General features: G+C 37.3%; 4 protein-coding genes across 4 annotated transcripts; all 4 read left to right on the top strand.

Moving 5' to 3' along the window:
- The first annotated feature begins 26,252 nt into the window (after positions 1–26,252).
- Positions 26,253–27,047, top strand: LOC139868744 (uncharacterized). The gene has a single exon (XM_071857083.1). The coding sequence runs from the start codon at positions 26,253–26,255 to the stop codon at positions 27,045–27,047; it is 795 nt and encodes a 264-aa protein (XP_071713184.1).
- A 16,412-nt stretch (positions 27,048–43,459) lies between these two features.
- LOC139866166 (BTB/POZ domain-containing protein At5g66560-like) lies at positions 43,460–46,497 on the top strand. The gene is made up of 4 exons (XM_071854312.1): positions 43,460–43,639; positions 43,708–43,777; positions 43,882–45,087; positions 45,725–46,497. Exons 1-4 carry the CDS (start codon positions 43,608–43,610, stop codon positions 46,277–46,279), a joined length of 1,863 nt encoding a protein of 620 aa, XP_071710413.1. The 5' UTR covers positions 43,460–43,607; the 3' UTR covers positions 46,280–46,497.
- A 432-nt stretch (positions 46,498–46,929) lies between these two features.
- On the top strand, positions 46,930–48,315 carry LOC139867439 (cold-regulated 413 plasma membrane protein 2-like). The gene is made up of 4 exons (XM_071855803.1): positions 46,930–47,105; positions 47,179–47,286; positions 47,401–47,471; positions 48,062–48,315. Exons 1-4 carry the CDS (start codon positions 46,930–46,932, stop codon positions 48,313–48,315), a joined length of 609 nt encoding a protein of 202 aa, XP_071711904.1.
- A 6,532-nt stretch (positions 48,316–54,847) lies between these two features.
- LOC139869439 (uncharacterized) lies at positions 54,848–55,454 on the top strand. Its single transcript, XM_071857754.1, has one exon. The coding sequence runs from the start codon at positions 54,873–54,875 to the stop codon at positions 55,335–55,337; it is 465 nt and encodes a 154-aa protein (XP_071713855.1). The 5' UTR covers positions 54,848–54,872; the 3' UTR covers positions 55,338–55,454.
- Positions 55,455–72,089: the final 16,635 nt, after the last annotated feature.

Here is a 72,089-nt window from a genome sequence, read left to right as displayed (position 1 = left end):
ACAAATGCCTTTTCCAAGCCTTTCCGAAATCAATGACACATGCACGCAACATGTCCTCTAAAGTCTGATTCGTGCGTTCGCTTTGTCCGTCGATCTGTGGATGATACGCGGTACTCATGTCGAGACGAGTCCCCAAGGCTTCTTGCAAAGAACGCCAAAATCTGGAAGAAAAACGGGGATCGCAATCTGAGATGATCGATAAAGGTACACCATGATGAGATACAACCTCTTTTATGTATAGTTGAGCTAGTATTTCCATCGTATCCGTTTCCTTCATGGCTAAGAAGTGTGCAAATTTAGTAAGATGGTCAACAATAACCTAGATGGTATCGTATCCGCCCACCGTCTTTGGTAACTTCGTAATGAAATCCATTGTTATCCTTTCCCACTTCCATTGCGGGATTTTTGGTTGTTGAAGTAACCCAGAAGGCTTCTGATGTTCGGCCTTAACTTTCAAGCAAGTTAAACACTTCCCAACATAAGTTGCAATGTCCTTCTTAAGATTAGGCCACCAATACTATTCCTTAAGATCGTGGTACATTTTACCCGCTCCGGGATGAATCGAATATCTCGACTTGTGGGCTTCATCTAGTATAAGGTTCCGTAGATCTCCATAACGAGGTACCCAAATCCTTCCGGCATAGCATCGGAGTCTAGTCTCCTTAACTTCAAATCGAGAAACGAGAATGTTCAAGTATTCATGAGATATATTCTCCTCCTTGAGAGCCTCATCTTGGGCTGCTCGAATCTGGCCATTGAGATTCGAATGAATGGTGATGTTCAGGGCTCAGACACGAAGAGGTGACATCCTCTCCTTTCGGCTCAAAGCGTCAGCTACAACATTGGCCTTGCCAGGGTGATAACGAAGTTCACAATCACAGTCGTTCAGCGTCTCGATCCATCGATGCTGTCTCATATTCAGTTGATTCTGATCGAAGATGTGTTGGAGACTTTTATGATCGGTGAAAATAGTGCTCTTAGTTCCATAAAGATAGTGTCTCCACAGCTTTAATGCAAAGACAACAGCTCCAAGCTCGAGATCGTGCGTAGTGTAGTTTTGCTCGTGAATCTTCAGTTGTCGGGAGGCGTAAGCGATAATCTTTATGCGTTGCATCAGTACACAACCAAAACTACTCTTCGAAGCATCGCAATAAATGACAAAATCGTCACTGCCTTCAGGAAGTGATAAGATAGGTGCGTGGTTAACTTCTTTTTCAAGGTCTGAAATGCTGATTCCTGTTCGGGTTCCCAAATGAACGTCTTCCCTTTTTGAGTCAGCGCGGTCAAAGGACGCACAATCAGAGAGAAACCTTCAATAAATCTTCGGTAGTAACCGGCGAGGCCTAAAAATTGACGGATATGAGTCAGAGTAGTGGGGGTATCCCACTTGCTGATAGCTTCGATCTTTGCGGGATCAACTTTGATACCCTGATCACTCACAACGTGACCCAGAAATTGGACTTCCTTCAACCAAAATTCACACTTGGAGAATTTGGCATAAAGTTGCTCTTATCTCAAGAGTTCGAGCACTAGACGAAGATTTTGTTCATGTTCTTCTTCGCTTTTGGAGTAGATGAGAATATCATCTATGAAGACGATAACGAACTTATCCAGGTATGGCTTGCAGACACGATTCATGAGATCCATAAACACGGCAGGTGCGTTGGTTAAACCGAATGGCATTACGAGAAACTCATAATGACCATAACGAGTTCTGAATGCAGTCTTCATCACATCGGGAAATCCAGACGATTCCTCTGGAAAGACATCGGGAAATTCGTTCACAATTCGTTCGTCATCCACGCTCTTCACCTCAGTTTCTAACGTTTTTACATGTGCTAGAACAGCAAGACGTCCTTTCTTCATGATCTTTTGCACTTTCATGCAACTAATGAGATTCAGTTTCGAGCTACATCTCTCTCCGTAAATAATCAGTGGCTCACCATACCCGTGTGGTATACGAAGAGCTTTATCTCCACAGATAATGTCAACCCTTATCTTGGCCAACCAGTCCATACCGACAATAACATCAAAGCTTCCCAACTTAATGGGTATCAAGTCAATCTCGAAATCCACACCAGCTATGTTGATAATAGCTCCTCGGCTAATTTGGTCAACTTTCTTAAGTTTTCCATTGGCTACCTCTACAAGCATACTCTCCTTTAAAGGAACTAACGACCAATTTATCTTAGAGCAAAAGTGTCTACATACATAACTTCTATCGGCACCAGTATCAAATAGAACAGAAGCTAATAGATTGTTGATAGTGAATATACCTGTGACCAAGTCGAGGTTCTCACGGGCATCCCTTGCGTTTACATTGAATGCACTTCCACGCAGTGGTCCGCCGTCCTTTCGCTTATTGGGACACTCATTTCTGAAGTGGCCCGTCTGTCCGAATTTATAACACTTTCTCGATCCATTGGGGTTTGGCTTCCCAGTCATGGTGTTGATCTTGCAGTCTCTGCCAATATGCCCAGTCCTTTTGCATTTATCACAAACAACGTTACAGTACCCGGTATGGTACTTGTAGCACCTCTTGCACTGTGGCAGACTGCCCTTGTAGTTGGGGTTCGAGTTGGTGTTCGGATTGGGGTTCCTCCCATCCTTGTGCCTCTTTGCGGGGGTTTGATCATAGGCTCTCCCTTGTTGTTGTCCCACTTACGCTTCTCACTGCTAGTCCCCGATTCGGATTTTGCCTTTTCCTGTTCATCGCTGATAATTTGGTTCATTAAGGTGTGCGCCATGCGCATTGCTTCCGGGACATTAGGTGGCTTAGACGAGGTGACATTTCCCTTAATAGACTTAGAAAGTCCCCACAAGTACCTTTCCATCCGCTTAAACTCCGGGGTAACCATCGTTGGACACATTAGAGCTAATTCCAGATACCTACGGTTGTAACCATCAAGATCGTTTCCAACAACCTTCAACTGCCAAAACTCGGCCTCCATTTTCTGGATCTCTGTTAGGGGACAGTACTCTTCAATCATGGCCCCCTTGAATTCTTCCCACGGCGTAGCATACGCCTCGTCAATGAAATGTCCCGTTCATATTGATTATAAACGTTCCATATTAATTGATTTCGTCGCGAGGTTTTGACCTCTATATGAGACGTTTTTCAAAGACTGCATTCATTTTTAAAACAACCATAACCTTTATTTTATCTATAAAGGTTTAAAAAGCATTACGTAGATTATCAAATAATGATAATCTAAAATATACCGTTTACACACGACCATTACATAATGGTTTACAATAAGAATATATTACATCAAAAAAAAGTTTCTTGAATGCAGTTTTTACATAATATCATACAAGCATGGACTCCAAATCTTGTCCTTATTTTAGTATGCAACAGCGGAAGCTCTTAATAATCACCTGAGAATAAACATGCTTAAAACGTCAACAAAAATGTTGGTGAGTTATAGGTTTAACCTATATATTATCAAATCATAATAATAGACCACAAGATTTCATATTTCAATATACATCCCATACATAGAGATAAAAATCATTCATATGGTGAACACCTGGTAACCGACATTAACAATATGCATATAAGAATATCCCCTATCATTCCGGGAAATCCTTCGAACATGATAAAACAACATCGAAGTACTAAAGCATCCGGTACTTTGGATGGGGGTCGTTAGGCCCAATAGATCTATCTTTAGGATTCGCGTCAATTAGTAGATCGGTTTACTAATTCTTAGGCTACCAAGAAAAAGGGGCATATTTGGCTTCGATAATTCACCCATATAATGTAGTTTCATTTACTTGTGTCTATTTCGTAAAACATTTATAAAACTACATGTATTCTCATCCCAAAATATTAGATTTTAAAAGTGGGACTATAACTCACTTTCATAGATTTTTACTTCATCGGGAAGTAAGACTTGGCCACTGGTCGATTCATGAACCTATAACAAATATGTACATATATATCAAAGTATCTTCAAAATATATTTACAACATTTTTAATACGTTTTACTGTTTTAAGTTTATTAAGTCAGCTGTCCTTGTTAGTAACCTACAACTAGTTGTCCATAATTAGATGTACAGAAATAAATCGATATATATTATCTTGAATCAATCCACGACCCAGTGTATACACGTCTTAGGCTAGATCACAACTCAAACTATATATATTTTTGGAATCAACCTCAACCCTGTATAGCTAACTCTAACATTACTGCATATAGAGTGTCTATGGTTGTTCCAAATAATATATATAGATGGGTCGATATGATATGTCAAAACATTTGCATACGTGTCTATGGTATCCCAAGATTACATAATATATTAGAATACATGTATAATACAATATAAGTTAGCTAGGATATGATTAATATAGATTTGTTACCAATTTTCACGTAGCTACAACAAGCAAAAAAATAACCAATCTTGTTTTACCCATAATTTCTTCGTTTTAAATCCATTTTGAGTGAATCCAATTGCTATGGTTTAATATTGAACTTAAGTTTATAATTCTATACAGAAAAAATATAAGTTTATAGTCAGAATTACAGGTTACAAGTCGTTTTTTGTAAAGGTAGTCATTTCAGTCGAAAGAACGACGTCTAGATGACCATTTTGGAAAACATACTTCCACTTTGAGTTTAACCATGATTTTTGGATATAGTTTCATGTTCATAAGAAAAATCATTTTCCCAGAAGAACAACTTTTAAATCAAAGTTTATCATAGTTTTTAATTAACTAACCCAAAACAGCCCGCGGTGTTACTACAACGGCGTATATCCGGTTTTACGGTGTTTTTCGTGTTTTCCGGTTTTAAATCATTAAGTTAGCATATCATATAGATATAGAACATGTGTTTAGTTGATTTTAAAAGTCAAGTTAGAAGGATTAACTTTTGTTTGCGAACAAGTTTAGAATTAACTAAACTATGTTCTAGTGATTTCAAGTTTAAACCTTCGAATAAGGTAGTTTTAGATATATGAATCGAATGATGTTATGAACATCATTACTACCTCAGATTTTGTGGATGAACCTACTAGAAATGAGAAAAATAGATTTAGCTTCAAAGGATCCTTGGATGGCTTGAAAGTTCTTGAAGCAGAATCTTGACACGAAAACAAGTTCAAGTAAGATTTCCACTCAAAATAAGATTGTTATAGTTATAAAAATTGAATCAAAGTTTGAATATGAGTATTACCTTGTATTAGAAAGATATATTACTGTAAATAAGAAAGATTTCTTGAAGTTGGATGATCACTTTACAAGATTGGAAGTAAGCTAGCAAACTTGGAAGTATTCTTGATTTTTTGAAACTAGAACTTATAGAATTTATGAAGAACACTTAGAACTTGAAGATAGAACTTGAGAGAGATCACTTAGATGAAGAATGAAAGTGTTTGTAGGTTTTTTTGGTCGTTGGTATATGGATTAGATATAAAGGATGTGTAATTTTATTTTCATGTAAATAAGTCATGAATGATTACTCATATTTTTGTAATTTTATGAGATATTTCATGCTAGTTGCCAAATGATGATTCCCACATGTGTTAGGTGACTCACATGGGCTTCTAAGAGCTGATCATTGGAGTGCATATACCAATAGTACATACATCTAAAAGTTGTGTATTGTACGAGTACGAATACAGTAGAATTGTTGATGAAACTGAAAGAGGATGTAATTGTAAGCATTTTTGTTAAGTAGAAGTATTTTGATAAGTTTCTTGAAGTCTTTAAAAAGTGTATGAATACATATTAAAGCACTACATGTATATACATTTTAACTGAGTCGTTAAGTCATCGTTAGTCGTTACATGTAAATGTTGATTTGAAACCTTTAAGTTAACGATCTTGTTAAATGTTGTTAACCCAATGTTTATTATATCTAATGAGATGTTAAATTATTATATTATCATGATATTATGATATATTACTATATCTTAATATGATATATATACATTTAAATGTCATTATAACGATAATCGTTACATATATGTCTCGTTTCGAAATCCTTAAGTTAGTAGTCTTGTTTTTACATATGTAGTTCATTGTTAATATACATAATAACATGTTTACTTATCATTTATCATGATTAAACATAGTGTATCAATATCTTAATATGATTCATATGTATTTAGTAAGACGTTGTTATAACGATAATCGTTATATATATCGTTTCGAGTTTCTTAAATCAATAGACTCAATTTTATGTATATAACTCATTATTAAAATACCTAATGAGATACTTACTTATCATAATATCATGTTAACTATATATATAATCATATATATGTCATCATATAGTTTTTACAAGTTTTAACATTCGTGAATCACCGGTCAACTTGGGTGGTCAATTGTCTATATGAAACCTATTTCAATTAATCAAGTCTTAACAAGTTTGATTGCTTAACATGTTGGAAACTCTTAATCATGTAAATATCAATTTCATTTAATATATATAAACATGGAAAAGTTCGGGTCACTACAGTCAATACCCTTGGCTTGAGCCAGTGTGTTCCACCAAGTTAGTGCGCCGTCCGACAGCGTACATGAGGCATACTTTATTTTGTTCGTCTCTGAGCAGTTGCTTACACGGAACACAAATTCTAATTTCTCAAACCACCTAGTGAGACCAACTGGCCCCTCAGTGCCACTAAAGTTGTGGGGCTTGCAGCTTTGGAATTCCTTATAAGTACACCCATTACGAATGGGTTGGTTAACTGGTGGGGCTTGGGGGTTCATTTCCGCTAAAGCTGCGACTACTCGTTCAGTGATCATTTCTTCGATCTGGGCTACTGTGGGTGTTGATCTTCCGTTGGCCATTGATGTTCTAAACAAAAATTTTGACTCAAGTCAAAATCCAGTATTCAAATAAATAATAATACGGTATATGGCAACCAACATGAAATCAACACAACACATGCTAGTTAAGTAACCCAAATAGATTCAGATATCACAAAATCATCATACAGTAACGTAAATGGAACATCGTACAAGAATTAAACAACACAAAGTTCCATTCATTAATAATAAGTTGCATACATCTGCATAGGTTCATACAATACATAAGTAATACATAAAACTACAAACGGGATTACATATAAAAATTTAATACAAAAGCCCTATGGTGACGGTGGGTAAAGGAAGTCCATCATGTGGGACACCTGGTCCTCGAGTTCAGTTACCCGAGCACGGAGGATATCCACCTCCCTCATCAGTTCCTCGACAGAGGGAGAGGCTGATGGAGCAGGCGGTGCTGATGGTGCAGGTGGTGCTGGAGGTGCGGGTGGTGCAGACGGTCCGGCACCAGAAGTAGATGCTGCGTATCGGGGAGCCTTACGTATGAATGGATCAGCAGGATACGGCACAAGCCACTTATGGGCGGTAACTCTAGTCCTCAGTCCATGTGCGTTAACGGACGATCTCCCTCTGTTAACCCCAGGAATAACAGTACTGTCGAAACGATACCGCTTCTTCGGCGGGGTAGAGGGTGGCTGCACGGGTGCTTCCTCGGGATCCTCGTCGGAATCCTCGTCACTGGAGTCATCAGAGGATGAGTCATCGGAATCATCTGGGGGTGGCTGCACGGGTGGCTCTGCTCGGCCGGCTATCATCAGTCGGTATCTGAAAGGCGTGATCGGCACGAGATGTCCATCAGGAACGCGTCAGCACCAATGGTTATGCTCATTACGGAACGGACCTTCTCCAAGTTTCGCGGGAATCACAGCACCACCGGAATGGTGCTGTGGCTCCGAGGGTCCTGGGGCAAGTGGAGATGGAATCTCCTGTAGGTCCTCGGCTCCGTCAGAGGTGACCACTGGGTCGGGTGCATGGCTACTGGCTCCAGAGGATGAAGTGCCAGAGTCACTGGAAGGTGTCGATGACGGGATCTGAGAATCGGCAACAATGGCAGGCGAGGTGGCGGATGAGTTCGAGTCGCTCTCCAAAATGATAACAGGTGGAATATCCCACATCTGAACAAAGAAAAATAACTTTTTCCATGTCAGTAAGTCATATAGCAAGCACGTATTAGGCAAGGTAACTATGACAGTCTAGATCATCTATAGCAGTAAGTAGCATGGCAATAACGACAAGTATCATGCAATCAGAAGCAGATAATAGCATGCAGTAGTGAAATCATGTAGTAGCATACGTCATATAGCAGTAAAAGTAAGCAGCAGCAAGCAGTAAGTTCCGCAGAAACAAGTAAACTAGCAAGTTATAGATTAGTCCTATTAGTGAATCCTACTCGGGTCGGTCCAGACTCACTAATGCAACCTAATTTCCTACGACTAATGCTCTGATACCAAATGTGATGCCCCATACAAAACCTTCGTGTACGAATCATCAACAACAAGATCATTACAAGGTCAAATACTATATGCTGTTTCAAAAAGAGTTTGCATTCATGATAAAAGGTGACGTTTTAACCAACGTCAAATGTTTAACATCCGAAAGTATGCTTCTACGAATAGCAAGCAAGAATAATAGTACGTGACCCATAGGTTGTTACAAATACATTGTTTCAAAAATAACATTGTTTGAATGCAAATTAGACGTTTCATGCGGTGACATCTCTAATAAGCGCAGCGGGTGTCTACAAAGCATGACTAGTACAGCGGAAGCAAGCAAACCTTAAGCACCCGAGAAAAACATGCTTAAAAACGTCAACACAAAGGTTAGTGAGCTATAGTTTAAGTATAACAGTAATGTAAGGTAGACCACGAGATTTCAGTGCTTCAAACAGCGTTTCAAAATAGTATGAAAAGTATATGTTTAACCGTGGGCACTTGGTAACTAACTTAACGTAAATAACACCCCCTAAGAGTACACTTGGCGAGTGCGTAAGTTTATGAAGTATTAAACACCCATTAAATGCTAGCGCTACTAGCCCGAGTGGGGATGTCAAACCCTATGGATCCATATCTAAGATTCGCGTTCACCGGTTCAAAGACCAATGACTAAACGTTACCGAGCTAAGGGAAAAGTTTATGCCGTTGTATAACCCACACATATATAAAGTTTAAGTACTCGTGCCTAGTATGTAAAACCTAAAATGCGCATGTATTCTCAGTTCCCAAAAATAGTTAAAGTAAAAAGGGATGCTATAACTCACAGTGGAAAGTAGTAAAAGTCGATACGCGGGAATAGTAAGCAAGTGGTTGGTCCGAAAGGTCCTCAACCTAAGTCAAAAGTTATTAAGTCAGTAAATCATTCCCAAAGGTTTAAAAGTATGTAAATTAGGTCTTATGTATCATCATCATTCATCATCAAATGAAAAGTGTAAAGTAAGTTTTATTCAAGAATAGAGTTTGAAATAAAGTCTGACTTCGTTCAGTCACCATGAAATTTATACAAATTGAAATGAGGTGAGACCAGTGGCCATGGCTCCGTATATGAGTCCCCTAGAGGCTGACCAATTTACAGAACCAAAATCGTCTTCGTTTGACCCTGGTGACGGTTTAAGTGCGAGTAGGTCAGAAATTTTCAGCAAAACGTTAAAAGGGTGTATTGACTTTCGAATGGCCATAAATCCTAAACCGTAACTTGGACTAAGATGAGGTCTAAACGGAAAATCATCTACTCGAACCGAAATAGCTGGAAATCAACTTTTCCAATAGCTCAGGTTACTGATCAGTTCCAGAAACAGTAAGAAATGTGTTCCGGTGGGTTCTTGGTGCTTGATGCTCATCACGGTTCTCATCCTTGATGCGTATAGCTTCAAGTGTACAACTCGTGGATGTGTTTGCATCATTTTGACCAAGTTTTGACCATCATAACACTAGTGTAAGTCTAAGATATGTAGCACAACTCACTTAAGAGTTGTAAGTTGTTTGATGAACCAAAGTTACATCAAGATCTTAGATCCGACACATACATGAGTTCTAATAGTAATATTAAGCTACAAACTTGAAAGTAAACTAAATAAACAAGATCTTAAGTTGTAGAACTTAGATCTTAGCTAGATCTTAAAGATCCTAGACTAGAAAGTCTAGATCTAGTGTTCTTAAGTTAGATCCTAAGTTATAAGACTTGGATCTTTACTTTAATGAAACCATAAGTTATGAAACTTAGATTTTCATCTTGTAAAATGTATGTAAGCTTATAAGCTCTTATGTACAACAAAGTTAGAAGACCATAAGCTATATAAACTTAGATCCAACATAAATGTTTGAAGTTATAACTAGAAAGTTATACTTCCATGTTCTTGAACTTACAAAGTTAACTTTAGTTCAAGAAAAATGAGGTCAAGATTAACTAGTAATACTTGACCAATTTAACAACATCACAACTTTAAAGTACATAAAATGAAGAAATAAATTAAATCTACAAGTAATAAGTTCATGGTTTTTTATACTTAGAAGGATTCAAGCCAAGGCTTTGATCTATAAGAAAGTAAACCTTAAGTTTACAAACATGAACACAAGTATGATTTTAAAACTCATGAACTTTCTTTTTAACAAGTGTTATGGAGGAATCAAACTATAAACTTGATCCTCATTTGGTTCTTGTTTGTTCTTGAAATAACAAGATAATATGAAGAATAAAACTAGAAAGTTTGATTCTTAACAACAACAAACAACTACAAGTAATTAAATAACAAACAAAGACAAGTAAATGATGATTGATGGTGGCGGTTTTTGGACAAGAAAAAGAAAGAAAACCAAGCTTTGTTACTTACAAGTTTGAGAGAAAATGAGAGAGAAATGAAAGTGTGAAATGAAGTGTGTGTGAGAAATGAAGAATACTAGTAAATAAGTATACAAAAAAATTTAAAAATGAACTCCCTCACCCCTAGTGTTGGCCGACGATTTAGAGGGAAAAAGGGGAAGGGTCAAATGCTTGCTTTCATGTATGGGGAGAAGGTGAAGCTCAAAATGGTATAAAAGTTAAATGGTATGGGAATGAGGTGTAAGTGTGCATGTAACTAGATTCCCATTCACTAATTAATCTAAGTTTCATCTTAATGTAATACTAGCATAAAACATGGGCTTACAAGTCCATTAAGAGAGTAGGGTGGGCTTCCAAGTCCATTTCCAATAATAAAAGCCCAAGTCCAAGTGTCACGACCCTACTTTTTCCGTTATCTTTTCCGTTAATTATTTAACGACCGTTAACTGTTATTTGTGTTACGTCATTTTTATGGCCTATATTATTATATTAATAATAATATATTAATTATTGTATGTTATGTGAATATATGTATTCATATTTTAAATCGTACGTTTATACGAATCGCGAATTTCTGTCCGGCGAATCTTTTCGGTTTTTAAACCAACGGACGCGTTTTTGGGATATTTAAATCCTAATTATTTTAAATATGATATTTTAAGATCATATTATTATATAGTGTATTTATATTTATTTTTCGTCGCGCGTTTGTTATCTTTCCGAATTTTTAATAGCGTAAGTGCGTTTTCGCGTTTCGGGTTTCGTTCGGGCATTCGGGCCACAAGGTTTCTTCAATTTATCAACTTGGCCCACCATGGGGCCAACCCCATCCCAATTTCAGCCGAAACCAAGGGGGGGAGGGAGAATACTCCTCATATTTCTTTTTTTTTGGCAATTTATTTTATCACTTCCTCATTTATCTAAACCTAAATTCTATTTTGCTCTCTCCTGCTCTTCCCTTGTCCCATAACTATCACCTACCACCACCATAACATCTTCATCTTCATCAATTTTCATAGCTTGGATCAAGGATTGTTATACATCAACGCGTTCCTCGTTCCGTTCTCTACGCGATTATACTAATTGATTCTTGATTAGGGTATAAACCCTAACCCTAGAACTTTTAATTTTTCCTTACTTTTCTGTATTTTGATGATCTATTAATAGTATGATGATTATTAGTTGTTGTAATGTTGATTGTATGCGTAGAATTGCTCGTTTACATATGTTTTCGGTTTGATATAATTTGGACAGCAGCTTTTTCGTGTTTTTCTGACTTTGTAACTGATATAAAAGTTAAAATAAAGTATATAAATGAGTTCCTCTCATTGAGACATTAATTTTAGACACCGGATTCATGTCGTTTCGATTCCCGGAACCCTAGTTATGATCAAAGTGGTATTTTGTTAAGATTGAATGTGATTTTGGTATGAACCAGGTTTGGTCCGACTTTGTGACCATATTTGGTGACTTTAGGGTGTGTTAGTGTGTTAGGACTGATGGTGGGACGAACTTTCATGTTCGGGTCATCTCAATCCGAGCCACGAATCACCCGTTACGTCCAAAACACGTTTTTGATTGAATTGAAGTTGCAAGTAGTGTGTTGGCTGTATAACACGACTTGTGGACTATTCTTGGGGTGTTCTTGAGTGTACCAAAGTGTCGGGTGATTTACTTAGGTGGAGATATATGTAAGGCTCGCCGAAAACCGACACCCGGGGCTCAGGATACGACCTGATGAACTTCTGATTTAAAACTTTTGACTAATTATTAAACTTATGATATAAATAATGGATTTCATTATAATTTAATTACTTATGATAAAAAGTAATTATTATTATTTACAACTTATGATATATATATTTATTATATTATTTAATTAATACTTATGATTTAAGTAACATTTTAATTAAACATATGATTAATAATACTTCATTATTAATGAAAAATACTTATGATAAGTATTAAACTTATAATATGAGATTATTATAATAAGACTTATAATAAGGATTAATTAATTATTTAATTATTATAAGACTTAGTTATTATTTAATTATAATTTAATTATTAAATACTTATGATTTAATAATTATAATTAGAAACTTATGATATGATTAATAATTTATTATTAATTAATAATACTTATGATATGATTTAAAATTTATTATTAATTAATAATACTTATATTATGACTAATATTTAATTAATTAATTAAATACTTATGTTATATTAATTATATCATTTAAACTTATATTAACTTTAATAATTCATTTTAATTTAATAAAACTTATGTTATGACATAATTAGACATATTTAACTTTAATAAACGTTATAACTTATATTATTACTATAAATTATACTTTTAAAATTTACGTTGACCATGTTTGACCAAGGTTGACTTTTGAGTTTACTTTCGGTTGACTTTGACTTTCAGTTGACTTTTGTTGACTTTCTAATTAAGGAAACTTTCCTAACTTATAAACTTTCCAAAAATAGAAACTTTCCAAAAATGGAAACCTGCTAAAAATAGAAACTTTTTAAAAATAGAAAGTGTGTGTCCGTAAGCTGTTCCAATCAAACCGATGCATATTGAGTATTGTTCTATGATTACTTGCAACATGTACAATAGCTATCATACTAAGGCTTGACCTAAGTTAGTTATTTATATCGACCTGCTTTATTTATAGGTCGGCGTTGTGATCATTCCTGATCACTGTACTACATTTGCTGTTCGCTTAATTGTGTTGGTTACTTCATTACTATTAAGGTGAGTTATAGTCCCGTTTTTACATACTTTTCAAAGTATATTTTTGGGATGTGATTACATGCATTTTATTTCACGTTTAGACATAAGTGACAATTAAATTTAAATTATTCATTGTGAGTTGGACAAAAATATTCCCTAGTCTGGTAACTGTAATCATTGGTTTCTACCGGTGAACGCGAATCCTACGGAAAGATCTATCGGGTTTGACAACCCCATTTCGAGCTAGTCGCGCTAGCAATTTATAATCGGAATGTTTAGTACTTCGTATTTTGTTGTAGATACACTGTCCAGTGTATATTTTTATTGTGTTTGGCAAGGGTAAATAAAGGATTAAGTGGTTACCAGGTGGCTCATTGATAGTGGAATAATGTTTAAATATTTTCTAACATTTTTAAATCTTGTGGTCTAAAGTTTATTCAATTATTTAAACCTATAATTCACTCAACCTTTGTGTTAATAGTTTACTCGCATGTTTTCACAGGTACTTGAGTTTATGTGATGCTTCCGCTGTGTTTAGAAGAGTCTGCATGCATTTGGGCAGATTTTTATGAAACAATTTATGAAACTTTGGCTTGCATTCGGTTTTTGAATAATTAATACTTGTGGGTTGTTGACAATGTTTTGTGTCAACTTTGGATTATTAATATGTTGGGTCACTTTTAAACTACATATTTTGGTATGCTTTCCTTTTTGGGAAACTTTTGAAATAAAAGAATGCAATGTCGTTTATTAAATTCATTTAAGTTCGATCAAGCTGTGGGACCAAGTGACGGAGCCGTTAAGTGTTTTGACGGAGCCATCACAGTTGGTATCAGAGCACTGGTTGTAGGGAACTAGGCGGTCTTAATGTGGTCAACCCGTGGTTCCTAGGGTGCATTAGAGTCTAGTCTACAGCCCGACCCTTTTGCTATAGCATAATTATGCATTTCATTTCGGATGAGTTATATCATTAGCATTTATATCTTTTGGTATGTGGTTTGCGGTTTTACTGTTTGCAGATGTCGACTTCGAGCGATAACTCAGTTGCTGCTCCTGCTCCTCCGGCTGCTGCTAGACGCCTTGCTGATCAACCAGAGATCGATGATCCTGTACACTACTACTTTTCCACCCTTACCCATATGAACATGGCTTACAATGAAGTGATGCGTATTAATGCTCTTAGTGATTGTATGCGTATTTTGCCACATAACGAGATGATGGACCAGATTCGAGCTAGTATGGATTCGTTTGTTAGCTTTAAGAACAATGTTGGGATCGAGAGTCGTAAGCGTAACAGTGAAGTTAACGCTAGGTTCGAGGCTATGGAGAGCACAGTTCATGGTTTGAAGGAAGAGTTGGAAGAAGTGAAAGGAAAGTTGCGGAAGTATGAGCCTTCTGCTGAGACTCATGCTGGCCCAACTTATCACACCCGCTCTAAACAAATGTGATATGATGATTCATGATTGATTACTTATTTCATAAGACTTAATGTCCTTTCATACATACATTTTTGGGTTATGTACGGCGTTTTGCCGAGGATTTTATTAAGATTTTGTTATGGGATGTTTTTCATTATGTATGGATGGTTATTTTTATGACATCTATTATCATTATCACATTTTATTTCTGATGTTGTGACTCTTGGCATGTTATATTATGCGTAATGTTGAACATGTATGTTAGGTGCTATGTATGTTGTATGATGTTATCATAAAATATGTATGCATGTGGTGGTTATTTCTATAACAATCATAACTGTCATGTTATTACTCATAGTGGTTACTGTTACTCATAGTGGTTACTGACTATTATTTTAATGGTTAATCTTTTCGTGTTCGATCTATTCCTTTATAACACAACCGTTAGTACTAAACGCGTTGCTTGTGGTTTCAGGACGCATTGTGTTATTCTGTTTTGAAGATCATGCCTCCTAGAGAGTCCAACGAAGACCGTATCCAACGTCTTGTTACCGAAGGGATAGCTGATGCTATGGCAGCGAATGCTAATGCAAATGCTAATGCGAACAACAATCAGGTGGGATGCTCCCACAAAACGTTCATGGCGAGTCGCCCACAGGAATTCAGTGGTACAGAAGGACCCATAGGACTTACCCGCTGGTTCATGAAAATCGAGTCTATTTTCAGGGTTAGTCGAGTCCGAGAGGAGGACAAGGTTAGTTTTGCTAGCTGCACTTTGAAGGATAGTGCATTAACCTGGTGGAACAACTTGGTTAACAGTTTGGGAAATGATGTGGCTTATGGGTTAACTTGGAATAATTTCAAGGAAAGAATGATCACCCGTTACCGTCCTAGGGGTGAGCTTAAGAAGTTAGAGGTTGAACTTAAAAACTGAAAATGAAGGGCATCGAATTAGATGCCTACGAGCAGAGATTCTTTGAGTTGACTTTGTTGTGCCCTAATTTTTATGCCGATGAGAATCTTAAGATCGAAGCTTACATTGATGGGCTATCTGAGAAAATTGAACATGGAGTTGAATCTAGTGAGCCCCAGACTATTGAGGCCGCGATGTCAATGGCTCATAAGTTGAATGATAAGATCTTGAGAAGAAGCAAGGCTGCTGTAACCGAACCCAGTGAAGAGGCTATTAAGAAAGCTAATAATGGGAAGAGAAAGTGGGATAATAACCTCAATCAAAACCAGAATTAGCAGAAAAAGCAGGATACTTCTGGTTCGAATAACCGCAGTCAGCGTGTGTGTCCACGTTGTTACAAGGCTCATGATGGTTTCTGTACCGTGACTTGCAAGAGGTGTTCCAAACAAGGACACATTGCTAAGGATTGTATGGTGCTTCTGTCGGGTTCTACTGCTCCTGCTGCAGGTGGTAATAATGGTAATAATGCTGGTAATAGAGGTGGTAATGGTAATGGCAATGTAAAGTCGAATAATGGTGGTAATCCGAGAGTTTGTTACGAGTGTGGGAAGCTGGGGCATTTCCGTGATGCCTGTCCCAACAAGAAGACTGCAGAGACTGTGCGTGGTAGAGCGTTCAACATTAACGCTAGGAATGCTGAGGAAGATCCTAAACTTGTTACTGGTACGTTCTCGGTCAACGATTTATCAGTTTATGTACTATTTGATTCAGGGGCTAATTTAAGTTTTGTGTCGAGTAAATTAAGTCCAAAAATCAAAACACCGTTAACTCCTTTAGACAATACTTATGTTGTTGAAATAGCTAATGGTAAGGTACTCACTGCTAAGACTGTGCATCGAAAGTGTAACATTAGTTTAGCTGGTAGAGATTTTGAGATAGATTTGGTACCGATTGAACTTGGTAGTTTTGATGTTGTTATTGGGATGGTTTGGTTATCTGCGAATTGTGCTGAGATTGTGTGTTATGATAAAGCTATTCGTATTACTAATGTGGTTGGAGAGCCGCTGATGGTTCTTGGAGATAAGAAATGCCGACAGTTAAATCTTATTACCTGTTTGAAAGTTCTTAAACATCTTCGCAAGGGCTGTCATGCTATTCTAGCCCATGTTGTTGATTCCGATAAAGAAACGAAGAGTGTTGGTGACGTTCATGTTGTTACAGATTTTCCCGAGGTATTTCCCGAAGATTTACCTGGCCTTCCGCCGCAACGCGCGGTAGAATTTCAAATTGATCTTATTCCCGGTGCTGCTCCCGTAGCACGTGCTCCTTATCGTCTTGCGCCTTCTGAACTTCAAGAATTGTCAAGTCAACTCCGTGAGTTGTTAGACAAAGGTTTTATTCGTCCTAGTTCATCCCCTTGGGGAGCTCCTGTTCTGTTTGTTAAGAAGAAGGATGGTTCTTTTCGTTTGTGCATTGATTATCGTGAGTTGAACAAGCTTAATATTAAAAACCGTTATCCCCTTCCGAGAATTGATGATCTGTTCGATCAGCTTTAGGGTTCATCTGTTTATTCAAAAATCGATCTTCATTCCGGCTATCATCAGTTACGTGTTAAAGAATCTGATGTTTCGAAAACTGCTTTTCGCACCCGTTACGGTCACTTTGAGTTTCTTGTTATGCCGTTCAGATTGACGAATGCACCTGCTGTGTTCATGGACCTCATGAACCGTGTGTGTAGACCCTATCTGGACAAGTTCATTATTGTGTTTATGGACGACATCCTTATTTATTCGAGGAATGATGAAGAGCACGAGGAACATTTGAGGTTAGTGCTTGATCTGTTGAGGAAAGAAGAATTGTACGCTGAGTTCTCTAAGTGTGCATTCTGGTTACGAGAAGTTCAATTCCTTGGACACATTGTTAGTAAACAAGGGATACAAGTTGATCCTACTAAGATTGAGGCGATTGAAAGGTGGGAAACTCCGAAAACTCCTACCCAGATTCGTCAGTTCCTAGGATTGGCAGGTTACTATCGAAGGTTCATTCAAGATTTCTCTCGTATCGCGAAACCTCTGACTGCTTTAACGCATAAAGGGAAGAAGTACGAGTGGAAGGATGAACAAGAGACTGCTTTCCAGATTTTGAAGAAGAAGTTGACTACCGCTCCGATATTGTCACTATCTGAGGGTAATGATGATTTTGTTGTTTATTGTGATGCTTCGCGTCAAGGCTTTGGATGTGTTTTGATGCAACGAAAGAAAGTTATTGCGTACGCATCACGTCAGTTGAAGATTCACGAGCAGAACTATACAACTCATGATTTAGAGTTGGGGGCCGTTGTTTTTGCACTTAAGATTTGGAGACATTATTTGTATGGGGTCAAGAGTACTGTGTACACAGATCACAAAAGTCTTCAACATATCCTCGATCAGAAATAGTTGAACATGAGACAACGAAGATGGATTGAGACGTTGAATGACTACGATTGTGCACTTTTGTATCATCCGGGTAAGGCCAATGTTGTGGCTGATGCGATGAGTCAAAAGAAAGGGCTGAACCTCGCAGGTTTAGGGCCTTGAATATGACAATTAGAACAAACCTCGCAAGGCAGATTCTTGAGGCATAACAAGAAGCCTTAAATGAAGAGAATTTTGTGAAAGAGAACGTAAGAGGTATGGCTAAGAAATTTGAGATTCGAGCAGATGGTACTAGGTACTTTGCAGGACATCTTTGGGTTCCGAAGTTTGGTGAACTGCGACAACTTGTTTTGGATGAGGCTCATAAGTCTAGGTACTCTATTCATCCTGGTTTAGGAAAGATGTATCATGATCTTAAGGAGCTGTATTGGTGGCCAAATTTGAAAGGTGATGTGGCTACGTATGTGGCTAAGTGTTTGACCTGTGCTAAGGTTAAAGCTGAACATCAAAAACCGTCTGGACTGTTGGTACAACCCGAGATTCTCGAGTGGAAGTGGGAAGGAATATGGATTTTATTACTAAGTTACCGAGAGTTGCGGGTGGCTATGACACTATTTGGGTGATTGTAGATCGACTCACTAAGTCGGCTCACCTTTTGCCGATTAGGGAAACAGATTCAATGGAGAAGCTCACTCGTTTGTACTTGAAGGAGATTGTTTCTAGGCATGGTGTTCCTGTATCCATTATTTCGGACCGAGACAGTCGATTTGTATCGAGGTTTTGACGATCTTTGCAGGAAGCCTTGGGAACTGGATTAGATATGAGCACCGCTTATCATCCTCAAACGGATGGTCAGAGTGAAAGGACCATTCATACGTTGGAGGATATGTTACGAGCGTGTGTTATTGATTTTGGAAATGGGTGGGATAAATATTTGCCGCTAGCTGAGTTTTCTTATAACAACAGTTATCATGCAAGTATTCAAGCCGCACAGTTTGAAGCTCTGTACGGTAGGAAGTGTAGGTCTCCTGTCTGTTGGAATGAGGTTGGGGATGCTCAACTCACAGGTCCAGAAATTATTCACGAGACTACCGAGAAGATTGTACAGATTAAGGACAGGTTGAGAACCGCTAGAAGTCGGCAAAAGAGTTATGCCGATAGGGGAAGGAAAGATGTGGAATTTCAAGTTGGTGATCGTGTTATGTTAAAGGTTTCACCTTGGAAGGGTGTGATCCGTTTTGGTAAAAGGGGAAAGCTAAGTCCTCGCTTTGTTGGACCGTTTGAGATTGTTGAGAGAGTTGGACCGGCGGCTTATCGTTTGAAGTTGCCACAAGAACTCAGTGCTGTTCACGATGTTTTTCATGTATCGAACTTAAAGAAGTGTTTGGCCGAGGCCGATAAGACTATTCCTCTGGAAGAACTTCATGTTGATAAGCAACTACACTTTATTGAGGAACCTATTGAAATTATGGATCGAGAAGTTAAGACTCTTAAGCAGAGCCGAATTCCTATTGTCCGGGTTAGATGGAACGCCAGACGCGGTCCCGAGTTCACTTGGGAGCGTGAAGATCAGATGAAGTAGAAGTACCCGCATTTGTTCCCAGATCGGGACGAAATTTCCGTAACGGGAAGGTACTGTCACGACCCTACTTTTTTCGTTATCTTTTCCGTTAATTATTTAACGACCGTTAACTGTTATTTTTGTTACGTCATTTCTATGGCCTATATTATTATATTAATAATAATATATTAATTATTATGTGTTATGTGAATATATGTATTCATATTTTAAATCGTACGTTTATACGAATCGCGAATTTCTGTCCGGCGAATCTTTTCGGTTTTTAAACCAACGGACGCGTTTTTGGGATATTTAAATCCTAATTATTTTAAATATGATATTTTAAGATCATATTATTATATAGTGTATTTATATTTATTTTTCGTCGCGCGTTTGTTATCTTTCCGAATTTTTAATAGCGTAAGTGCGTTTTCGCGTTTCGGGTTTCGTTCGGGCATTCGGGCCACAAGGTTTCTTCCATTTATCAACTTGGCCCACCATGGGGCCAACCCCATCCCAATTTCAGCCGAAACCAAGGGGGGGAGGGAGAATACTCCTCATATTTCTTTTTTTTGGCAATTTATTTTATCACTTCCTCATTTATCTAAACCTAAATTCTATTTTGCTCTCTCCTGCTCTTCCCTTGTCCCATAACTATCACCTACCACCACCATAACATCTTCATCTTCATCAATTTTCATAGCTTGGATCAAGGATTGTTATACATCAACGCGTTCCTCGTTCCGTTCTCTACGCGATTATACTAATTGATTCTTGATTAGGGTATAAACCCTAACCCTAGAACTTTTAATTTTTCCTTAATTTTCTGTATTTTGATGATCTATTAATAGTATGATGATTATTAGTTGTTGTAATGTTGATTGTATGCGTAGAATTGCTCGTTTACATATGTTTTCGGTTTGATATAATTTGGACAGCAGCTTTTTCGTGTGTTTCTGACTTTGTAACTGATATAAAAGTTAAAATAAAGTATATAAATGAGTTCCTCTCATCAAGACATTAATTTTAGATACCGGATTCATGTCGTTTCGATTCCCGGAACCCTAGTTATGATCAAAGTGGTATTTTGTTAAGATTGAATGTGATTTTGGTATGAACCAGGTTTGGTCCGATTTTTTGACCATATTTGGTGACTTTAGGGTGTGTTAGTGTGTTAGGACTGATGGTGGGACGAACTTTCATGTTCGGGTCATCTCAGTCCGAGCCACGAATCACCCGTTACGTCCAAAACAAGTTTTTGATTGAATTGAAGTTGCAAGTAGTGTGTTGGCTGTATAACACGACTTGTGGACTGTTCTTGGGGTGTTCTTGAGTGTACCAAAGTGTCGGTGATTTACTTAGGCGGAGATATATGTAAGGCTCGCCGAAAACCGACACCCGGGGCTCAAGATACGACCCGATGAACTTCTGATTTAAAACTTTTGACTAATTATTAAACTTAGGATATAAATAATGGATTTCATTATAATTTAATTACTTATGATAAAAAGTAATTATTATTATTTACAACTTATGATATATATATTTATTATATCATTTAATTAATACTTATGATTTAAGTAACATTTTAATTAAACATATGATTAATAATACTTCATTATTAATGGAAAATACTTATGATAAGTATTAAACTTATATTATGAGATTATTATAATAAGACTTATAATAAGGATTAATTAATTATTTAATTATTATAAGACTTAGTTATTATTTAATTATAATTTAATTATTAAATACTTATGATTTAATAATTATAATTAGAAACTTATGATATGATTAATAATTCATTATTAATTAATAATACTTATGATATGATTTAAAATTTATTATTAATTAATAATACTTATATTATGACTAATATTTAATTAATTAATTAAATACTTATGTTATATTAATTATATCATTTAAACTTATATTAACTTTAATAATTCATTTTAATTTAATAAAACTTATGTTATGACATAATTAGATATATTTAACTTTAATAAACGTTATAACTTATATTATTACTATAAATTATACTTTTAAAATTTACGTTGACCATGTTTGACCAAGGTTGACTTTTGAGTTTACTTTCGGTTGACTTTGACTTTCAGTTGACTTTTGTTGACTTTCTAATTAAGGAAACTTTCCTAACTTATAAACTTTTCAAAAATAGAAACTTTCCAAAAATGGAAACCTGCTAAAAATAGAAACTTTCTAAAAATAAAAAGTGTGTGTCCGTAAGCTGTTCCAATCAAACCGATGCATATTGAGTATTGTTCTATGATTACTTGCAACATGTACAATAGCTAAGACTTGACCTAAGTTAGTTATTTATATCAAGCTGCTTTATTAATAGGTCGGCGTTGTGATCATTCCTGATCACTGTACTACATTTGATGTTCGCTTAATTGTGTTGGTTACTTCATTACTATTAAGGTGAGTTATAGTCCCGTTTTTACTTACTTTTCAAAATATATTTTTGGGATGTGATTACATGCATTTTATTTCACGTTTAGACACAAGTAACAATTAAATTTAAATTATTCATTGTGAGTTGGACAAAAATATTCCCTAGTCTAGTAACTGTAATCATTGGTTTCTACCGGTGAACGCGAATCTTACGGATAGATCTATCGGGTTTGACAACCCCATTTCGAGCTAGTCGCGCTAGCAATATATAATCGGAATGTTTAGTACTTCGTATTTTTTTGTAGATACACTGTCCAGTGTATATTTTTATTGTGTTTGACAAGGGTAAATAAAGGGTTAAGTGGTTACCAGGTGGCTCATTGATAATGGAATAATATTTAAATATTTTCTAACATTTTTAAATCTTGTGGTCTAAAGTTTATTCAATTATTTAAACCTATAATTCACTCAACCTTTGTGTTAATAGTTTACTCGCATGTTTTCACAGGTACTTAAGTTTATGTGATGCTTCCGCTGTGTTTAGAAGAGTCTGCATACATTTGGGCAGATTTTTATGAAACAATTTATGAAACTTTGGCTTGCATTCGGTTTTTGAATAATTAATACTTGTGGGTTGTTGACAATGTTTTGTGTCAACTTTGGATTATTAATATGCCGGGTCACTTTTAAACTACATATTTTGGTATGCTTTCCTTTTTGGGAAACTTTTGAAATAAAAGAATGCAATGTCGTTTATTAAATTCATTTAAGTTCGATCAAGCTGTGGGACCAAGTGACGGAGCCGTTAAGTGTTTTGACGGGGCCATCACACCAAGTAAGTATGCAATTAAATAAATAAGCCCAAGTAATTAACTACTTACACTAGTTAATTAAAAATGATTAATATTAATTAATCATGAATGTAAATAATATTCGAAAATATTATTCGTGTAAAGTAGGTGTGTCAAAAAGACAAATCGGGCATGTAAAGTTAAATACGGTAACAAGTAACACGTATAAGAAAACGTTTATTAAAACGCAAGCATTAATAATAAATTATTAATAATTAAACGTTGGAAAATCCAGGGTCGTTACACTTATCCCAACCTATTGCAGCCATCTCCCAAAACCGCCCATTTTTCCACATCTAATCAAAATACAAGTAATTACGCTCTTCACCTCCTTTTTGATTATGTATCATTTTGTTTTACACACTCATGAAAATTAGTTGATGCTCGCAGTTTCATGTTTGCCTGTCAATAATCTCTCTTGTTTCCTGTTTCCTTCTCCATAAGCACTGATCCCTATTCAAAATTGACTTTAAATAAGTTAAAATTGAATTACCATTACAATCAAACAACAAACCTCCACTATCAATACTACAACAAACACCACATAAATAGCAAATCAAAATCTAAACTAACAAATAAAAAAATACACTGTAACTTATACAATCAAACGGAAATTTTGTTAAATTAACTAAATCGAACATTAACTAAATATACTTTGAACTCGAAGACAAAGTTTGACTCATTGACCATTTTTGCAGTGGCAACATAAATACTTTACTAATACTTGAAAAATTCAAAATATACAAAGTCAATAAGCATATTACTGATCAATAAGAATATTACCGATAAAACTGTTATCGACCGAATTTAGAGTGAATATACATAAAGGCTACCCGTTTGAAATTCGTAACTGATCCAAACAGCGAAGAATTGTTATTGGCATTACATCGAACACAAGTACCTTATGTGCATCCATAAACCTTCAAAAACGTAATCAATTTAATAAATATACACAACAGAAAGAGATGATGATGATGATGATGATGATGATATTCAATTCAAATAAACAATATAACCTACAACAAAAAATACATAAACATAAAGTTGGAAATTTACAAAGTCATATCGAGTAATTTACCTTATGTGCATACATAAGCCTTCAAACAATACTTGCAGCAACCTTATTTGCAACATTCAGTCTTGATTAATTTTAGAAGAGATTACTCTAATTTTTTTAAGGTATTGGAAAAAAAATAAAACAAAATTCCATAAACTGAATGAACAATCTGTAGAAAAGAAAGAGTTGGCGAAAAAAGAGAGGCCCCTGCATTTTGCACTGGTGACTTGAAGAATCTGCGTAGCACAGGATTCAGTTCCCATCTCAACAACAAAAATATATTACGGTAATAAAAAATGCATACAAAATGAAGATTATAACATACTTGTTGCTGAACAGATCTAAAGAGTCAGAGAAAACAACTCTTGCATTATTTCTAGCCTGCAGTATCAAGAAATATAATATTAGAAGATGGACTTGCATTATATACATGTGAAGTGGGATCCCTGTTTAATAAAATTCAAAATCATACGGTCCTCTTAAGTCACAATTATAATAGTACCTGGACAACTGAAACCAATGAAATAGAATATCCATAAAGGAATGGTGGACTCGATAGCTTGGACTTAGGATTGGCAGAATATGCTGATGGAGAAGTTGAAAAAACCTTCCAAATCTTAAACGTGAGTTCAATACAAACATGGATTCACCTGAACAATCAATATTAATAAGATTGTTTTAATAAATAAAAAATCCAATCAAAAACCCTAATTTATTAATAAGATTTTTTTATACTTACATTGATTTTCAATATGCAAGCAGATGAAATCGTCATCAAACAATCATGTATTGAGCAAGGAATACGTCAGCTACATCGAAGGATTGAACCAAAAATTAAAGGCACTAAGTGATGCAAATATAAAGAAATCAATAATCAATAATCATTCATCAATAAATAGATATAGATACAATTAATAATCAAGAAATCAAATATAAAGTTTCATAGATACTTTCCTGAAACTTTTGGCAATCCGATTAGAGGCAAGAACTTAAGAAAAAAATAGGAAAAAGAAGAGATTGAAGATGAAGTGAGAACCCTAGATGAAAAAGGAGAAGTCGTATATTGAATATTTCAATTTTGGGCGGTGGCGTGAAGATTAAAGCAGGCATGGTTGTTTTTTGTGAGTCCCCAAAAAAAATAGCAGACCTTTCAGCCATATGTTTTTTTTTTTTTTTTTTGAAAGGTTTTTTAAATGTACAATTTTAAAAATAATTGTAAATTAAATTTAATAATGACATCATTCTAGTGTGATAATTTTTTTCCTTTTTTATTTTGATTTTTTTAAAAGCTTGAAAAAGACATTTTAATGACATCATGTTATTTGACTTTTATAAGTAAGTATAGATAGATAGATTCCATTCCAGTTGTTAAGAGCAAGGGGAGTGGTGTGCGTCACTTGCCCCGTCCCAGACCTCGTTCCACGTCGCCCCACTCCCCACCCCTTGTTCGATGTTGAGTCCCGGCCCGGTCAGTCGCCCAGGCGACGAACTTGGGTTCCAACTAAAAAAAAAAAATAAAAAAAATAAATACTCCAACGGATATAATTTGGACCGTTGCAATTTTTTTTTTTTTTTTTTCCTTTTTAATGCTATATATACACTACACATATACAAACACAAACACAAACTCAAACACAAAACATCCAATTTACTCAATATATACTCCCACAATCAAATCCAAATTCTATCCTCAAAATAATAATATTTTTTTTTTAAAATGGGTAGTTCCGACGAAGAAAGTTTGGTTAACGCAATGAAAAGTATATTTGCCTATCGAAATAACGTGGTAATACGTAGAGAGGTCGAGGAACAAAATGAGGCTCAAAGCTCAAGACGAAAACGTCGCTACATTTATCGTGATCGTGTAGAAGCGCACAATCGTTTGATGAAAGATTATTTTGTTCAAGATCCGAAGTATCCCCCTGAATATTTCAAACGGCGCTATCGAATGTCACAAAGTCTTCTTGAAAAAATAATCGAAGGTATACTTTCTTACTCTACTCGTCCCAATGCACCAAAGTGGTTTACTTATTTTCAACAACGTCCCGATGCACGTGGTGTTCTCGAAGTATCTACTATTTTAAAGTCACTTCTGCCATTCGTCAACTAGCATACGGTGATTCACCGGATCTATTTGACGAATATTTACAAATGTCAGAGAGAACATCACGTGAGTCTTTGCAATATTTTACAAGATGTATTATAGACTTGTATGGTAATGTATATATGAGAGAACCGACCGAGGACGATATACGTCGGTTGTATCATAAACATGAAGAACTTCACGGCTTTCCTGGAATGCTTGGAAGCATTGATTGTATGCATTGGGCTTGGGGTAAATGTCCAAATGCATGGAAAGGGCATTTCACCCGAGGCGATCACGGTTACCCCACAATCATGTTGGAAGCCGTTGCATCGTATGACAATTGGATTTGGCATGCATATTTTGGAATGGCCGGTTCGAACAATGACTTGAATGTCCTTAATGCATCTCCATTGTTTGATAGTTTACTAACTGACACGGCTCCTCAAGTTCCATACGAAATTGGGGACGTTGATTTTGATCGAGGCTACTATCTTGCCGATGGGATTTACCCTTCGTGGGCTTCTTTCGTTAAGGGATTCTCAAGTGTTGTTGACGCAAAAAGGAAATACTTTACAAAGAAACAATCTGCAGCTCGTAAAGACGTTGAGAGGACATTTGGAATTTTGCAAGGTCGTTGGGGTATTTTAAGACAACCAGCTAGGGCATATAGTGTAAACGCAATCAAAAGAATCATGTATGCTTGCATCATATTGCACAACATGATAATTGAAGACAATGGTTTTAACATCGCTGAAAATAAATCTTACTACTTGCCTGTCAACAACCTACAAGGATCAACTTGGTACGAAAGGTGTGATGTATATGCCGAGAAGACAAAAGAGCTGCGTGACAAAGACGAGCATGAGTATCTTCGACATACTCTAGTTTCGCATCTATGGCATAATCGCGATGACCAAGTTGTTAACGAATTGTAACTTTTTAATCGCGATAACGTATTGTTTTTTTTTTAAATTTTTAGGAAATGTAATGTTTTTTTTTTTTTTTTAGGAAATGTAATGTTTTTTATTTTATTTTAATGGAAGTTATTTTATTTTTTGTTAATTTTTATAATTATATTTATTTATGTTATATTTAAAATCATAAAAAAAATAATAAAAATATAAACTGACATGTTTAACTGACATAGGTCACCACTCCTTACTTTTTCTGACTCAGCAAGTCAGGCCTGAGATGCCAAGTAACCTCAGTCACCACTCCCAGTGCTCTAAGGAAAGCAAAATGGGCTTTTTTGTGGCGACTGCCAAAAGTATCAATCGCAATAATGTTGTGGGATACCATCACACGTTACTTTTTATTTCCATACCATGATTTTTATAACATTACATGATATTTGTTGGAGTATTTATAAAGTTCATTACGTTACCTAATATAGACTAACAAGCGTGATATGGAAATTATAACGAGGCATTATACATTAGGAAACTTTTTTAATATAGAGCACTCTCTATAAGCTATTAATTAAATAATATATGATACTCATTGTCACGGACTTATCTCGATAAGCTCACGTGCGGTACTTAGTCTCTACTAAGTCAGCCTTACTCGGACCTTATAACGATTCAAGTAACCAAAAGAGAAAATATTATAGAACAAGTGGAATTGAAGAAAATACTTAAATTGCTTGAGAATGCTTTACAAGAGAGAATGTTTGAGATTTGAGGTGTGGTGTGCCAAATGAGACCACCCCTATTTATACTACTCCTAACACAAAATGGATGGCTAAAATTAATCTAAATCAATGGTTAGGATCTAAGTACTAGAAACTTCAAGTATATACATGGAGATAGATATTTCCATGAACATTTCATACCATTCCATGGAAGAACTCATGGGAAAGTTCTAGGGAGCTTCCATGATGTTCTTGGGCCTTCCATGAGGTTCTTGGGTTAAAACTCTTAATTGGGTCATAATCTTAGTGGGTTGGGCCACAAACTTGTTGGGTTGTGACATTCTCCCCCACCTAAGCTCGCGACGTCCTCGTCGTGTGATCCTCGTGATACTTCTTGATTTTGTCTGTGAACTGCCACAATAAGTCTTCGGCTTCCCAGCTTGCTTCACTATCGGGTAAGTTACGCCACTTAACTAGGTATTCTCTATAGCTCGGTACACCTCGCCTCCGTACCGTTCGATGCAACAAGATATCTTCCACTTCACGATCGAACGAAGTCGCAACTGCCATTGGTGCTCGTTTGGAAACTCCTCGCTCTGGGTCTTCCTCGTCCCCATGATAAGGTTTTAGAAAACTTACGTGGAAGACTGGATGAATCTTTAACTTGGGCGGTAGTTGAACTCGATAAGATACGTTCCCAACACGTCCAATTACCGGGAATGGGCCTTCATATCTCCGGATCAATCCTTTGTGCACCTTCCTAAATGTTTTGAATTGTTGAGGTAAGAGCTTCACCATCACTTGGTCCCCAACTTTGAACTCAACATGTCGTCTTTTCTCATCCGCCCATTTCTTCATTTTCTTGGCTGCCTTATCTAGTGATGCTCGCGCCAAATCGGCTTGTTCATGCCACTCCTTCATCGTTCTATAAGCGGCTGGGCTGCTTCCGTCATATGAAGCGGCCAAAGCATTCGGGGTCAAAGGTTGGCGTCCTGTCACCAACTCAAAAGGACTCTTCCCCGTGGACTCACTCCTTTGCATGTTATAAGAGAACTGAGCAATATCAAGGAGCTTAGCCCAATCATGTTGATTTGCACTTACATAGTGTCGAAGATAGAGCTCCAATAGTGCATTCACCCTTTCCGTCTGTCAGTCTGTTTGGGGATGAAAACTCGTGGAGAAATTCAAGTCTGTCCCCATGATCTTGAACAACTCCGTCCAAAAACGCCCTGTGAACCTCGGATCTCGATCACTTACTATCACATGCGGTATCCCCCAATACTTCACCACATTCTTGAAAAATAGTTTTGCGGTTTCATCCGCGGTAACTTCGGATGATGCGGCTATGTAACAACCCAAACCGTAACCGACCAATCACGACGAAATTTCAAACAAAAAAAAATTTTGTTGTTCCAGGCCATCGGCGCGCCGCGCCAAAGGGGCCGCGCGCCGCGCCAAACCCCTGCTGTTACCGGAAAGTTTAAACGCGAAAAAGATGAACGTGTTCCCGGCATATTTAACCAAAACGCTTTTAACCATACATTCATATATGTAAAACTAGCACATAACTAAGGTTTGAACAAGTTTTACAAGGTGGGGCCCACACGTGCCCAAAACGCCACGAAGTTAAAATACAATGTTTATTACGAATTAAAGTTTCGACCACAAAAAGTTTAATTGCCAAACGACACAACGAGCATGGTGTTTGGGGTTAAACTACCCAAGTCTCGGTCAAACTCCAAGCCATAACCCAAAAGTGTTTCCTAATCATCGAAGCGGGAAACTCAATCCAAGGTAATGCCCTTACCCTTATCCACACACGAACCTATAAAAAGGTAAACAACGAGAGGGTAAGCAAAGCTTAGTGAGCACAATAATTATACATACACATATATAATCTACTTACTCGCATCACTTACACAACATCATATTCGAGTTTAACAATTCATCAAGCATGCTACATTAATAAGCATATACCAATAATTCACAATCCCACAAGTAACTAATAGTACAATAGCATACGATTCATAAATTAATACTTCCAATACATAATTCACATAACCTTGGTTAACCAATTCGAACACGGGAAGCGGTACTTACAAGACCGTTAGAGTTCATAACGTCCACTAGTGTTACTTACACACCGCGTAATCACTAGTCCCCGGGTGATGTCTTAAACACCGCGACTAACTCACCCTTACAACAATGTGGCGTCTTAAACACCGCGACGAATCCACACTTCATTCAATACAATGAGTGGTGTCTTAATCACCGCGACACTTCCACTCCCATGACATTGTGGTGTCTTAAACACCGCGACAATACCACAAGTCAATCATACCATGAGTAGTGTCTTAAACACCGCGACAATGCTACTCGTTACTTAGAATGTGGTGTCTTAAACACCGCGACAATACCACATTCGTGCAACACAAATAAATACATTATATACACATACGCATAATTATTCCACTCACCTTATGCCTTCGGTGATTATTAAACCAAGCTTGAATTCCAAGGTAACGTACCTATTTCACAAGCATAATTAATCAATCAACTTGGTCTAATCTCATAACACACACCATCCTAGGTCATCTTGACCCATTTTGACAACTAACCCTAAATTGGGTCGTTTTCACCAAAAACCCTAACACTTGGCACTCATGGCCTTCACGCACATTAGAACACTAGTTTTTAGCACCAAACACTAATATTGACCCATCTTGGTCCATTTTGACCCATTTGACTCGATAAAAGTCAACACACCCATTTTGGGTCATTTATGCCCAAATCACACCCATTTACACTTCCTCAAGGTGTTCTAACAAATTACTAGCCAATTAGGGTTTCATAACAACAATTTATACATTTAAAACCCTAGCTTACACATAATTGAGTCTACATGACCCAAATTACCCAAGAACACCCAATTTACTTAAAATGGGTCTTAATGTTCATCTTTAACACAAACCCTAACCCATACACAAAATCAAATTAAGAAAAGAAAGTTAAGGCATACCACAACTATCAAAATGTAGCAAATGACGAGATGCACAACTTTAAAGCTTGCGATTAAACCCGAAACGAGCTTCTTCTCCTTCAAAGTGAGCTTTCTCACTCTACAATCACTCTCTCTCTAAACTTGAATTGAAAGGGATAAGGTTGGTGAGTTTTTGAGTAAATGATACTCTAACATCTGATCCCAAGCATTAAATCCGGCCTCCAATTGATTTTACCAAAATACCCTCCAAATATCTAATTTAAAAGAATGGAGAATCTGTCCCAGTCAGATGGCGCGGCGCGCCACCTAGCAGCGCGGCGCGCAACCCTGCCAGTTCAGCTTCTTTTGTCTTCTTAATATATACAATAAAACCCCGTTTCAAATATCGTTCAATACACTTATATACACATATGTACATTACAATTATTCGGGTCTTACAACTCTCCCCCACTCATTCGGATTGCGTCCTCGCAATCCAAGCCGCATGACAAGCAGGAAGATAGACTAACACGAACTCTTCGGGTTCCCATGTAAACTCGGAACCCTTATTCCGTCACCATTGTACTTTGTAGGTCCTAACCTCCTTATGTCTCAATCGTTTGACCTTCTCATCAAGTATGGCAATCGGCTCTTCAATATACTCCAACTTATTGTTTAGTTCGATCTCATCTAAAGGCATCCATGAGGAATCGTCCGCAAGACACTTACGGAGGTGAGAAACATGAAACGTATTATGGATCCCCGCAAGCTCTTCGGGCAATTCCAATCGATATGCAACTTCACCAACACGAGCCAAAACTTTAAACGGCCCAATATACCGAGGACCTAACTTTTCCCGTTTTCGAAATCGAATAATACCCTTCCATGGCGAAACCTTAAGCATGACCATGTCGCCCTCTTGGAATTCGATCGTCCGTATACGTTTATCGGCATACGACTTTTGCCTATCTTGAGCCTTTTTCAAATGCTCCCGGATAATATCAATCTTGTTATTCGTCTCTAGAATCAAATCGGTACTCCCGATTTCCCTTTGTCCCACTTCTCCCCAACAAATGGGAGTTCGACACCTTCGACCATAAAGCATCTCGTACGGTGGCATCCCGATACTAGTATGAAAACTATTATTGTACGAAAATTCCACCAAAGGTAGATGCTCATCCCAACTACCACCGAAATCGATAATGCACGCCCGTAACATATCTTCCAAAGTTTGGTTCGTACGTTCAGTTTGACCGTCCGTTTGAGGATGATACGCCGTGCTCAACTTTAATTGTGTACCCATATCTTCGTGAAACTTTTCCCAAAATCGAGATGTAAAACGGGTATCTCGATCCGAAATAATAGATATAGGAACGCCATGTCGCGAGACCACTTCCTTGATAAACAACTTAGCCAAGGCCTCCGACGATATTGCTTCTTTAATAGGAAGAAACAAAGCGCTTTTCGTCAACCGGTCCACGATCACCCAAATCGAATCATATTGAGTTCTCGCCGTCTTAGGTAATTTAGTGATGAAATCCATGGTAATGTGCTCCCATTTCCATTTCGGGATCTCTAACGGTTGCAACTTACCATACGGCTTTTGATGCTCGGCTTTAACTTGCAAACAAGTAACACATCTTTCAACGTATTTTACAACATCGCGTTTCATGCCCGGCCACCAATAATCTTTCTTCAAGTCATGATACATTTTCGTCGCGCCTGGATGAATGGAATATTTCGACTTATGTGCTTCATCGAGTAACACCCGTCGGTAATCACCCGCCTTAGGCACCCACACCCTTCCTTGAAACGACAATAAACCCCGCGGGCCCATTGTAATGAACTCCGATTGGCCCACAATTCGTTCCGCGTGCTTATCGTGAACATAAGCCTCTATTTGGTCTTCACCCATCTTTTCAAGAAAGTCATTAGTGATAATCAAACGTAACGATGCTACACGTATCGCCGGATGTTGAGTCTTCCGACTTAACGCATCCGCGACCACATTCGCCCTTCCCGGATGGTAAAGTATCTCACAATCAAAATCCTTCACCACATCCATCCATCTACGTTGACGATAATTCAAATCTCTTTGAGTAAAAAGATGCTTCAAATTCTTATGATCCGAATATATCGTACACTTGACACCATACAAGTAATGGCGCCAAATTTTCAACGCATGCACAACCGCCGCCATTTCAAGATCATGAGTCGGGTACCTCGTTTCGTGTTCCTTTAATTGCCGAGAGGCATAAGCAATGACTTTACCCCTTTGCATAAGAACGCACCCGAGCCCATTTAAGGAAGCATCACAATAAACCACCATGTCTTCGACGCCTTCCGGTAACACTAACACCGGAGCTTGACACAACTTCTCTTTCAATAATTGAAAAGCAATTTCTTGCTCGTTTTCCCAATTGAACTTAGCACTCTTCCTCGTCAACTTTGTTAATGGAGAAGCAATCTTAGAAAAGTCTTGGATAAACCGACGATAATAACCGGCCAATCCGAGAAAACTTCGGATCTCCGTGGGCGTAGTCGGTCGTCCCCAACTCTTCACCGTCTCAATCTTCCCCGGATCCACTTGGATACCGCTTTCGTTCACAATGTGACCAAGGAATTGAACCTCCCTTAGCCAAAATTCACATTTAGAGGACTTTGCATACAACTTCTCTTTTCTTAGCGTCTTCAAAACTTCACGCAAGTGGCGTTCATGTTCGTGCATACTTTTCGAGTAGACTAGTATGTCGTCAATGAACACAATAACCGACTTGTCCAACATAGGTTGGCACACCCGGTTCATAAGATCCATGAATGCCGCCGGTGCATTCGTAAGACCGAAGGGCATAACTACAAATTCATAATGCCCGTAACGCGTTCGGAAAGCCGTTTTCTCAATATCTTCCTCACGGACCCGCATTTGGTGATAGCCGGACCGTAGGTCGATCTTAGAGAAATACGTTGCGCCTTGAAGTTGATCAAACAAATCGTCGATCCTAGGTAGTGGATAACGATTCTTGATCGTCACTTTATTCAACTCACGGTAATCGATGCACATACGCATACTACCGTCTTTCTTCTTCACAAATAAGACCGGAGCGCCCCATGGCAAAGCACTCGGTCGGATAAAACCCTTCTCGAGCAATTCTTGAATTTGATTCAATAACTCTTGCATCTCCGTTGGTGCTAAACGATAAGGAGTTTTAGCAATGGGGGTAGCCCCCGGAACCAACTCGATGCGAAATTCGACTTGTCTTTCCGCCGGGACACCCGGTAACTCATCCGGAAAGACATCTCCAAACTCATTAACTACCGGAATTTCACGAATTGGTGGTGGCTCATTACGAGTGTCGACAACATGAGCAAGGAAAGCCATACCACCGGTAACAACGTGACGTCGTGCCCGAGCAAAAGTGCATATCGGCACCGATCTCCTTCGTTTGTCACCATGAATAATCATCTCTCCCCCACTTGGGGTCTTTACACGAATAAACTTGTCGTGGCATGCAATATCGGCTCTATAACGATCGAGCCAATCCATACCAACGACAACATCAAAATCACCCAAAGTCATCGGAATAAGATCAATTTCGAAACTTTCGGCGCCAAACACAACATTGCAACTTTTACACACATCAACCACTAGCGCCGTCTTGCCATCCGCTATTTCAACTTCTACCGGACGACTCAACTTTACTAGCGGTTTATTTAACTTAGGCACAAATCTTGGAGATACGAAAGACAAATTAGCACCACTATCAAAAAGTATCCGAGCCGGATTAGAATTAACCATGAAAGTACCTGAAACGACTTCATTGGATTGTTTAGCTTCTTCATTAGACATCAAGTAGTTACGACCCCTAGCCGTACCCGCTGCCTTCTCTAACCGCTTAGCATTATCATTACGCAACTTGGGACACTCGGGTTTCTTGTGTCCCTCCTTCCCACAATTGTAGCAAGTGAATTTTGTAGTAGAAGATGGTTTGGTACAATCACGAGCCATATGCCCCCTTCGCCCACAATTATGACAAGTATAGGGGAAATCTCCCGAGGCACCTTTCTTCACACTCCCCACACTCTCGGTTGGGCCTTTCTTTGACTTCTTGCTTGAAAAATTTGAGTGACTCGAACCTTCATACTTTCTCTTCCTCAACACAATCGCTTCAAACCCTTTCGCCATATTAAACAACTCATCGAAGCTCTTCACCACGTTTACGCTAATCTTTTCTTGATAACTATCATTCAAGGTTCGATAGAAATCTTCTTTCAACATTTTATCATTCCCGACATACTCCGGGCAAAATTGCGTCTTGGACAAGAACACGGATTTGAGAGTGTTCAAGTCCATCGACCCTTGCCTCAAGGTACGTAGCTCGTCCTTAAGTCTTGTAAGATCGGCCGAAGTTCGGTACTCATCGAAGAACTCCGCTTTAAATTCCTCCCAAGTGAAGTCCATACATTGTTCTTCACCATAGAGTTGGATCTTAGCATCCCACCACAATTTCGCGTCACCCCTTAACATGCTACAACCATACCTAGTCTTCTTGTCGGGTGGACACTCACAAGTACGGAAGGCCCCCTCCATATCGGAGATGAATCGGGCACTCTTGAGTGGGTCCCGATCGCCCTCAAAAGTAGGAGGTTGAGCATCCCTAAAGTTCTTGAAGAAAAAGTCACGCCTTCCCCCATTTTCTTCTTGAAGAGCAATCTTAATTTGCTCCTTAACCAAAGTGACGACTTGTTCGTCAATCGTCTCGAGAAACATCTTCTTAACATCTTCGCGAAACTCCGCCTTTTGGCGTTGAAAGATGGCCTCAACCTTGGCCGTGAACTCGGGGTCCTCGCTCGTGCCCCCATTATCGGTGTCGTGTCCGTTTCTCATCTTCATTCTATAAAACGGAAAAGATTAAACAATGAAACTAAAGACATGACACATATATACATATACACCATACCACTCCATCTCGCTCGACAATCGTCGTACATCGCTTGTTTGACACGATTTGCACCCGTAGTAAGGGTAGCTAATCATTACTACGCGAGCACGTCGCGTTAACTCGCTAGTACAACGTTCATTTCGCTCGATGATTGCTATACAACACAAACAATAACGCATGATTAGTTCATATAAACCTATGCGCTAACCAAGACCCGGTCCGACCCAAAGTCCTACAAGTCCGCACAATGCACACACAAAAGTCTAAGTCTAGGCGCCTATCTCAAGTCACCTAAATCCCTTAGACCATGCTCTGATACCACTTGTAACAACCCAAACCGTAACCGACCAATCACGACGAAATTTCAAACAAAAAAAAATTTTGTTGTTCCAGGCCATCGGCGCGCCGCGCCAAAGGGGCCGCGCGCCGCGCCAAACCCCTGCTGTTACCGGAAAGTTTAAACGCGAAAAAGATGAACGTGTTCCCGGCATATTTAACCAAAACGCTTTTAACCATACATTCATATATGTAAAACTAGCACATAACTAAGGTTTGAACAAGTTTTACAAGGTGGGGCCCACACGTGCCCAAAACGCCACGAAGTTAAAATACAATGTTTATTACGAATTAAAGTTTCGACCACAAAAAGTTTAATTGCCAAACGACACAACGAGCATGGTGTTTGGGGTTAAACTACCCAAGTCTCGGTCAAACTCCAAGCCATAACCCAAAAGTGCTTCCTAATCATCGAAGCGGGAAACTCAATCCAAGGTAATGCCCTTACCCTTATCCACACACGAACCTATAAAAAGGTAAACAACGAGAGGGTAAGCAAAGCTTAGTGAGCACAATAATTATACATACACATATATAATCTACTTACTCGCATCACTTACACAACATCATATTCGAGTTTAACAATTCATCAAGCATGCTACATTAATAAGCATATACCAATAATTCACAATCCCACAAGTAACTAATAGTACAATAGCATACGATTCATAAATTAATACTTCCAATACATAATTCACATAACCTTGGTTAACCAATTCGAACACGGGAAGCGGTACTTACAAGACCGTTGGAGTTCATAACGTCCACTAGTGTTACTTACACACCGCGTAATCACTAGTCCCCGGGTGATGTCTTAAACACCGCGACTAACTCACCCTTACAACAATGTGGCGTCTTAAACACCGCGACGAATCCACACTTCATTCAATACAATGAGTGGTGTCTTAATCACCGCGACACTTCCACTCCCATGACATTGTGGTGTCTTAAACACCGCGACAATACCACAAGTCAATCATACCATGAGTAGTGTCTTAAACACCGCGACAATGCTACTCGTTACTTAGAATGTGGTGTCTTAAACACCGCGACAATACCACATTCGTGCAACACAAATAAATACATTATATACACATACGCATAATTATTCCACTCACCTTATGCCTTCGGTGATTATTAAACCAAGCTTGAATTCCAAGGTAACGTACCTATTTCACAAGCATAATTAATCAATCAACTTGGTCTAATCTCATAACACACACCATCCTAGGTCATCTTGACCCATTTTGACAACTAACCCTAAATTGGGTCGTTTTCACCAAAAACCCTAACACTTGGCACTCATGGCCTTCACGCACATTAGAACACTAGTTTTTAGCACCAAACACTAATATTGACCCATCTTGGTCCATTTTGACCCATTTGACTCGATAAAAGTCAACACACCCATTTTGGGTCATTTATGCCCAAATCACACCCATTTACACTTCCTCAAGGTGTTCTAACAAATTACTAGCCAATTAGGGTTTCATAACAACAATTTATACATTTAAAACCCTAGCTTACACATAATTGAGTCTACATGACCCAAATTACCCAAGAACACCCAATTTACTTAAAATGGGTCTTAATGTTCATCTTTAACACAAACCCTAACCCATACACAAAATCAAATTAAGAAAAGAAAGTTAAGGCATACCACAACTATCAAAATGTAGCAAATGACGAGATGCACAACTTTAAAGCTTGCGATTAAACCCGAAACGAGCTTCTTCTCCTTCAAAGTGAGCTTTCTCACTCTACAATCACTCTCTCTCTAAACTTGAATTGAAAGGGATAAGGTTGGTGAGTTTTTGAGTAAATGATACTCTAACATCTGATCCCAAGCATTAAATCCGGCCTCCAATTGATTTTACCAAAATACCCTCCAAATATCTAATTTAAAAGAATGGAGAATCTGTCCCAGTCAGATGGCGCGGCGCGCCACCTAGCCGCGCGGCGCGCAACCCTGCCAGTTCAGCTTCTTTTGTCTTCTTAATATATACAATAAAACCCCGTTTCAAATATCGTTCAATACACTTATATACACATATGTACATTACAATTATTCGGGTCTTACAGGCTATGAAGGTACCATACTTAGAAAACCGGTCTACCACGACTATAATACTCCCACACCCTTCCGACTTGGGTAAGCAAGTAATGAAGTCCATGGAAACACTCTCCCATGGTCCTTTCGGTGTAGGTAGCGGCTGTAATAGTCCTCCTGGTTGGCGTTGCTCTATCTTGTCTTGTTGGCATATTAGGCATGTCCGCACGTACGTCTCTACGTCGTCTTCCATCCTTGGCCAATAATAAGTGCCTTCTACTAATGCCAGCGTCCTCTTGATACCTGGATGACCAGCCCACTTTGAATCATGACACTCCTTCAAGATTGTCCGTCTAAGATCACCCCACTTAGGCACATATAACCGGTCTCCTTTGGTGAATAATAGATCACCTTTGAGCCAAAACCTTCGCGTTTTCCCATCTCGAGCCAATCCAACAAGGTTTTTGGCTATAGGATCATGCTCTAATCCCTCCTTTATACGATCTTGAAGGAAGAATTGTGGTTTTGTGATCGCTGCAAACTCCGCCTTACGACTTAGGGCATCAGCTACCACATTGGCTTTCCCAGGCTTATACTCCAACACATAGTCAAATTCAGCTAAGAAGTCTTGCCAACGAGCTTGTTTGGGACTCAACTTCTTTTGGGTTTGAAAATAACTCGTTGCCACATTATCCGTCTTGATCACGAACCTTGATCCCAAAAGATAATGCCTCCATGTCCTCAAACAATGAATAATCGCTGTCATCTCTTTCTCTTGCACAGTGTACTTCCTTTCCGCCTCGTTAAGCTTTCGACTTTCGAACGCGATTGGGTGACCTTCTTGCATTAAAACTCCTCCAATAGCAAAGTCCGATGCGTCTGTGTGTAACTCGAACGGAATGGTCACATCCGGAAGTCTCAACACCGGTTCTTCCATGACAGCTCCTTTCAACTCCTCGAATGCTGCTTGACATTTCTCATCCCACAACCAAGCTTTATTCTTCTTTAACAATTCTGTCAATGGAGCCGCTTTCGCCGAGTATCCCTTGATAAAACGACGATAGTAGTTTACTAAACCAAGGAAAGATCGTAAATCAGTCACCTTCGTTGGTGCCTCCCACTCTTGAATTGCCTTGACCTTAGCCCCATCCATGAGTAACTTCCCATTTTTAATTCTATGTCCAAGAAAATCCACCTCCTCTAATCCGAATGAACATTTCTCTAGCTTCACATACAACTCGTTGTCCCTTAGTACTTGAAATACTTGCTTCAAGTGCCTCACATGATCTTGCATGGTGTCGCTATACACGACTATGTCATCCAAGTACACCACGACAAACTTGTCGAGGAACGGGTGGAATAATTTGTTCATCAAAGTACAAAATGTGGCAGGGGCATTGGTTAAACCAAAGGGCATGACTAGGAATTCATAAGCGCCATACCTCATCACGCATGTGGTCTTAGCCTCATCTCCTTCGGCAATTCGGACTTGATAATATCCCGATCTCAAGTCTAACTTGGAGAAGTATCTCGCCTTCCCAAGTTGATCGAACAAATCAGCAATAAGTGGGATTGGGTATTTGTTCTTGATAGTTACCTTGTTGAGTGCCCGGTAATCTATACACATCCGCAAGGACCCATCCTTCTTTCTTTGAAATAGCACCGGAGCACCATACGGGGATTTTGACGGTCGGATGTATCCCGCATCCAGCAACTCCTTGAGTTGTCTTCGCAACTCCTCTAACTCGGGTGGTGGCATTCGGTATGGGGCTTTGGAAGGTGGTTTTGATCCCGGCTCCAACTCGATCGCATGGTCAACCTCCCTTCTAGGTGGTAACTTCTTTGGTAACTCCTTGGGCATGACATCCTTGAACTCATCAAGGACCTTCTCAATTTCCTTGGGTACCTCTAGTTTTCCCTTATCTTCAACCGTCTCTTGCTTTGCTACCGCTAAATAGCATGTCTCATTCTTGTTGTACCCCTTCTTGAATTGCATGGCCGAAAGTGACTTGGATGCACTCTTGCTTCCACGTTCAGTTGACACCATACAAGTCTTCTCACCATCCAAGATACACAGTGAATTAGCAAACGGCATAGGGAAACCGCGTACCTTATCTAGGAACTCCATCCCAAGTACCAACTTGAAGTCGTCCATAGGCACGACCGAGAGATCAATCATTCCTTCCCATTCTCCAATCTTCACATATACGTCTTTAGCCACCCCACTAATCGGTCTGGCACTCGTGTTCACCGTCTTCATCATGCCACTCTCTTTTGTTTCCTTAAGTCCTATCCTTTTGGCTTCATCGGTGGAGATAAAGTTATGAGTTGCTCCCGTATCCACCAAAGCTCGTACCCGATCTCCACAAATGTTAATATCTACGAATTGGAGTCCTTTAGCCACTACCTTGGGTATATCCGTCTTGGCCTTGATTGCGTTGAGGATATGCATTGATCCTATGCACCGCTCCTCATCCTGACAACCCGCCTTTTGAGCTTCCATAGCATGAAGGCTAGCTTTCTTCGGACAATCTCGGGCTCTATGCGGTCCATCACATATGAAACATCCATCATTCTTGTAAGAAGTTTTTATGCTCTTGTTATTCCCGGTTGGTGGCTTACGTGTATTATCATTCCTTGATTGGGTGGGCTTATCTCCCCCACCTTTCTCATGGCTCACCTTCTTATCTTTTGACTTGAACGAATCTTTCCTATTAGCATGGTCGACTAGTGCCTACGCTTGAGCAATTGCGGTGGCAAGGTCTTGGACTCCTCGTCTCTCCAACTCCGTTTTAGCCCAAGGTTGCAAACCATCGAGAAAATAGAAGAGAAGAATATCATCGGGAATATCTGGGACCTCCAGGCTAAGGTTCGTGAATTCTTTAATATACTCCCGAATCGTCCCGGAATGATGTAATTTACGTAGACGACTCATCGCATCCTTTTGAGCATTCTTGGGGTAGAATTGATTCTTAAGTTCGGTAAGGAAATCATCCCAAGTATCAATAGTAACCGTACCTTTCTCGATATCTCCATATCGACGACGCCACCATAACGCTGCGGTATCCTTCAGGTAACGGGTTGCCGTCTTTATCTTCATTGCATCATCCACTATGTTGACTCCCTCCAAGTATTGTTCCATCTCCCATATAAAATCATCAACCGCCCGGGCTTCCCGCTTCCCCACGAACGGTGACGGCTTGGGAACGTCCACCTTCAGAGCATTGCATCCAGTGTTGCCACCCCCACTAGCCATGAATCTCAAACAAGAGTTCATGTTGGTTTGTAAATCCACGAGGCGTTGGTGAATAGTGGAGACCTCCCCCTCCATTTCGCCTCGCAACTTCGTAATCTCACCCATGAGCATACCCCTTAAGTCATGGATCTCACGTCGCATGTCAACGTCTAGCACGTTGATTGCACTCTTGCAATCATCTTTCAATTCGTCAAAGTCCCCGTCCAAACCATCCAAACGTTGGTGGACGTCTTCGACCTTTGCTTTCACGTCGTCCATGAATGTCTCTACATCCATGATCCTTTTGTCCAAGTTTGCGACAAAGTCTTTGGACGTACCTCGGTTCTTCTTGGCTCCTTGGCGAGTCTCTACCCGGCCATGAGTCTCATCACCCATCACACCACTTGTTGCGCTCACATTCTTCTCGGTCTCGGTTGCCATCTCCTTGAATCGACCTTGCTCTTGATACCAAATGTCACGGACTTATCTCGATAAGCTCACGTGCGGCACTTAGTCTCTACTAAGTCAGCCTTACTCGGACCTTATAACGATTCAAGTAACCAAAAGAGAAAATATTATAGAACAAGTGGAATTGAAGAAAATACTTATATTGCTTGAGAATGCTTTACAAGAGAGAATGTTTGAGATTTGAGGTGTGGTGTGCCAAATGAGACCACCCCTATTTATACTACTCCTAACACAAAATGGATGGCTAAGATTAATCTAAATCAATGGTTAGGATCTAAGTACTAGAAACTTCAAGTATATACATGGAGATAGATATTTCCATGAACATTCCATACCATTCCATGGAAGAACTCATGGGAAAGTTCTAGGGAGCTTCCATGATGTTCTTGGGCCTTCCATGAGGTTCTTGGGCCTTCCATGAGGTTCTTGGGTTAAAACTCTTAATTGGGTCATAATCTTAGCGGGTTGGGCCACAAACTTGTTGGGTTGTGACATTGGTGCTTTAGCAATTTGGATTAAATTAGTGTAAAGTTATTATCTATTCATTATTATCACAATAAAATGGAAGGTGATCAAAATTATAAAAATATATATTCATTATATATATATTTTCGGCAAAGGTAAAATATATATTAACATGTCTTATTTCTAGTAATATAAAACATAGAATCCTTATTTTAGACAGGGTATACTTCGTATTAATTATTACTCCGTATTATCAGAACAACACAAGCGTTTGTTTGTTTTCGAAACATGAGGGCATAGGGAATACATGCTTTTCTTCCATGCGACGTCCTCTTTCTTCTTTTCTTGGAACATGGTTTTTCTCGCACTAATCTTAATCATATCAATATAATGTTTCCATTAAATTATATTAATTAAAATGATATTCTCAAACAAAATCATTTAATTATTTAAATGATCATCGGTATATAATAATTCATATAGCGATGGTTCTATGAAAAATGTAATTTATGAAAATACCCTGTCATAATAATATGAATAATAAAATCTCATGTTCAAATGATATATATATATATATATATATATATATATATATATATATATATATATATATATATATATATATATATATATATAAAATATAAATTACCCAATTAAAATTTATCCTCCCTTAATGAAATTAACTAAATCATTAGTATTTATCATCAGAAATCAATTAAAATTGCATTGCATTAGGACATTAAAAAGCGAACATGATGTTTGTGGTTTGGCTCGAGTTTAGTTAGCTTATGTTCGGTTAGATCGGTTAGACTTTGTTTTCTTTCTCGAACCTCGTCCGATTTTCGGATTTTGTTGGATCTTGAATTTTTCTTTTTCTCTTTTCGAGAAAAAGATTTATTATCTATATTGTTTCAAAAACATGTGTATCGGCAGGGACATGTTAGCCCTGTGTTGACTTTGTCAACCCATCCAGCGGTCCCCGGTAGCCCACTGGAGCCTGGCGAAACACCATCACCCATTTTCCCACAGTATGCCAGGTCCAATAAACGAACCTGCATTGTCATTGTTTCAATCTTCGCATGCGTGAGACCAAGGAATCATTTGGGCCCGGTAAGAATGGTTTTTGATCTATATAGTCTTGTTTTTTTGAAAAAAAGGAAAAAAAAAATAGCGAACATGATATGTGAAGAATTTATTAGAGAAGGAAGGGTCCTCCATCTGTAACCTCCCCCTCATTTTTCAACTCTTCATCATATTTTCTACAAATCCAATCATATCATTCATTCCTTTTTATCACCAAAGTCAAAATTACCTGATTATAGTCAAACACACTTACACACATGTATCTTCCTTAGTCTCTTCTTCTTCAATCACCTTTCATCTCCATCAACATGCCAGAAACCACCTCCAAACGTCAAGCTTGGTACGTACTTCAATCAAATAGAATCAAATTAATACTCAGTTTTATTTCATTATAATTTTTCGTTGCAGGTTTTGTACCACCGGTTTACCTAGTGACGTTGTGGTGGAAGTCGGTGACGTCATCTTTCATCTCCATAAGGTTAGATTCAGCAATTAGCTTTAATTATTTCTCCATTGATTTATATCTTTATAAAACATATTTTTTTCAAATAATTAATTTTTATTATTTCTATTAAATTACAGTTTCCACTAATGGCTAAAAGTAAAAAGTTTCATGAGATAATAACAGAGCAAGAAACGAATCCTCAACCTCAAAAGGAATCAGAGGATGATGATGATGAAATACAGTTACAAATCAGCCACGTCACCCTTCCGGATTTCCCGGGCGGTTCAGAAACATTCGAAACCGCTGCCAAATTCTGTTACGCTGTCAAAATTGAGCTGACGTCATACAACGTCGCTCCAATCCGTTGCGCAGGTGAAGTTTTAGAAATGACTGAAGAACACTGTGAAGATAACCTAATTTCTAATACTGAACGGTTTCTATCACAAACGGTGTTTCAAAGTTTAAACGATTCAATTAAAACACTAAAATCATGTGAAGATGTATTACCGTTAGCAGAATCACTAGGCATTGTTCAACGATGTATCGATTCGATCGTTTCGAAAGCTTCTTCATCGGATCCATCGCTTTTCGGTTGGCCGGTTAATGACGTCATCAATCCCGGTGCACCGGCTAGATGGTTCGATGAACTTGTATCTCTCAGTCTGTATTTATTTAACCGTTTGATAGACGGAATTAGATCTCGAAATCTGAATTATGAAATTATCGAAAATTGTCTCGTAACGTACGCGAAAACACACATTTCTGGCGTTAATCGCGCGTCTAGACGATCGTCATCATCATCATCCGTACTATCAGAGACCGAGCAACAAGAGCTGTTAGAAACGGTAGTTACGAATCTTCCGGAAGATAACCGATTACCGTTACGATCGTTAACAGATTTGACGATTTATTTCGGAATGTTAAGAGCAGGAAGCATTTTACAAGTTTCAGATGGTTGTAAAACAGCTTTAGAGAAGAAGATTGGATCGAGATTCGAGCAATCAACGTTAGATGATCTTTTAATACCGAGCTATTCGTACCTAATTGAAACGTTATATGATGTTGATTGTGTTCAGAGGATAGTAGCTTATTTTCTTGATGATGTTGAACAGAGTTTGAATGTTGATGTAATTGAAGATGACGATAATGATGACGTGGAGATCAATCGCGTTAGATCAGTTAGGTTAATGTTAGTTGGGAAGTTAATTGATGGTTATTTATCGGAAATTGCAACGGATAGTAATTTGAAGCCGGAGAAGTTTCTGGTACTTGCTTTTGCCTTGCCGGAACAGGCACGGCTCTATGATGACGGACTTTACAGAGCTGTTGACGTTTATCTCAAGGTATCACCACATTTAATTAAATGTATATATACATCTCTATAGCTACATGTTATGTATATTTTATATGTATACATGCGTATTGTCGATACGTATAAGCGTTAATAATAATATAAATATAAATGTGAATATAAAATTTATGATAAATTGCAAGAGAAAAAAGGTTCTAATAGTAAATGAGCTAGAATTGAGCTCGATTAAATTTGAGTTTGACTCGTTTTTTAAACGATCTTCAAAATATGCTTAAGCTCGGATTTGAGCTCATTTAAGTTCAGCCCCATCGAGCTTTTAACGAATCGAGTTGTCGCAATTAAATAGCCCCATTTTAACGACGGTTAAGAGTTACTGAAGGGGACGAACGCGATGATAGAACTCACTCACCCGTTCATTTCCAGGGATGAACATTAGAGTCCTAGGAAAACCCCACGTCTGGTAAAATCCCTCGAGTGAGGCACGAACGCTAGACGTCTGCAACCGAGGCCCATGTAATGGGTTGGTAACCTCAAAGGAAATGTTTTGCAACTCATGGGATTAAACCCCTGACCTCCATTATGGGAAGTTAGGTCATTACCAATACACCAATTAGATTTGAATATTATATATTCTTCGAGATTTAATAATTTTGGAGCAATGTTTGTAGGCACATCCATGGATAAAAGAAGAAGATAAAGAGAAAGTATGTGGAGCAATGGATTGCCAGAAACTAACGTTAGAAGCGTGCACACACGCAGCACAAAACGAGCGTCTTCCACTTCGAGCAGTAGTTCAGGTGTTGTTTTTGGAGCAGTTGCAGCTCCGTCAAGCAATTGCTGGATCGCTGATGACTGCTGACATCAGCACGCCATATGTTGAAAGACTAACTACCATGGTCCCACCAAACGTATTAGTTGTTGAAGATGAGACAGAAAGAGGTGTTACAGGAACTACGTGGACTACGGCTGTTAGAGAGAATCAGGTGCTACGATTAGATATGGATAGTATGAAGACACGAGTGAATTTTCTTGAGCGTGAGTGTTCAACAATGAGAAAAGCGATTCAGAACATTGATAAAGTGAACCCGGTTGGTCAAGGTAGCTGGACAGGCTCGCTTCTTAAGAAAATTAGTTGCAAGTTTAAGACTCAAGTCTGCGACTCGCATGAGTCAACAATTGTCGATTCTCGAAAGGGTCGAACCCATCACCAAAAACAACAGTAGCTGAGTTGAACCATTCACCTTTATTATTTATTTATTTTAGAGTTTCTCTAGTAAGTAATTGTTTTTTCCACGTTTGTCTGTGGTTTTAAGAGAAAGTGGTAGACTGGTAGTGGAGACTGGACTATACAAGTACTACTGTATTTTTGTTTGGTTGTGACCAAACATCTGTATCTTGTTAAACTTTATTCTGTTTTGGGGAATAATAATTTTAATTTTTTTGGCACGTGTTATAAAAGTTTTAAATGCAAATCTGAAAACTAAAACGTGAAATTAAAACTGATAATGGCTCTCGACCAACCCGTTTCAACACATAACTCGTTTTGACCAAAACTCATTTGATCCATAACGCAACATGATATTGCCCTATATTGCTCTGATCCATTTTCATGGGCACCAACCCGTATAATAGGAGAAAATGGAATTATAGTTGAAAAAATTTGTAGTATACCGCACTACGTGCACTAAATAATGTTGCTAAAAACATGGAGGTGCATTCATTGTAATTTATTCAACTTACCCCCTTGTTTTCAAATGCCATCAACATTAATATTGGACCACGAACTACTGGTATACATTTTTTTTCCACTTTCCATTAGGGGAATTTGTAGATCACATTGTAGATGTTGGTTTCATAAGATTTGTGTACAAAAATGGTTAGAAGAGACTTTTTTATTTCGAAGACAGATAAGGTAACAACGCAATTAATCAATGTCGATATAAGCGAGTTGAAAGTGCTTGTTGACAAGCTGTTCGATCATGTCACCAAGGTTGGTGGCTTAGGGTTCGGCACATCTTTTCTCTCTTGGGTTGCATCCTTCTCAGCTATGTGAGTATTTCGATCAAGTTGAGTTTTAAGACAGCGCGATTTGCTTAACTTGTTTGAATATATGGTGCTGCAGTTATCTATTGATTTTGGACAGAACAAACTGGAGATCAAACATGCTGACCTCACTTTTAGTACCATATATATTCTTTAGTCTTCCTCATTCAATTTTTCACTTCTTAAGGTTTATGTTCTACTATTTCACCCTCTTTATTTCGTTTGTCTATAACTTCCCTTCGTTTCAAGGTACATTGATAGATTTCGACAACGACTAAATTATTGGACCATATATATCCAGGGGTCAATTCGGGATGTGGATTGCATTCATTGCAGTGGTACTAAGACTATTCTTCCCACAACATTTCCCAGGTACAAACACAATATATATGATACCTAAGCCGCTCTAAATTCCTCTGCCACCCCTAAAAATTGACACTTTAGCATCAAACAATTTGATAGTAGTATTTTAGATTTGAAAACTAAAATTACTTGTGTGTATGTTGAATGTTAGTATACTTGAGTAGCTATATTTACTCTAGCCCGTATTCCCACTCATTTCATTTTATCTTTGATTAAAGATATTTAGTTATATATAGACTATAACAGACTCAATTCAACGAATTTAAGGTATGAGAAAGTGAGATGTACATAATCATTCATCTAATTAAGAGTCTTTTCTTCGGTACCTAAAGAAAGAGAATGACATTTCTCTCTCTACCCGATGACAGAGAGATTACTTCCACTCAATGAGTATATGAGTTCTAAGGTTTTTCCCGTTCGGATTAACCGGAGAGTACTTTACGCAGCCCATCGGGACTACTCCCTAGTTGTTTCCTCTTCCACTTAATGCTTGTTGAAATATAATAGCTTATGCATGTACAAACTTAATAACAATAACCATTAGGCCAACTGTTAACAAAACCATTTATGGATTACAAACATGTTTCTAATATGCGCAGATTGGATGGAGATACCTGGATCGCTAAGTCTTCTTTTAGTAGTTGCGCCAAGTTTATTTGCACATACGTTTAGGGATGATTGGGTTGGTGTTGCGATTTGTCTAATAATTAGTTGTTACCTGCTTCAAGAGCACATTCGAGCATCGGGTGGGTTTAGGAATTCGTTCATGCAGAGTCATGGTATATCTAATACCATTGGTATTCTCTTGTTGCTGATCTTTCCATTGTGGATGCTCATTATTCGTTTTATTTGAATCCCGCATTAAGATTAAGATTACTAGTTTTTAAGACTCAAATATCAACGGACACTTGGACATACCTTCGAATTAACTATGTTATGTATGTATTGAATTGCCTTATTGAAGTTAGATTGATCTATGGTAGTGTATGTAAAAAGAGTTCTAAATTACATATTCATATTTTTTTTTTTTTTTACTTGTAAGATGCCACTTAAATTGTAGAGTTACAAATATGTGTCCTTTTTAACAACACTTCGGGATCACCAACGGGGGACTAAACCACTCACGCATAACCCGCCCCCAATGAGGAAGAAACCTGGCCCAATCCAAAAGTAATGACCTTAATATCATTAGATAAAACATCTCTTCATTTTCTAAGTGAATGTGAGCTCGTTTCGATCTATAGCGTTGTAAAATTCAAATAGTCGATTGCACCGCAATAATTATGGGGTAATTAAAAGCAACTTTTACGGTTAGTTGTTAGATAAAATTATAATCATATGTCAGGTTATCATTTGAGCCTCTAAAAAAAACTTCGGAACCATGCATGTTGGCTAGAGAGTCAGAGATTACCAAAAATTAAAGAGCTGAAGGATTATGTATTTGGGCCAGTTTATGTGGGCTATTTGACTTGGCTTTTTTGATATATTGGATTCAAGTGAAGATGCTTTTCAGTTTTAGTGCATCTCTAATATTAAGCCATTAAGGCAGCTGTTTTAAGAACTTCATAGTATCTAAAATTAGTGTTTTTTGTAAAGGGAACAATGATAAGTTAATGAAATTACAAGTGATTAAATATGTGTTAATATCCCTTAAATAAGGAATATATATGCTTATAATAATAATACTAATCGAATGTAATATGAGTTCATAAGAAAATGAAAACATTATACTTAAATATAACTAGAAAAAATCTAACTAGAAAAAATCTGGTCCCCGCGTTGCGGCAGAATATTCTAACTTTTTTTTATAAAACTAATGTCGAGAGAACTAAGAAAAAATTGCGAACAAAAAGAAAAAAAAAGTTCAGAAGGACTTGAACCCAGATCGTTTCTTTTACCTAATCATGAACTTACCATTTGTTGTAGGAATTCACTCGCTAAAATAAGTTGAGTTCATTTTTATAATATATATATATATATATATATATTCTCTTACATACTAAATACCATGTAACATTTGATCGTTTTGCCATCCTACAACTACCCCAACGAGAATTCCACTCACCACTCCAAACTTACATTTTTATTCCCCTTAACTTTACATAACAAATAAACTATCTGTGTGTGTGTGTGTATGTGTGTGTGTGTGTGTGTTTTCATTAGAAGAAAAAAACATCCGTTTCGAATATAGTTGGTTGCGTTTAGTTCGTAAAACTGTTTCGAGTTGAACGGTGATAACTGAGAAACCTAACTCGCGACAGAAAAAAGATAAATTCCGTCAAAAAGTTTGGTGGAATTTTGTTGGTAGATAGTTTATTAAATTAGTAGTTACATTTAGGACCCTATTTAAGGGGGTAAAGATGTGAGTACTCTTAAAAATTTATATTTGTTATGTAAAGTTAAGGGGAATAAAAATGTAAGTTTGGAGTGGTGAGTGGAATTGTGTTGGGGTAGTTGTAGGATGGCAAAGCGACCAAATGTTACATGGTATTTAGTATTATGTAAGAGAAATATCAGGCACTTTATGAAAAACAATTATTGGTTAGTAGTTGCAAACTAGTAAACATTTATATGGTCATTTGCTGTTGTACTTGTTAATGTGAATCCAACATTTTGTCATTATATATTAGCTAGAATCTAAGATAAGTAAGTTTAAAAATATCATCAACTAAATACAGCCATACTTTTCTGTCTATGCACATTCATCATTGGCATTAGTTTAATAATGAAGCATACATGTGCATATATGCATACAAGTTGTTGATACAGATCATATAAATGCTTCCTTTTAAACAAATCCATCAGCGCATGCAATAGATCATGTATACGTATCTTGCTGCATATTTTGCAGACAAAATATGATTTTAAAATTTACATTTCGATGATAATTGTGTGGTTTTTAAATCCAGAGGTGCAGTGACTGCTGCAAGTACAGATTTTGTGTTGTTTTGCCGGTAGTTTTGGGTGCTGATGAACATGCATCTGATTGAATTTTCTTATATAATTGGGTGAATCTTGATAAGACTTTGCTCTCTGTTCGATTCCTTTCGTCTACTTGTTTAGTTTTTTATATTATCATTGCTAGGAAAGAAGCAGGAATTACACTATTAAGATTCTTATAAAAAGTTTATATAGGTACAGATAATGTAGTTTTTGAACCTATAGGTTCTCGTTGTTCAGGCTAGCTACCTAGAGATGATGCATATTTTTATTCAGATGTATGTGGCCTATAGGTATCATGTGATAAGTTGACCTCCCTAGAATATATTGTTAACGAGGTTTGAACCTGAGACGTATTATGAGGATATTAATACCTCAACTATCAGATTATTTTGAAATGGTTAAGTAATGTAATTTTTGGAAAAGGTTAATATACGGTATCAACTCTTTTTGAATGTTTGCACTTGAGTATTACTCTCTTCGTCCGATATTGATAGTTCAGTATTCTATTTTAAGATATCTCAAATTAATAGCCTACTTTCATAAATATATAAAAATAATATGGTAAGGTTTCTCATAGAATCTTGTATATAAGACAAAAAAATAAGTAAAAAGTAAGGGATAAAATTATAAAGTAAAGAAAAAGTACAATGTAATGATGACATTTTTTAAAATGTGTTTTTTCTGAAGATTATTAATATGAGACGAATGTAGTATCTTTTTATGCCCAAATTTTAATAATGAGATGAAATTAAGGTATTCATATTCTTGCAATATGTTGATAACAAGAAACATCGCGTTCAGTACTTAAGACCACATTCCGAAGATTATTTGATAACATAACGACCTACCGAGAAAATTGTAGGTGATCATATTTTGCAAAATTTATATCTTTCGATAAGATACACTAAACCCAATATTCGCGAGTTAGTCCCAAATGTGAAGCCCATAAAAATTGAACATAGGTCTCAATGAAGATTCTGAACACGTGTTAGTGAAAAATGTAAGTTTTTAGTTCATTTTTTGATTTCACTTGTCCTTGAACATTACGAATGCTTTTATGATTAGTTATTGATTCACACGTTTACTACATTGTTAATTAACCAAGCATGTATGTTCGTATATGTAAAACATATTGTTAATGTCTATTCATACAGATCAATTATGCATCCCTACGGATCAAGCTTTGAGGAACGGGTACAGTTACATCCAGTGGCGGATCCAGAAATTTTTTTCACCGGGGGCGAATTTTTTTTTTAAACGTAAGGCTTTTTTTTGACAAAATATAGAGTTTTTGGGGCAAAATATAAAGTTTTTTGAGCAAAATTTAGAGGTTTTTGAGCAAAATACGAAGGTTTTGAGGCAAAATATGGAGGTCTTGGGGCAAAATATGAAGGGTTTGGGGCAAAAAAAAATTCCACCGGGGCAAAATCGAAAAACCGAACAAATTTGCACTAAAATTTCGAAATCCACCGGGGGCGAACGCCCCCCCTCTAATACATTGGATCCGCCTATGGTTACATCCGTACGGATGAAGGTTACATCTGTACGGATCAGTCTTCAGATATTATAAATATGTGGTTTCGGGTTCCAAGTCAAGGTTACACATCATAATTTAACCTTAGCCGTATCCTAGTTCCTGGTCGTCTAGCATTGATCTTTGTCGATTTCCAACAGTTTCAAGTCCAATATTAAGCAAATCAATCTTTTCTTTTTAAGTGTTTTTGATATAAAATACAATATTAAGAATTCCGCACTTGATATTGTAATAACGATTGATTTATACTGTTAAATCGATCCTACAACCTCCACCATTAAACATCACTAAATTAGTTAAATTAAGTATTAATGTTATTAGATTTCAAAATCTTTAAATACTTGTAATTTATACAATGGTATGTCGCATATTTTAGACTACATTTGTCAATCTTGGTTTTTGAAATCGAGGCTATTCGTTAAAATATGCGAAACTGGAATCTGTACAGATTGGTTTAGATCGTGATCATGAATTCTAAAACACTTCAAAAACGCATTAGAGTTGATCGCTTAGGTTGGTGATATCTTGAGACAAACAACAAAAGCATGACGAATATGGAACTCATACACTTAACACGAATTTATTGATGAATATGCTCACGACTGGGCTTGAACCTTCAACCTTTTTAGTTGAAAGACTCCTTAGATACTCTTAGGATATTAAGCTCTACGTTATGTATATCTAGCTTTTACTCCGTCCGCCCCATATTAATTGTCATCAGACAAAAAATATACAGTTTAAGGAAATATCATAAAGATACTGTATTTTCTTTTACTTTTCAATTTTTACTCTTAAATTTTCTTTCTATTTTAACCCTATCCACATATATGTATTTTCTTTTACTTTTCAATTTTTACTCTTAAATTTTCTTTCTATTTTAACCCTATCAACATATATTAAGGACATAATAGAAAATAACTTTTTTATTCTTTTTGATTTATGTAAGTTGAAAATTAATTTGGGACATTTCAAATTAGTATATTGAATAATAAATTGTGATGGAAGGAGTAAGTGTTCTTTAAAGTATTCTTTAAAATATGGAATAAAAGCATGGTCTTGAAGGAAGTTTCGATGTAGTCGATGAAAGTTGATTATTTTATAGTGCAATTTAGAAAGTGCTTCTGTTCCATCATGATTGTGCAAATCACATCACAATATATACATATACTTCAAATTTCACTTTATAAACATGTACTCCGTAATAGAATATTTTAGTTTCGTCTTTATCCGTGGCTCTTTTTCTATTTTTATTTTGATTTCACACTTAAGTATTTAGTGCATTTCTTACCTTTTTCCCTTTTTTCCATTACTTTATTATTGTGAATATTTGATATCCAATTATTGAATAATATTGATATTGATATTGATATTGATAGTGTGTTTCATTATTGCATGCATATTGTATGATTTACTTAGACTACTCCCAACGGTTGTTAGTGTGCTTGTTGGCTCTCGTCTAGAATAGTGAGGGTTGGTTACTTGTTCTCGTCTGCTTGTTCCTCACCCGTCTTGCTTTATTTCTTAAAATAACTTATAATAGGACGAATATAAATGTATACATGAGTCGTACATTAAGGTTTAATATTTAATTTGTACCATACAATAATTATTAATGTATTAATGTAGTTGGTTTCAATTTTTGTGAAGAAATATGTAATTGTAGAAAGTGTTTAGTTCTAAGTTAATTTTATTAAGAAACTCCTGATGTGATGTTGTCGAAATAGTTTTTTTATAAGAAAATATGTTACTTTTGAGAATGATCTTTAACATTTCAACTTCCTTTTTAGTAGTTAAGTAGCCCACGCTATAGTGACATCAACTTCAACTCTAAAATTATACGAGCATGTACATAATCTTCACTAAACTCTTACATATCCACCTACATACGTCACATTATTTACCCTCGTCATCGCAATAAAAAAACAAAATATAAATAAATCTTTGCAAAATAGCCTAATGATTGGATGGTCACCTATTTACATTACTGCTTGCATATTTTGGCGTGGTCACACGGAAACGATTACTAAAAAGCTATTTCACGTGTCTTTAATTTATCCGTCGTCCCATATTAATAGTTCAGTATTCTTTGAAATTTCTCAAATTAATAATCCACTTCTATAAATAAAAAATAATAAGTAGTTTAAAGTTCTATTATGCCCTTAATGTATGTGAATATGATTAAAGGGGAAAGAAAATATAAGGATAAAACTGGAAAACAAACAAGAAGTAAAGTATTTTTGCGACATTTCCTTAAAATGTATATTTTGTCTGTCAACTATTAATATGTGACGAAGGGAGTATTTCTTTTAAAATGTTTTAAATTTATTAAAAAACAAACAAAATAATGTAGTAAAGTTTTTTTATGACATTAATTATATGCATTTAAGAGTAAATGATACTCAGTTAAAAAGTAAAGAGTAAAGTCATAAAACTGATAAAAAAAATATATTAAATAATAAATTAAAATAATTAAAATAGATACTGGAATTGAGCATTGAACGACTCCTCTCATATTTTTTCTTCTCAATCACTTTCAGTGTCTCAAATAAACACTAAAATAAACATTGAACAAGACCTCACGCCCTGATAATTTGTCTTGCAATGTGTTTTTTTTTTAAGATAATAAAATTGAGACCAAAGAGTATTATGGAGTAAATTATACGGAGTAGTTACACAAAGTAAATATGAAAACCATAATATCTTACAGTGATCCTTTGTTCAAGGACACAACCCCTCCGCTGGCATCCATATCTTACAGCTTGCCCGGTCCCACTTTTGCTCCATTAACATGCAAAATTACATTCCTACCCTCCAATAGAAAACTAGCAAGTTTCAATAATTTGATCCCCTATATATACTTCCCCACACATACACCCCCACCCAACTCTACTTCTACAAATTCCACTATCGGGTCGGGTCGGGTATTCAAAACAATGGGTATTTGCAGTTCATGCGAATCAACATCCGTAGTGACTGCTAAACTAATATCACACGACGGAAGATTACAAGAATTCTCGTACCCAGTTAAAGTGTCGTACGTTTTACAAAAGAATCCTTCTACATTCATATGTAACTCTGACGAAATGGAATTTGATGACGTAGTCACTGCCATTAACGACAATGATGAGCTACAACTTGGTCAGCTTTATTTTGCACTACCGTTGACCCGGTTAAGACACCCACTTCAGCCTGAAGAAATGGCTGCATTGGCGGTGAAAGCCAGCTCAGCATTGGCTGGTTGTAGACGGAAAAATGTGACGTTTACAGAAAAGTGTCATACGAAAACTTCGGGTCGGGTTGTGGATGCGGCGGTTTTTGAGACCCGAAATGGACGAGGCGGCGGTAGGAGTGAAAGACGACGGAATTTTATGGCAATGTTGAGTGCTATTCCGGAATAGATTTTTTATTTTTTTTTAATATTGATTAGGAGGTGAGTTAATTAAAAATGAAGATATTGAGTTGTAATGTTTGGTAAATATTGTATCAAGTAGTGAGATTAGATCTATTGAATTGTTTTAATCACGCGGCAGTTCATATTCTATTTTGCCATGTTACGTATTTCTATTTCTGAGGTGTTTTTCCAATTTTACCCTTAAAATGTGTTGGTTATATATAATTTTATACTCTTCAAAGGTCAAAACTCAATATTTTTTTTTTTTTTTGAAAAGCAAGAAGGAATTATATTGCATAACAACTATCGAATGTACAGATACAGGCTGCACAAGCTAACAGACCTGCACTTTAACACACATACAGCTCGAAATTACAACATTACAATATGGTTGCCAGAATAGCCGCCAAACACGAAAACATACTAGACATCAAAGTACTTTGAAGGGTTTGAAAACCACGAATGCCAGTCAATTTTTGAACCTTTGATTCTGCTAGACGCCCAATCGAACGAAGTAACCTGGATTTTATTTACTAAAGCCGGAGCACACGAACTCTGATTTTTGAAAACTTTTGAGTTCCTATTTTTTCATAGCGAATATGCGGTAACCCATTCCACGACTTGCCAAAGATTTGAGCCAAAAGAAGACACTGTTCGAGGGGTATTTCCACGAAGACATTCAGGAAGACTAGGTTCGTTAAATTTTCCCAAATCCCACCAATTGTAGATACGAAACCAAACATCCTTTGCGAATTTGCAGGAGAATATTGCATGATCAACCAATTCAATTGCATCGTCGCATACGGGGCACCGAACGCTATGAAGATCGATACCGCGTTTATCCAATTCGACACGAACCGGCAATCTTTTTTTCAATAGTCTCCATATGAATATTTCAACTTTTTTAGGTGCAAGTTTGTTCTTTAAGGTCTCTTGATTTGCTGACGAAGATGAAGGAAACATAGCCGATTGAATAACAGAAGCAAGTTTCTTGACCGTGAACAAACCGTTACTCGCTAGTGTCCAAGACCAAGACTCGCTGTCACTGAAGTTGATGGAAATCGTCGATAGCAAGTTTGTAAGTTCCACTAGTTCACCACATGTTCTTCCTGTTGGTTGACGCACCCAATCCCACGAAAATAGCAGCCTTTTTTCAACATCATAACTCACGCGATCCTTCACCTTTGCTTCACTGTTTCGATCCAATCTGAAGAGTCTTGGGAAAATGTTCTTGAAACAGTCCGTACCACACCAAGTTTCAATCCAAAAATTTGTATTATCACCATTGCCGATTGATTTCTTGAACGAGCTTTTGAAGGGGACTTGTAGCGCTTCAATTTCACTACCTGCACGAATAATATTATACCAAATGCCCCCGGATGGAAGATGAGCAAGCCCAACATCCAACCGGAGACCACCGTCAATTCCGTAAATACTTCGAATTATATTTACCCAAAGGCAGTTGGTTTCGGTTTTAAACCTCCACCACCACTTGCCAAGAAGTGCAAGGTTTTTGCTCCTAAGAGAGCCAATATTTATCCCACCCGCCCCGTATGGTAGAAAAGTGGTATCCCATTTGACCCAAGGAATTTTAGACCCCGAAGAGTCCCCCCCGCCCCAAAAGAAATCGCGTCTCACACTCTCAATTAATTTTATCACGCAAGGCGGGGCACGAAAGATCGAGAAGTAATACAATGGAAGACTATTAAGGATCAATTTAATGAGAACCAATCTTCCACCAAAAGACATCGTTTTTTTCTTCCAGTCTGAAAGCCTATTCTTGATTTTCGCAATAACCGAATCCCAATCACTAAGTTTCTTCATTTTGGCTCCAATCGGGAGACCTAGGTAGATGAAAGGTAGTTTACCAGCTTGACAGTCCATACGCTTAGCCAATCTCTCCACCTCAGAGGAGTTTACCCCGATACCATAGAGACAACTTTTCCCAAAATTCACCTTCAACCCCGAAGATAGTTCAAAACATTTTACAATATTGATGAGGTTTCTCGCATTAGTTTTGGACCAATCACCAAAAAATATCGTATCGTCCGCATACTGCAAATGAGAAAGCAAAACTTTATCCCTTCCGATCTCAACCCCCTTGAATAAACCTCTCTCAATAGCAGCTTTTGTCAGAATGTTAAGTCCCTCGGCTGCTAGGATAAATAGAAAAGGAGAGAGCGGGTCGCCCTGCCTAACTCCTCTTCCGATATGGAATTCACGACTAGGAGACCCGTTTATAAGTACCGAGATGGTTGCCGATTTAAGACAAGACAATATCCACTTACGCCATTTGACCCCGAACCCCATACTAGACATCACCTCCATAAGATAATCCCAACTCAAGCTGTCAAACGCCTTCTTGAAATCTGCTTTGAAAATAATGCACTTTTTCTTATTAGCTTTGAGATAGTTAACAGACTCGTTAGCCGTTAGAACCCCATCTAGGATAAAACGTTCTTTTAGAAACGCACTTTGTTGAGAACCAATCAATCTAGGAATGACCTTTCGGAGTCTATTCGATAGGATTTTTGCAACTATCTTATAGAAACTACCAATAAGGCTTATGTGACGGTAATCACTAAGATTGATAGGGTCGGCCTTTTTTGGGACAAGCGTTATGAAAGAAGCATTACAACCCCTAGATAGCTCCCCATTGTTCCAAAACCATGTTATAGCGTTTATCACATCCTCTTTAATTATATCCCAATGCCTCTTGAAAAAACCCATGTTATACCCATCCGGCCCCGGGGCCTTGCAACTACCACATTCATTAATAGCATCCAGAATTTCTTGTTCCGAAATCCGCTCTTCTAGCTTGTCCGCTTCGCTAGTAGATAAAGTGGGGTATACCAGGTCAGAAAGACATGGCCTTGGGTGATTCTGTTCCTCAAAAATTGATTTGAAATGCAAGTATGCTGCCTCTTTTATCTCATGCGGATCCTCGCACCAAACACCGTTTACGGATAAGCCTCGAATGTTGTTCTTTGAATTTCTGCGTTTAATAATTTTGTGAAAATAACTCGTGTTCTCGTCGCCTTCTAACACCCAACGCACCCTAGCCTTTTGCTTTACCATATTCGTTTTGGTTTTTTCTCTTTGAAGCCACTCGTTCCTAGCTTGCAGCCATTGACCTCTTTCCACATCATTTAGTAAACCGGATTCTGCCTTTAATTCCATACTAATTGCCAAACCTTTGAAGAACTCGATTTCAGCATCAATATCACCAAGATGCTGCTGACTCTTCACTCTGATGGCAGCCTTCGTTCTTTTTAATTTATTCCTCAAGCAGCAGTCTTTACGAGGACCACCACCACCTTCCTCAATCCAAGAGTCACGAATAATCTGCTCCATACCTTGGATATTTAGCCATTCATCGAAGATCCTAACCGGTTTAGGACCAAAGTTTTTTTCGTCATTTTTTATAATAATGGGACAGTGATCCGAATGCTTACGATTAAGTGCAACAACCGAAAGACAGTTCCAAAGTTCATGAAAGTGATCATTTACAAGGAATCATTTACAAGCAGCAGTCAAAACTCAATATTTCCATTTGTTAGACATGAATCCTACATAGTTGAGTCGTTTGATCACTTGCTAAGTGATAATATAATGGCATGAAGTTAATACTCGTATACCATTTGAAGTTCAAATCTGTTAAAGTTTTTGTGAATAATATAATTAAATTTAGAAATATGGGTGAATAATATAATTAAATTTAGAAATATGGGTATTTTTAAATTAGTTAGTTTGATAGTAGATGGACTCTGTGATGGATTTGAAATAATTTTGTATACTTAATAAAAATATACCCTTATTTTATATCCGGTGAAACACAAGATAATTAATACTTATAAAATATGAAGATCGTATAAGTACAAACTGTACAATCATACCTTCTTAATAGTCAACTAGAATACAACATACAACAATTGAAATGAATTGTTGTAAAGTTGTATTTGTTATTGTTCCGTTTAGTAGAATACATAATAGGTTTCAAACTAATCGCATAATTTGTATCAATTGTAATTCAATTAGATTATCAGATCTATTTATATATATAATATATGTATTTTTGAATAAAAAAACGTATGAAATGACGCTAGCCTATTAGGCTCATTCATTAAGTGTATCTTTTCGCGGTGAATTTTATCTCCAATGTATACTCAATTAGTCATATACTCGTATCAAAATTTATTAAAAGTGAAAAAAATATAATCAATCAATAAACTAAGGAATTATTATATTCCATCGCATACGTGGAAGATGGCTAACGCACTCACAGTTATGCATGAAGACATAATAATGGATAGGACCATATGATATGAATTACGATGCTTAAATTGCAAGAATATATAATAACTAAGTTTTGTTTGGTGCACGCGTTACGTTAATCAGAAGGAAAAGGTGGACATCAACAAAGAATACTAACAATACATTCATATACTCCAATAATTATATAACAGTTAATCTGAAAAGTGTATATATTCATTAACACATGTACAAGTTGCTTTGGTCACCACTTGTAATGTAACCAACAACATGACATTATGAATCTTTTTCTTGATTCGAGTCTTTTTTGTTCACGTCAATTTTCTTGTTTTAGAGTACTTTTTTTTTTTTTTTTGAAAAGCAAAGATATTATTATTATACCCGGAATATATCAATACAAGACCCTATATGCTACTATACAATGTTATAGACAAACTAAACAATCGGAACAAGATTGGAGAAAATAAGACTGAGGGGTAATCGGGAGTGACGTTTGCTATCTAACACAATGAGGGATGAACTTGTGGGAACACAAGCAGGGCAGGAGGAGACAGCCGTGCCGATCAAGCGGCGACAAAGATGACTACAACCTACCCATTTAATCTAACCCCCATCGGCTAAGTAGAACAAACGAGCACTAACCGATTTTAAGGTTCCATATTAACCGATTCCGGTGCGGTTTGGAGTGGATGACACATAGAAGGAAGGGTTGAGGAGCCATTGATGCCAGACGATTGATGACTTTTTTCGTGAGCGGTTTGAGATCCAACTAAAGCTTTGGGTTTGGATCTCGGAGATTATCATTGCAGGGTTCCATAGTTTACCTGAAAAGACCTTTAGGTTTCTATGTTTCCATAAAATGTAGCATGTAATCCACTTGGTAGCTTGCCATAAGGACGCACCAATGGGGTTAAGTGAGAAACCTTGATCGGAGATGATAGCTTCATTGATGTTAGAAATTGTTGAGTTATTTTGATTCCACCAATCGAGTATTTGTATCCAAATTGAAGATACTTTTTGACAATTTATCAACGCATGATCCACGGTTTCAATATGATTATCGCATAATGGACATAATATGGTGTGCAGGTCAATTCCTTTTTTATCAAGTTCACATCTGACAGGGATTTTTTGTTGAATGACCCTCCAAGAAAATATGAATACCTTTTGTGGGACGTATTTGTTACGTGGTAGAGATAGATTTCTGGAGTTGATGCCATATTTTAGCGTGTTGTGATGACCCGAAAAATTTCGACTAATTTAAACCAATTCTCTTTAGGAATTAATATTATGTAAATATACATATATGTATGTATATATATATATATATATATATATATATATATATATATATATTATAAGATGTACAAGTAAAAACGACTTTCCTGCAGTAAAACACTATTTGCTACAGTAAACACTATTTGCTACAGTAAACACTATTTGCTACAGTAAACACTATTTGCTACAGTAAATACTATTTGATGTCGACGAACTAGCAAACAAAACGGGAAAGGCGGCCATGCGATCGCATGGCAAAAACACTGAAAACTCATGCGATCGCATGAGCTACAGTAAATCGTAAAGTACTATAAATACGCAGTTTGTTCGACGATAAAATTCACAATATATTTTCTTATATAATATAAATTTTAATTTATAATTATAATTATAATTTTAATTTAAGTTAATAATAATAAAGTATATTCGAGGGTGTTTTAATTCGGGTTTCAAACCGCTTTAAGCTAAGGAAATATTGGGTATTGTTTGGGGTATTGTTCTTGAATCCAAGGCCAACCATACAGTCATCTACCGTCATTACGTCTACGCAATTTGCCTACAATATTGAGTCTCAATATTGAACTGTGAGTTTATAGTCTCCCTTTTTAAATACTTTAAATATTTTTGGGCTGAGAATATATGCAATTTATTTTAAACGCGATAAGACACAAGTACATACTAAATTCTACACTGAGTTAAACCGGAAATCCCTTAGCTTTGGTAACTAGTAGCTGCCAGTACATAGGATATGGACTGGTGGGCGCGAATAATTGTATATGGATCCATAGGGCTTGACATCCCCGTCCGAGCTAGAGCGCTAGCCTTTTAACGGACGTATGTTATTTGAGTTTAAGACACGTTGGTTTGCGTGTATTAAAACGAATGGGGTAATTATCACTATAGCGTTAAGTTTAGTTACCAGGGTGCTCTGTTACGTAGAATCTATTGATAAACTTTTGATGAAATCTTGTGGTCTATCTTTATACATGTTTATGACTCGAGCAATTAAACCTATAACTCACCAACATTCGTGTTGACTTTTTAGCATGTTTTATTCTCAGGTCCTTAGAATGCTTCCGCTGTGATGTGCTTGTTGCCTGCATGGAGTCTCTCATGCTTTGTACAAAGTTTATTGCATTCAAAATAAAACTGCGTTGTGTAATAAATAATTGGACTGTGATGTCAACCTGTAAATTAAAGACTTATGTATTTCGGGGTTTTGCTTATACCTAAGCACTCGCCCACATGTTTATAACTTTCTATGTTTAGAAAGTCACTTATTTTAATGAATGCAATATTTTATCAAAACGTATCATATAGAGGTCAAAACCTCACTGTGGAATCAATGATTAACGTGCCGCGTCAATAGCGATTTTGACGGGTCGTTACAGTTGGTATCCGAGCTTGAGGTCATAGGGAACCAGAAATTACATTATTGTGTTTAACTGGTAATTGTTAGGATGCATTAGTGAGTCTGGACTATGACCATATCTGTTTTTCCTGATTTTTGCTTATTATTTGGTCAAAAACATTATATGTGATATATTTATATGCTAACGTAATTGTTGTTTCAATTATATGATAGATGACTTCTTCTAATCCTATCATTTTGTACGACTCGGAATCGGACACTGAATCTATTCTATCCACAACTGAAAAGGGCGTTCCAATACCTATTAAAGAAGAAATTGTGTTAGCCGGGGAATCTCAACTCCCGGTAAACCCAGAGGAGGTTCCAGCTCCACCCAGCTTTAGTTTTCCGGAGCCACAGTATCGTTGGCATGGACCCATGATCCCTGGAGTAAACGAGGATCGTCCATTTCTAAACAAATATGGACATTGGTCCAGATATACCACCGACGGGCGGGTTGTGCCGATTACGCCTGGCAGATTTCGGTTCATGACCACCGGTACATTTTCTTGCAGTTCGTCATCATATTCTCCTACACATGACTTAGACAGTTCGTCATCAGACGAGATCAGTAAGGAGGAGGATTTCGCTAATGAAATAAAAGAGATCACTAAGGAGAAATTCCAACTTGCTATAGATAATAAAAACAACCACAATAATAAAATGTCCTTAATTATTAAAAAAGAACAGGATCATTCGATCCGTAACCACCCTTATTGTATTAAACCCACTGAGGCAACGGGTACCTCAAAACCCCAACCAAAAATAAAATACACTGCCAGAATGTCTGTCGGACCATGTGCACACAAACAATTGGCAGAGAGAACCAAATGGGAAGAAGTTTCTGATAGTTCTGAATGAACGACCTCGCAACCATAAATCTTCCATGCGCTATTTTATTGCTTATGTGTGCTACTCTATCTTGTTATGTAAAATAAGCATATGTAAAATATCAGTATTGTATGGTATTGTATTATTTTGGTTTATTAATAATAAATGCATGGAATGATTATTTGTATTATTACTACTTATTATTATTATTATTATTATTACATAATAATGTAGTAACTCGCTATAATTTTCTTATAGTGGAATATTATTAGGATTTTAGTAGTTAATTCCTTGTACTAGCTATTATGTATGAACTTAACGGGTAGGTAATACCCTAGAAATAATTATAAAATGCTAATAAGAAGAAAAGGCTTTTATAATAATTGGTTCATATTATTAATATGCTACGATTAACTATTGACAACTCATTTTACCTATAATATTCTATATGATTAAATTATATCTGTTGTGTTTATTGAAGAAACATGTCTCAAATGTCGGATGCTGAGTTTGAGCAACTAGTCGAGAAACGTGTGAATGAAAGAATTGCTGCAACCGAAGCAGCAAAAGCAACAGCCGAAGCAGCAGCCAAAGCAGCAGCCGTAAACACAAACTCACGAAACGAATGCTCATACAAAACTTTTCAAGGATGCAAACCACAGACGTTTAGTGGAACCGAGGGACCAGTCGGTCTAACCCGATGGTTTGAAAAGATGGAGTCCGTTTTCAAAATCAGTAATTGTGCGAACGGAGACAAGTCAAAGTATGCTTCGTGCACGTTGCAAGATGGTGCACTTACTTGGTGGAACAATTATGCTAAAGCAGAAGGAATAGATACGGCATATGATATCTCTTGGGAAGAACTGAAAAAGATGCTAATCGAGGAGTACTGTCCTCGAAACGAGATCAGAAAAATGGAATCTGAGTTACGTAATCTGAAGGTTATCGGCGCGAATCTCAATAACTATGAAAAGCGTTTCATGGAACTAGCCTTGTTGTGTCCCGAATTGGTGCCAAACGAGAAGCGAAAGATAGAAATGTATATTGACGGTTTATCGATCAATATCAAAGGAAATGTTACATCGTCCAAACCAAATACGATGCAGGAAGCCATGACAATGGCACACCAACTCATGGACCAGATCACAGAGAGTTTGATTAAGGCACCAATTACCGAAGTCAAGACAACTGAAGGAAAGAGGAAATGGGAAGACTATAAGGGCAAAAGTACTCACCTGAAGAAACAAGAAACTTTTAAAGGTAAACAAGATGGGGCAACTGCAAGTCCAAACTATAAGGGACCTCATCCGTTCTGCAAAAGATGTTACACACATCATGCAGGCTATTGCCAAGTGGTCTGTGATAAGTGCAACAAGAAAGGACATGTGGCGAAAGATTGTTATGCCACCGTTTCTGAAGTAAAGACAAAATCGACCGATGTCAAGAAATGTTATGGATGCGGGAAGTCTGGTCACTTTATAAATCAATGCCCTGATAAGGAGAAGAACAAAGAACCCGCACGTGGGAGGGCATTTAATGTTAGTGCCAGTAAAGCACGTGAGGATCCTAATCTTGTCACGGGTACGTTTACCGTTAATAATCAACTAGCTTCTATTATGTTTGATACGGGTGCTGATAGAAGTTATATGTGTAAAGACTTTAGTTTTAAACTAAAATGTGCATCATTACCTCTAGACGATAAATATACTATTGAATTAGCTAATGGTAAACTGATAAAAGCCGATAAAATTTGCCATGGTTGCGAAATGAATCTCGCTGGTGAAACCTTCAAAATTGATTTGATACCCGTAGAATTAGGAAGTTTTGATGTAATCGTTGGCATGGACTGGATGTCCAAAACAAGAGCGGAAGTTGTTTGCGCTGAGAAAGCAATCCGCATCCCTCGTAAGGATGAAACGTCATTAATGATTTATGGGGAGAAGAACAACTCAAAACTGAACTTTATCAGCTGCATGAAGGCCCAGAAACTTATAAGAAAAGGTTGTTATGCTATTCTGGCACACGTAAAGAAGATCGATACTGAAGAAAGAAGCATTGATGACATGCCGGTTGTAAGAGAATATCCCGGAGTATTTCCAAAAGAATTACCGGGGCTACCTCCACTCAGATGTGTAGAATTCCAGATTGATCTCATACCAGGAGCTGCACCTGTAGCCCGATCTCCATATAGACTTGCACCTTCAGAAATGCAAGAATTACAAGACCAGTTGCAAGAATTATCGGACCGTGGATTTATTCGTCCTAGTTTTTCACCTTGGGGTGCTCCTATTCTGTTCGTCAAGAAGAAGGATGGATCTATGAGAATGTGCATAGATTACAGAGAATTAAACAAATTAACGATCAAGAATCGGTACCCATTACCGAGGATTGATGATTTGTTTGATCAATTGCAAGGATCAAGTGTTTATTCTAAGATTGATCTACGCTCCGGATATCATCAACTGAGAGTGAAGGAAGAAGATGTTCCTAAAACTGCGTTCAGAACCCGTTACGGTCACTATGAGTTTCTAGTCATGCCTTTTGGATTAACTAATGCTCCAGCAGTATTCATGGATCTAATGAATCGCATCTGTAGACCGTATTTAGACAAATTTGTCATTGTTTTTATCGACGACATATTGATTTACTCGAAGAACAAGGAAGAACATGAGCAACACTTAAGACTGGTACTAGAGATACTCAAGAAAGAAGAATTGTACGCAAAATTTTCGAAGTGTGATTTCTGGTTACAAGAAGTACAATTTTTGGGCCATGTTGTCAGTAAACATGGAATTAAAGTTGACCCTGCCAAGATCGAAGCCATTAGTAAATGGGAAACCCCGAAGACTCCAACACAAATTCGCCAATTCTTAGGTCTTGCTGGTTACTACCGAAGATTCATTCAAGATTTCTCTAGAATCGCCAAACCCTTAACTGCATTGACTCAAAAGGGAAAGAAGTATGATTGGTCCACAGAACAGGAATCCTCATTCCAGTTATTAAAGAAGAAGTTAACGTCTGCACCCATTTTGTCATTACCGGAAGGAAATGATGATTTCGTGATCTATTGTGATGCTTCACGCCAAGGTTTAGGATGTGTATTAATGCAACGCACAAAAGTTATCGCATATGCCTCACGACAACTAAAAATTCATGAAAAGAACTATACGACACACGATTTGGAACTTGGAGCTGTAGTTTTTGCACTCAAAATATGGAGACACTATCTATATGGCACCAAGTGTACAGTGTACACCGACCATAAGAGTCTTCAGCATATTTTTGATCAAAAACAACTCAATATGAGACAACGTCGCTGGGTAGAGCTGTTAAACGATTACGATTGTGAAATCCGTTACCACCCCGGAAAGGCTAATGTTGTAGCTGATGCCCTAAGTCAAAAAGAAAGAGTAAAACCTCTTAGGGTCCGAGCTTTGAATATTACAATTCGTACCGATCTCACAAAGCAAATTCAAGCAGCACAGTTAGAAGCTTTAAAAGAAGAAAACGAAAAAGGCGAAATGAGCAAAGGGTTAGAAAAACAACTTGAAGTAAAAGCCGATGGAACCCTGTATTTTGCTGGTAGGATATGGGTACCAAAACATGGTAACCTAAGGCAACTAGTACTGGATGAAGCACACAAAACGAGGTACTCAATTCACCCAGGAAACGGGAAAATGTACCACGATCTCAAGAAGTTTTATTGGTGGCCTAATATGAAGACAGAAATTGCTACTTATGTAAGCAAATGTTTGACGTGTGCAAAGGTCAAAGCTGAGCACCAAAAGCCGTCAGGATTACTGCAACAACCGGAAATTCCGCAGTGGAAATGGGAAAGAATAACCATGGATTTCATTACGAAATTGCCAAGGACTACAAGTAGTCATGATACTATTTGGGTGATAGTTGATCGTCTAACTAAATCAGCTCACTTTTTACCAATAAAGGAGACAGACAGTATGGAGAAATTAGCAAGCCTATATTTGAAGGAAGTAGTTTCCAGGCATGGTGTACCCATCTCTATCATATCTGATCGCGACACCCGATTCACATCACGTTTCTGGCAGTCATTACAAAAAGCATTGGGAACTCGATTAGATATGAGCACCGCTTATCACCCACAGACAGATGGTCAAAGTGAAAGAACAATACAAACATTGGAAGACATGTTACGGGCATGCGTGATTGACTTTGGAACCAGTTGGGATCGACACTTACCGTTGGCAGAATTTTCATACAATAACAGCTATCATACGAGCATCAACGCAGCGCCATTTGAAGCACTTTACGGTAGAAAGTGCAGATCTCCTATATGTTGGAGTGAAGTAGGAGAAAGACAACTTACTGGACCAGAAATTATTCACGAAACCACCGAAAAGATCATTCAAATACAACAGCGATTGAAAACGGCCATGAGTCGCCAAAAGAGTTATGCTGATGTAAGAAGAAAACCGCTAGAATTTCAAGTGGGCGACAAAGTCATGTTGAAAGTGTCACCCTGGAAAGGCGTTGTACGATTCGGTAAACGTGGAAAGCTAAGTCCTAGGTACGTAGGACCCTTTGAAATCACCGAAAGAATTGGAACAGTTGCTTATCGATTAAAGCTACCGCAAGAACTTAGTAGTGTTCACAACACATTTCACGTGTCAAATTTGAAGAAATGTTTAGCTGAAGAGGATGTCGTAATTCCTCTTGACGAAATACGAATAAATGATAAACTCCATTTTATCGAAGAACCTGTTGAAATCATGGACCGTGAGGTCAAACAATTAAAACAAAGCAAAATACCGATAGTTAGAGTTCGTTGGAACGCAAGACGAGGACCCGAGTTTACTTGGGAACGTGAAGATCAAATGAAGCAAAAGTATCCACATTTGTTCACTGATATCGCTCATGAAACAGGTACTACTCAAAATTTCGGGACGAAATTTTCTTTAACGGGGAGGTACTGTGATGACCCGAAAAATTTCGACTAATTTAAACCAATTCTCTTTAGAAATTAATATTATGTAAATATACATATATGTATGTATATATATATATATATATATATATATATATATATATATATATATATATATATATATATATATATATATTATAAGATGTACAAGTAAAAACGACTTTCCTGCAGTAAAACACTATTTGCTACAGTAAACACTATTTGCTACAGTAAACACTATTTGCTACAGTAAACACTATTTGCTACAGTAAATACTATTTGATGTCGACGAACTAGCAAACAAAACGGGAAAGGCGGCCATGCGATCGCATGGCAAAAACACTGAAAACTCATGCGATCGCATGAGCTACAGTAAATCGTAAAGTACTATAAATACGCAGTTTGTTCGACGATAAAATTCACAATATATTTTCTTATATAATATAAATTTTAATTTATAATTATAATTATAATTTTAATTTAAGTTAATAATAATAAAGTATATTCGAGGGTGTTTTAATTCGGGTTTCAAACCGCTTTAAGCTAAGGAAATATTGGGTATTGTTTGGGGTATTGTTCTTGAATCCAAGGCCAACCATACAGTCATCTACCGTCATTACGTCTACGCAATTTGCCTACAATATTGAGTCTCAATATTGAACTGTGAGTTTATAGTCTCCCTTTTTAAATACTTTAAATATTTTTGGGCTGAGAATATATGTAATTTATTTTAAACGCGATAAGACACAAGTACATACTAAATTCTACACTGAGTTAAACCGGAAATCCCTTAGCTTTGGTAACTAGTAGCTGCCAGTACATAGGATATGGACTGGTGGGCGCGAATAATTGTATATGGATCCATAGGGCTTGACATCCCCGTCCGAGCTAGAGCGCTAGCCTTTTAACGGACGTATGTTATTTGAGTTTAAGACACGTTGGTTTGCGTGTATTAAAACGAATGGGGTAATTATCACTATAGCGTTAAGTTTAGTTACCAGGGTGCTCTGTTACGTAGAATCTATTGATAAACTTTTGATGAAATCTTGTGGTCTATCTTTATACATGTTTATGACTCGAGCAATTAAACCTATAACTCACCAACATTCGTGTTGACTTTTTAGCATGTTTTATTCTCAGGTCCTTAGAATGCTTCCGCTGTGATGTGCTTGTTGCCTGCATGGAGTCTCTCATGCTTTGTACAAAGTTTATTGCATTCAAAATAAAACTGCGTTGTGTAATAAATAATTGGACTGTGATGTCAACCTGTAAATTAAAGACTTATGTATTTCGGGGTTTTGCTTATACCTAAGCACTCGCCCACATGTTTATAACTTTCTATGTTTAGAAAGTCACTTATTTTAATGAATGCAATATTTTATCAAAACGTATCATATAGAGGTCAAAACCTCACTGTGGAATCAATGATTAACGTGCCGCGTCAATAGCGATTTTGACGGGTCGTTACACGTGTTAATCAGGTTTGACAACGATGAGGTAGTGAAGATGCCGGATGTGTCAAGGGAATATTTCCATGAATCCGGGCGATCTGAAATAGTTACTGAAGATAATAGATTATTGAGTTCCTCAAGTTCATTCATAGCATGCCCCCTAGGTATCCGCGTCCATTCCCATTTTCCAATCGAGGTGGAGTTAACGTGTAGAATTCTATCGGCAACGGATGCTTCTTTATGTGATTCTAACATGTATAATCTGTGAAATCTTGTTTTAGAGTACTAGTTAACGTGTAGAATTCTATCGGCAACGGATGCTTCTTTATGTGATTCTAACATGTATTCTTTATAAATATATACGGAATATTAACTAAAACGAAAAATCCGTATTATGTCAACTAGTTTTAGAGTACTAGTTGACATAATACGGATTTTTCGTTTTAGTTAATATTCCGTATATATTTATATTTATCTATATGTAGGTATTAAATTTTCTTAAATGCATGCATGCATGTATTTTAAGAAAACAAGAAACGAGGCCCAGTTGTGTGTTAATACAATTAAGTTGACAGCTGTTCAAATCAACTTATAAATTATAATCCATTAAAATATAATATTGCTAAGAATTTTTTCAAAATTTAAAATCATGTTAATATCTAAATAAGATACATGATTTCAGTTGATCACCATTATTGAGCAAATAAAAATGATATGATTATGGTATCTGTCAAGACTCAAGAATGTAGTAGTGCACTTTGTTAATTCGTGTTTGATTAATTGCAACAAATTTATGGAGTATAAAGTTTGAATACATTATACTTCATTTTCGATACAGCTGTATAGTGCATTGGATGTAACCAAAAGGACAATGTGATTTTGAACCTACATAACGTATAGAATACATCCGTTTTAATGATTTATGTCCTCGTGAAATTTATTAAAGGTTTCATGTTGAAATCTTAGTAACAAAATATGGAATCACAAGGACAACACATAAATATATAGTGGGTAGGGTCAATTTTTTTTCCCTTATCCATATTGTTGATATGAAAATTTAATATTTAAACTCTAATATTTAAAATTTAATAAATATTGTTGATATTAAAATTTAATATATAAACTCTAGTATTTAAGTAATATTTAATATTAATAATTGATATTTAATATTAATAATTGATTGATAATTGATATTTAATATTTGATAGAAGTAGCACTAAAGATTAAAAAATAAAATCTGACAATAAAATTAAAATTAAAAGAAATGTGTAGATATTGAGACAGAAATGTGACTCAGATGTACGTATGAATGCTGTGGACTGTTGTACTGTTTATTTGTTTGTTGAGATTTTCGATACCATACGTACAACCACATACAGCTGGTTCCCATGTATATGGGAGATATATGATGATAATGTTAAAGATGATATACATATACATTTTTGTTATTTTACTACTCTTTTTTCTTCAACAAGCCTCATCACCATCACACAGATATTTTCACTTATAAAAAACTCTAAATTAGCCTCTCCACCTCATTTCTAGTGCAACCGGATCTACCTTTTGCTTGCCGGCGTCTTCTTCCGGTCATCTTCATCGTTCGTCGTTGGCTCCTCTTCTCCAGGTTTGTAGTTTTTGGCCTCTTTTCTTCCCGACCACCGGCATCTCGCCGGTGGTTCGGTGTTTATTCGCTTTATGTCGTTCAATAAAGTGATGTTTGCACTCTCTCTTTTCGGCGAGTTGGGACGATCTCGGTCTCCGGTTACTCTCTTTTCGTCCAGGCGGCGATCCTGAGTTTTTTGCTCGGGATCTGGGTGTTTCAGGGGTTGTTGGGGTTTTGGTGTGTTCCGATCGCCGTTGACGTCCTTTGTTCCTCGCCGGCGTGTTGCACCATGTTGGTTGTAGGCGGCGAGTTCCTCTGAACTCTACTTCCTTCTTGGTTTGCTTCGGTGGGTGGGGTTTGGTGGCCGTTGGATTGGTGTCGATGTTGCGTGTGTTTGTGTGACCGGTGTGATTCCGATGATGATGATGATGACTGAAGGCGGCTTCTTTGGGCTGTTGGTGACCGGCGGCCAAAGATGGTTGTTTGTGTCACTGGCGGCACGATGTTGCTGCTGGTGGATACAATTGAAGTTGGTGGCGTTGCTACTGCCGGTGCGATTGGGGACTGCTGGAAGTCACTAGAGGTTGCCGACGGCTATTGGCGGCAACTAGTGATAGCCGGCGGCTGAAGATGGCACTTGTGGTGGTTGGCTTCCGCTGGCTCTTTTGTGGTGACTGATGTTCGCTGGTGGCTGCTAGTTTTACTGGCGGACGTCGGCGAATGCCGGTTGTTTATCTTGATTGTCGGAATCTGCGGGTTTGTAATTGTCCCCAGAAAATTCTGCGATGATAGCCGCGTCTCTATTGGTTTGACGTCCTTTTTTTGTACTGTTCGATTGTCGTCCCCTGTTGTGTTCATGCCTCTCCCGTAGTCGAGTCTATTCGGGTGGACTCGATGTCGTTGCTGGCGTGTGTTGACTTTGTTGACAATGGTAAATTGATGTTTTTTGAAGTAATTCTCTCGGGGTCCTT

Source organism: Rutidosis leptorrhynchoides, chromosome 9 (assembly GCF_046630445.1).
Source record: "Rutidosis leptorrhynchoides isolate AG116_Rl617_1_P2 chromosome 9, CSIRO_AGI_Rlap_v1, whole genome shotgun sequence".
Classification (NCBI taxonomy): domain Eukaryota; kingdom Viridiplantae; phylum Streptophyta; class Magnoliopsida; order Asterales; family Asteraceae; genus Rutidosis; species Rutidosis leptorrhynchoides.
The sequence above is the reverse complement of the archived record's forward strand: the minus strand, read 5'-3'. Positions and strand labels throughout refer to the sequence as shown.

Excerpts from the sequence above, each read along its gene's own strand:
- LOC139867439 (XM_071855803.1), top strand. The coding sequence starts at position 46,930 with ATGGTTAGAAGAGACTTTTTTATTTCGAAGACAGATAAGGTAACAACG. Across the intron at positions 47,287-47,400 it reads TCAATTTTTCACTTCTTAAG|GGGTCAATTCGGGATGTGGA; the intron begins GTTTATGTTCTA and ends ATATATATCCAG. Across the intron at positions 47,472-48,061 it reads CTTCCCACAACATTTCCCAG|ATTGGATGGAGATACCTGGA; the intron begins GTACAAACACAA and ends TAATATGCGCAG.
- LOC139869439 (XM_071857754.1), top strand. The coding sequence starts at position 54,873 with ATGGGTATTTGCAGTTCATGCGAATCAACATCCGTAGTGACTGCTAAA.
- LOC139866166 (XM_071854312.1), top strand. The coding sequence starts at position 43,608 with ATGCCAGAAACCACCTCCAAACGTCAAGCTTG. Across the intron at positions 43,778-43,881 it reads TCATCTTTCATCTCCATAAG|TTTCCACTAATGGCTAAAAG; the intron begins GTTAGATTCAGC and ends ATTAAATTACAG. Across the intron at positions 45,088-45,724 it reads CTGTTGACGTTTATCTCAAG|GCACATCCATGGATAAAAGA; the intron begins GTATCACCACAT and ends CAATGTTTGTAG.
- LOC139868744 (XM_071857083.1), top strand. The coding sequence starts at position 26,253 with ATGAGAGAACCGACCGAGGACGATATACGTCGGTTGTATCATAAACAT.